Genomic DNA, 71,129 nt, shown 5'->3' on the forward strand with positions numbered 1-71,129 from the left:
GGGCCCAGTCTTGTTATTTCAATGTATGAATACTTCTTGAATCAATAAAGTAATTTTTTTTATATGCGCTTCATGAGTACTCTCATATTTGACTAGTCCGGTCTAACAAAACGTTAGGTCGTTGTACGGGTTGAAAAACCTTAGGCCTCGATCTAACGGAAAACGCTAACTCTAGGTACGGGTTGCAAAGTCTTGTGCCTTGACGCAGCGGGACGAGTTAGTGGATGAACTGGTATAGGTCGTGGAGTAAATTTTTTGACTCTGACCAGATCGTCCCTAACCCGTCACGTAGCGCTTCCGGACCATGGTGTTGGGTTGGACGGTCAGTCATGTTCTTGTTTGATTGTTGGCTGGCCGGTTGGCTCATTCATCTCTAACCCTGGGTGTTCGACGGTCGATCGGTCCTGTTCTTGTTTGATTGTTGGCCGGTTGGTCGACCATATGTCTAGGACGGTTCGGGGGTGTTACAGAGGTGGTATCAGAGCATGGTTTCGTCCATGCTTTTGGAACTCATGATTTAATCGGTTTTTAAATATTTTATCTAGTCAAAAAGAGTCACAAAAGGCATTAGGGAAACTGGTCATGTCCAGCAATAGGATTTGTGGTTTTAGGAAATAGGATGGAGATAGTGGAATCTAGAACTGTTAGGTTGCTGTTTAGCATTGCTAGGTTGTTTGATTAGCTTTACGATTAGGTTGTTGTTAGTATTTGTTGGGTTAGTAGATTATTTGGTTAATTGTCTACTAACTTGTGTGTGAAGTGTTCTTTTGAGTTGCAGCGAGTAAGTGTGTTCATTGATCGGAACTTTAAGGGATGAAAACCTTAAAGTGGAAGGAGTTCGAGGCGAAACCCAAACCCAAAACGAAAGAGGAGAGACAGATTCAGAGAACTGGGCTGTGGTATGGACTGGACAGATGGGAGGAAACAAGACTTCGTTGGGAAAGGACTTCATCAGTATTTTGGAAAACTAAGATCGAGAGGATTTGAGGAATCTGGACAAGGATGATATCTATCGAAAGGACAAGATAATATCATGGGCAATAAGTGTGTCATGGCAGAGTAAAAGCAAGAGGACGACTCAGTGATCATTCCAGTGAAGAGATATGAAGACAATTGTGGATACCTTGAGGAGGACACTCAAGGAACAGTTGTGAACAACATAAAGAGATTATGAAGACAAATTGAGAATGGATGAGCCATGGGAATTCGAGAAGAAAAGAAAGGACTCAAGACCAAGGGAATGCTTTGGGATGTATCAAAGTAGGGCGAGTTCAGAATCAGAAGTCTGGATGGAGACCAAAGAAAGCGAAAGACGATAAGAAAGGCGAGCCGACGAAGAAGCACATCATAGGACCAAAACCACAAGACGGAGTTATCAAAGAAGTGATCGTCATCACAACACATCAAAGAGGAGAAAGTCGTGAAGCTGAGCAATTGTGCAACTAAGAATTCGAGGACGAATTCTATTAAGGAGGGGGGGGGGGGCGGAGAATGTAATACCCCGCCCTTCGGGATAAAATGGTCGAGAGAGTAAAAGTCAGAATCCGAAGTCAAGCTTTTGGGAGTCTACATATTTGGAAGAATGTTGAGTTTTGATTGCATAAAACTTGACATGATTCGAAGAAAATCGAAGATTGGTCGAGCATCAACTTGGTGGTCGAGTCGCAGGCGATAAGGATCGATCGAGAAGTTTTGAAGTACGAGGTGGGCTAAGAAGTGATCGTGAGTGAACTATGAGTCGAATAAGTTGCTCGACCAAAGTTAGAAGATGTCTTAGATTGATCAGACATATGTTTTGGAAGCAGAATATTTTTGGAAGCACGACGGTTTAAAAGCTCGACGTTTTGGAAGAATGACGTTTATTCAGCACGAAGTTTTCTGCGAAATTTTGTATCCGCGGAATATTATTTCGAAGACATTGGAATCAGGACGGGAATTAAGCAGGACGGGAGGCAAGCACGACGGGATCAAAGCACGACGGGATCAAAGCACGACGGGAAAACCCGAAATTGGACGAAACCCTAATTTCGGTATTATGGAAATTTTCGATGAAGCCGAAGGAACGAGAAATATTTACCGCAAAGGTCAGAGTTCAGATTGGAGTTTATTAAAAATATTAAACGCATCTGAACGGGAGCATAAAAATATTCGGGGTTAATCGTGGATCAGAAAATTGCCAGAAGGACCGAAAGCATGCCAAATAGACCGAGAAGCTCGAGGTGACTCGTTGCATGGGATCAGAACGTGGTGTCAGCCATCAAACAAGCTGAGTGTATCCAGAAGCTCGAGGTGTGTCCGTGCATGAAGCAGGAGCATGCGAACTGACATGTGGAGCCCGAGGTGGATCGACCAAGCACGAGGTGTCTCCGCGCATGCAACCGAAGCATGCTGATCGACATGGCAAAACTCATGTTCCAAAAGATGCATGTTTTACTTCAGAAGATCTTCACATATATCACAGGAAGCCAAACATCCTTGGCAACAAAAAAACATGATAAGAAGAAGCTCGTTGAAACTCCTCTGCTCCAAAATTGCAAAGCAATGAAACCCTTCAGAGATAGAACCAACACAAGCTCAATATTTTGCTATGGACAAGAAAAGAAAGAATCTTGATCACAAAAGTTATTAAAGTGATGTTGAAGAGCACAGTGAGAAGGGAAGGTTAACAGTTACGTTGTTATGTTATCATTACAAGGTGTAGTAGAACCTTGATACTTAAAGCGCATACGGCGAACATAAACAGCTCTTTATGCCTGCATTCTCACAGATGGAACATAATTCAATACTCCAAAAGAGTATGTCAAGAATCAATGCCAAGACATGCTAACAATGTTATATGTTACTAGATAAGTTGACATGTTAACAGTGTCACAAAACATGCTAACAATGCCACAATATAATTCAAAGATACATGAACATAATAAATTTTTATATGCTATTAAAATTGTTAGCAGTCTAACAGTGAATTGTTAGGATATTAAATATATTAACCGTCTAGCAGTTAAGTATATCTATGATGATGGGGTTTGCTCGTAAACAATCACCAAGAACAAGCACTATTTTTGCGGCACAGCTCTTGCCCACTGTCCGGAGAAGTCCACACACGATGTTCCTCGGATTCTCGTAAAAGACGTACTTCGCGGCGGTGCTTTTGGGGATGTACGTGACTGGGAATTTGAATGATGGTTCCAGAGATTAACACACCTTCAGAGACCTGATCAAATAAAACATCAGACAGAAATGAAAAAAAGTATTTATCTGAAACAAAATCCACAAAAGAACTAAGCAAAAGGTGTAGATTCCTAGGAAACTGAAGACGAACAGAAAACAAAGCAGAGGAATAAACCCAGAAGTAAAGTTCAAAAAAAAAAAAAACCCAGAAGCATTTGTTAGACCTTATATTGGAAATTTCTTCAATTCAAATTATAAAAGGAAGGACAAAGCTTACCATCGTAAAATCAGACTAACGAGGAAGGAACGACCGATTAGAGGACCCGTCGAACGTCGGTTGAGGAAATATCAAGGAGGTGAGAACTCGAAGAGATTGTGAGAAAAAGGAACGACGCTACGGAGAAACCAAAGGGATTGATAGAGATGAGATAGATATTTCTGCCATTAGAATTTATGGATTGTAGTGATGAAGCGTCGTCTCTCTCATCACGCATAATCATTAAAGAGAATATAAGGTTTTCGCAAATATTATTTCATATTAGGCTTCAATATAGTATGATAGGGATAGTAAGGCCATTAAAAAAAAACACGTCACTCAAAAAGCCAAAAATCTATGCTTGCAAATATGCAGGTTATGTTTGTATACACATGCTAATTTCTCAAGACACAAAGGAAAATTACGAGGCCGGCGGAAAGAAAGTATATCCCCGGATATAAAGCTGGCGAAAGACAAAATTTCCCCAGAAACTTAGATTACAAACCGAATTTAAAGTCATACAGATTTGGTCCCAACCAGAAAAGACAATAGATCCATAAAGAAGGACTTAAAGCTTATAAACATAACTGGTTAAAACTTTACAGACAAAGAACAAAACTTAACGAAGATGCCCCCAGCCAACCATCGTTAACAAGTTCCTCCTAAAACCTACCTTTTGATTCCAAGAACTGAAGCTTCACTTCCGTCAAGACAGAGTGTTTAGGTCTCTGGAAAGCGGTAGAGCCGACAATCGTGAATGTAACTCACCTAGTATTAAGCTTGCAAAGAGATAATGATTAAATCTGAAAGGTAGCGCCAAGGAGCGAGCAATCCAACCCGGATAGTTTCGAGAAGAAACCGAACTAAACTTCAGAGAAAAGAAAGAACCGACTTGCATGAAGTACAAGGCCCTAATAGCTCCAAATCTGAATTTTAGATCTTGGATGAGAGATTAAACCAAAGTCGTTTGCAGCAGAACCGCACCGATGATCCACCTGAATCCGGCGACTCCGTCTTCTCTATACCAAAAGCCAATTAGATCCCGGAAAAAGAAAAGGATCCAATCTAAATCAAAATTGCAAGGTGAAAAGGAACAAAATCAGGCTAGAAACAAAAAACAATGACAAGAGCAACCGACTCCGGCGCAAGAAGCTACTGCAGCCCGAAACTTGAAGAAAACGAAGAAGCTTACAAAAGAAGACAGAATGGAGATGATTTAGTTTATCACACGATTAAATAATTGAACCGTAACGGTTTTAAATAGTTGAATTCAAAGGATCCAATATTCAAAGAATCCAATCTTCAAAAACCCGAACCGGTCCGAACCGAATTTTTATATAACCCGAATGTAGCTGATTTTAATAAACCCGAAAAACCAAAACCCGATTGGAACCCCGAATGCCCATGCCTAATTTATATACTAAAACACAAATCAACTAACGAATCAAAATCTGACATGTGGAATATGCTTTATAAAAACAAAAAGAAAAATCTATTTAAAACAAATTCTCATCCTTTATATCCAGCGACTCTTTCCTAAATTTTCTAAGAATCCATGTTCAAAGTCAGTTGAACATGATTTCAAACGGTTTTTTTCTCCTATATAATTTTTGATATTTTAGTTTACTCTCTGTTTTATATTTTCTATCTTCTCCATTATCAAACATCTATGCTTATCAACTACAGGTGTTCGAATCTGAGTTTCCAATTCTTTTATCTATAAATTGAGCATTTGCATGTACGTTTTTTGCTTATCTTACGAAATTACTATCTTTTGCATTAGTTTTAGTATTTCAAAAGGAACATACATGGTTCTATGTTGGAAATACAATCTGTTCACACCTGTCACACGCATCAATCAAACCCCCTTTCTAATAGTACGTTTAATATCTTTAAGTTTTACATCTTAAGTTTTACATCTATTTTAACCTAGGTCAGAGTTCATCTCATGTTGAAATATATTTTCCAGAACCGGTTTTTATTCATGGTCAACTTTACATTGCCATATCAGGAGTAGAAAGTAGAGAAAGTATAAAGATCTTAATTCTTAGTGAGAAGAGGGAAAAGGGATACAAAAACAACTAATGTTTCTAGAGATCCCTTATGCATTAAAGGAGAAAATATTATAATAAATTTGTTCACACTATAATAGACATGTGACAACCTCACAACGATTTGAGAATGAGCACGCTGAAGTGTCATGTGTAGAGAGATTCTCAACCAAACTCTACATAAATGTGTTCACACTATGTACTTTACGTTTTGTTTTTAAATATAAAACTCACATATAAGGTTCTAGTAAAACTCACACTATCCAGATTTTTCGATTCGAATCAAAACGGATAATGAATCAAAAGTCCAGTTATACATATATTATTTTTATTATTTACAGATAGGCTAAATATTCATAATTTTTTTTATTCGATTTGTTATCCGTTTTAATTTGAATCAAAAAATCCAGATATCCGTAACACTATGAAACAAATCAAATACTAAAATGCAATACGTGTAAAAAACGAAGCAAATCAAAAATACTAGTATTTTTAGGAATGTATATATGATTTGATCCATTATATGCATATATATATATATATATATATACACATATATTTAATGAATTGTATATGTAAGTTATATATATATTATAGTTTATATAATTTTTACAATATTTTTATGTATTAAATTTATTATATTAGGTATTAGAATTTAAAACTTTAAATAATATTTTATTTTGTAATGAAATATTATTATTTTAATTTTTTTATTTTATTTATGGATCAAATCGGATATCCGTGAAAATTCTAAAATTTTCCTGATATCCGAGACACCAAATATCCTAGTGGCTACGAATGGAATCGACACTAATACCTCCAAATACTCGGATCCGTGCGGAAACAATTTGATTTTCTTTATATGAAAGAGAATTCACTAATGTATAGGCATATTTTATTTTTCATTAATTTTATTTTAAGAATTTTACCTTTCATGTGTTATTTTGAATAAAAATTGTCATTTATTATTACTTAACATTATTTTTATATATTATTATTTACCAATCACTATTAATTTTACATAAACATACATATGGACATTGATGTGAACACCTATATAACTAAATATTCACCACAACTGAAATATCTAATTCTCTTGGAAGTTGAAATATTCTTTTTTAATGCTTCTTTCACTATCGACCAAATTGTAGTGAAATGATTTGTCTTAACAATTTTATTTTCCTTTTCTTTAATTATTATATGCTTAGAAACTATAACATGAAACCATTGGTTCGACATGAGGACTATCTAAAATACATATAACTTGAAACCAACACTAGTAAAAAAACAGAAATAGCAACGAAGTTGCTACGGTAAAATCGTAGCAAACAAGAAAAAGGCTACGACTTTGCCACGTTTAGCTACAAATAAAGAAACGTAGCAGACCGAAGTTAAAGCGTAGCAAATTTGCTACGATGGCTTATATTTGCTACGACTTTACATCGGAAAGTAATGTGGCAACTTGCTACAATTTGAGAACGTGTCAATTCGTGTGTTAATTAGGTATGAATTGCTTCGGTTCAATCGTAGGTTTAGTTTTTATTTTTTTTAAAGTGGAAAATATAGCTACGGTAAACAAAACCGTATCAAATTCGTACCAACCACTGAAAAAATGTCCCACCAGTCAATCGTACGCAGGTGTCGGGGGATAAAAACAAAACGAAAAAGCCACGACACGTTTTAGTAGCTAAGATCGTGGCTTATTCTAAATGTAACGTTCCATCGTTCCGACAATGTGCAGGCCAAATAATTCAAGATATTTTGAACTTGCTACGACTCCATTTCGTAGCAAGTTGCGTAGCATAATTCGTAGCATTTCGTGGTAGATTTCTTAGCAAATGTCGTAGCAAACCGTAGCTAAAACGTGGCAAGATGTTTAATATAAAAACAAGCGAGCACTTCACTTTCATACAACGAGTTCGATATCAAACATAAAAATGCTTTCATTCGTGAGAGTTGGGGCAAAATTCGAGATTTCATCAATGTCTGATTATTTTTATTCAAGAGAGTGGATGGATCGACACATTGATCCGATCAATAATTGTGTTTCTCGTGAGTTTAAGGAAGGTGTTGATTTTTTTATCCCATTTGCTTCCAATCAAACTTCTTTTATAGAGGGGAAAACCATGTTATGTCCTTGTGCAAGATGTCAAAACCGAAAACAACGTGACTCGAGAACCGTATCTCGCCATCTTTACCGAGTCGAGTTCAAAAGTAATAATTATTTATGGCTAAGCCATGGAGAAAATTACTATGACGTTGGCGAATCATCGACGGGAGGTCAATTTATGGGAGAAGACACACTGCATACGGAAGAAGAGACATACCAGGAGAACTTTCCGAATGCTATGGGAGGAGAATTGGAGGATGTGATGGAAGCACCCAATGGAGAGCAATATAGAGATGTCGTGTTTCAAGCATTTGAAACCGTAAATGAACCATTATACGAAGGATGTGTTGAAGGTTTTCTCAGTTATACTTTGCGTCACGTTTAATGAAAGTAAAAACCGATCATAATTTACCGGAGTCGTGTTTGGATGAGATATCACAAACTTTTAGAGATGTTCTGCCACAGCCAAACAAAGCTCCTGGATCATATTATGAGATGAAGAAGTTGACAAAGGCGCTTGGTCTCCCTGCTGTGAAGATTGATATTTGTGAGGATAACTGCATGTTATTTTGGAAGGAAGATAAAGTGTTGGTGGTGTGTCGGTTTTGTGGGAAAGATAGATATCACCAGAACCGTGGAAAGGGGAAAAAGCGGCCAAAACAAAGAATTTTTCACATGCGTATTACGAAGAGGTTGAAGCGGTTGTACCAACTTGAAGCGACTGCATCACAAATGCAATGGCACGCAGAACATGAGTCGCCCGAAGGAGAAATGCATCACCCTTCTGATGGAGCAGCTTGGAAGCATTTTAACAAGGTATATCCTAATTTCGCTGAAGAAAGTCGGAATATATATCTAGGCTTAGCAACAGATGGATTTAACCCTGTTGGTACGAGTGGTGAAGCACACTCGGTCTGGCCAGTAATTGTTACTCCGTATAACTTACCTCCTGGGATGTGTATGAAAAGATAATATTTCTTTTTATCAGTCTTAGTGCCCGGCCCAAGAGATCCAAAGAAGAGCATTGATATCTATATGCAGCCGTTAATTGAAGAATTACAAAGTTTGTGGAGTCACGGGGCAGAAACATACGATATCTCGAGAAAGGAAACATTCACGATGCGAGCCGCATTAATTTGGACAATTAATGACTTTCCTGCTTATGGCATGATGTCAGGTTGGATGGCTCATGGTCATTTAGGTTGTCCATATTGTCTAGATGATACAAAGTCATTTTGGTTGCAACACAGAAGGAAGCATAGCTGGTTTGATTGTCATCGAATGTTTCTACCTAAAGAGCATCCTTACAGGAGAAATGTCCAAGCGTTTCGAAGGGGGAAGACAATAAGTGACGATCCTCCACCATGGTTGACGGGAGAAGAAATTTGCTACGAAAGAATCAACAACATCGTAGGGCTGAAGAAAACTGTTGAATGTGGAGGAAATGGACACGAGAAACCTGCAAGCAACATAGAAGGCTACGGAAAAGATCACAATTGGGTGAAGAAGAGTATCTTTTGTGAATTGCCGTATTGGAAAAACCTTCTTCTTCGCCACAACGTTGACTTCATGCACGTTGAGAAAAAATTCTTTGATAATCTTATCAACATGGTGCTTAATGTTCTTGGGAAGACTAAAGATAATGCAAAGTCGAGGAGGATCTACCTGATTTGGGCAGAAGGTAAGAGTTACATATCAAAGATGATGGAACGATATGCTGATCCCGATATTTCGGTTGTCAAAAGAAGAAGAAAAAGATTTCTTGCGATGGTTGAAGGAAGATATAAAATTTCCAGATGGGTATGCTTCAAAGTTTAGTAGATGTATAGACGAGACTAATTCGAAGCTTTCAGGCCTACAAAGTCATGATTGCCATGTCATCATGCAACTACTTCTCCCATTTGCGTTTAAGGAGTTACTTCCCAAAAATGTCCACATCGCAATTTCAGATAATTTTTCGTTTAAAAAAAAAATTAAGTCTTACTATGCATGCACTAACTCAAAAATGTTTTGTGTAGAGATATCACTCTTCTTTCGGGATATCTCTGAAAAAATTCTAAAGAACGAAGATGTTGCCATTTTTAAAGAAAAGATTGCGGTTAAGCTTTGCAATTTGGAAAATATTTTTCCACTTTCGTTTTTTGATGTTATGGAGCATCTCGTTGTGCATTTGCCAGATGAAGCTGCTCTATGTGGTCCGGTGTAATATAGATGGATGTATCCTTTCGAGCGTTACATGTACCATCTGAAGAAAGAAGTTAAAAATAAGGCACATATTGCTGGTTCCATTATTTCCCAATGTCTTTCTGAGGAGATTTCTAGAGCTTATGCACATCACTTTGGAAATCCAGAAGTGCCCGCTACCATTTTGCAACCTGGAGATATTCGCTTTAAATATCATGATCCAGATGTGCCAAATATGTTTTCCCATGAAGGTCGAGTTAGTGGAAAAATAGAGCAGCGGCATCTAACTGAAGATGACTATACTGTTCCAAACTTTTTTGATGCTCAATTGTCCTGCATTTGAACCATACGAAAGGTATTTTAAATAGTTTATATGTTACATTTTTAACAATGTCAGTTATAATCATTTTATAACAACTACGGAATAAGATGTTTGAGGAGTTTATGATGGACGACAACAACCCAAATATATGTGGTAATGATCTAAAAATAACGAAAGACAACCACTATGCGGAATGGGTGAAAAACTATGTAAGTTTTTGATATAATTTGATTATCAATATGAATTTATCATTGACATAATTTTAATGAACAAGTTAACGAAGCAAGTAAGGTATATCAGTTTCCATTGTGGATTTGGGATTTCATACAAGGCCAGAAACAAAATTATAAAGCATGGCCGATTTATTTCTCACGAGGATACTGCTTCCACACACAGCCATGTCCAAGATAAAAGAACCCAACATTACGGTGTCCAAGTCCGGGGTACTATTACGGTTTGATCGAGGAGATAACGATGGTTGAGTATTATGGTTCTGTTGGGCTTAAAGCCATGGTTTTTAAGTGTAAGTGGTTTAACACAATTGTAGGTCGGTGGATTCAAAAACATAAATCGGGAATCGTCGATGTGTCTCTGCGCTGGCAGTTCGAGAAATATGACCCATTTATCTTATCTGGTAATTGTGATCAAGTTTGTTTCATTCCTTCTCCGAGGGTTCGAGGCACATCAGCAAAAAATTGGTGGGCATGTACGAAAGTTGTGCCTAAAGGGGTTCTAGAAACTTCTGAAGTTGCTCTTACTGCGTTACAGGATGATAGACACAACCAAGTTGTTGCACGAAGTGAAATGTTACGCTTTGAAACTTATGTTGTGGAAGATGATTCAGATTATGATTCGATGCCGGTTGTTCCTCCTAATGACGAATACGTTTCTGAAGATGAGTTACAACCGTCATGTACTGATTCTGATTCAGGATCTGATTCACGTTCTTAGTGTTTTTATGATATATGAATGTATGATATAAGTTCTTAATGGTTTGTAAGATATATGAATGTATAAAATAAATTCTTAGTGTTTGCAAAATATATGAATGTTTAATATAAGGTTTTATGTAAGATATATGAATGTATCTTAGTGATTGTAAGATATGAATTTATAGTATGTGACTGTATAAAAATAATATGAAAACTCTATCTAAACTCTATCTTTTAAAAAAAAAAAAAATCTAAATCCTATCTATAAACCCTATCTAAACCTTAATTTTTTTTTAAAACCCTATCTATAAACCTATTTAAACCTTAATTTTTTTAATGAAAACCATATCTAAACCCTATCCATAAAATAAACCGTATCTAAACCTTAATTTTTTTTTTATGAAAACCCTATCTAAACCCTCATTAACCCCTAAAATCTTCTAATTTTCTAAAAAGTTATGATTCCCTCCAATTTTTTTGGGTCAAAACTAATTCCCTCTCAGATTTTTAGCCCAAAACCCATTTCTCACACTTAGTATTTTCCCAAAATTTCTACAAACCTACTCTCTCCCCCGTGTCTTTGTTTACTCTCATCTCTCTCTCGTCTTGTCTCAAACACGCCAAAACAACCACTCTCTCTCCATCTCTCTAACCTCTCGATCTCTCTTCGAGCTCTCTCGATTTCTCATCTAGCTCTCTCTGCCATGTCTCATTCCTCCGCAAACGCAACCAACGACCGTCGTCGTCCTCGCGCTCCAAGCTTGAATCTTCAAGGTAAGGTTTCGATTTCTCTCGATTTGGGTTTCGATATGGGTTTCGATTTTGGGTATCGATTAGGGTATCGATTTGGGTTTCGATTTTGGGTTTTGATTAGGGTTTCGATTTGGTATTCGGGGTTGCTTTTGTTTCGAGTAGGGTTTTCATTTGGGTTTCAAGTTAGCGTTTCGATTTAGGATTTGGAATTGCTTTCGGTTTCAATTTGTTATGCGGTTTCAATTAGGGTTTTGAGTTTGTGTTTCGATTTTTCATTCAAGTTATTGTTATGGTTTCGTTTTGGGGTTACAGTTTGGTTTCAGTTTGCTTAGGGTTTATGGCTTCGATATAGGGTTTCAACCAAGGTTTCAATCTTAACCGCTCTTCTGTTTCTCTGTCTGCAGATGTTAGAAACATGAGACCCCAAATGAGAACTGCTTCAATGCCTCCTGGTACGACTACTGCTTCTGCTCAACCAACAAGACCTCCTGGAGTGGTCGGCTCGTCAACGTCATCTGCGGCTCCTCCTCCTCCTCCTCCTCCTCCAACATATGAGAGGAGAACAGAAGAGGCTCTGCTACGTGCTCCATCCAGAATTAACCAGCCACACCTCCATCCTGATAAGATCAATGGAGCATTGTGGTAAGTGATATCATTTACTTAACCATGTAGTTAATGAACTTAGTAGCTAAGTGTTAGATATACTTAACAGTGTAGTAAATGGATGTTGTTACATGTTCTTATCTGATGTTTGTTATGCTATACATTGTCTTTGCAGGATCGAAGTTGATCCTGAAGTCCATGAGTTCATCAAAGCAACATGGCAGGGAAACTACTGGGGGCCGTGGCAAAGCTGGGTAAAAGTTCCAGAGGAGAGGAGAACAAGTTGGTGGCACTAATTCATCGTAAGTTGTCCTGAACCATTCATGTTTCCTTTCAAAAATATATATTTTGCTTCTAACACTTCTCTTCTTTTGTAGCAACAATACTACTGGGAAGAAAGATTTCATGAGGAAACCTACTTCAAATGGAAGCTTCGGACTCAAGTGACTATATGCGGACGCATAAGCCAGAAAAGACAAAAGAACAAGGAACCAAGTTACATCAGTGCGACTGACTGGGAAACGATCCTTGCGAATTGGTCAACACCTGAAGCAAAGGCCAAGAGCCAATCAGCATCTGTTTCTCGCTGTTCTGCTCCTCCAGGCTGAAGATGCACGTCCATGGTGCAGGACCACGCACCTTTGCTAATATTGCGTATAAGATGGTTAGCTTTCCATCTCTTTCTACTTTCATTTTCCCTCTATTTAACTGCTTATTGTCTAACTTTCTGTTCTTCCCTTTATTGTATGTAGTTGATGAAGGTTTCGAGGAACCAGTTTCATATCCCGACCTTGTGAGGAAGAGTCACACCCGTAAAGATGGGACCTTCATTGACGAACGAGCAGAGGCACTGGTTCTGGAGGTTAAGCAAGCGGTTGAAGAGATGCTACAAGAGGGATCTCCAGGTGGAGATAGCCAAACTGACTCAACGGCTGCCACAACAATTTCAAAGCGCCTTCTCCTAAACCAAGAATACACAAGGTAATAATCTCTCCTGCTCATTATCTTTGTTTCTTCTTACTGTTTTTTTATCAATGTTTCTCTACTCTTGTATTAAATTTATAACAAGATCAGACTGTATTTTATGACATTGTTCTCTGTGGTAATGCTGTTTTGTGTGTGTCCTTTTCAGCGTGGAGAGACACGCAGGGGCACCATTTATGGGCTTGGCAATCTTCAATACAAGAACAAACGTCCTTCTGAGTCGGTCCCTGCTGCACTCAAGCGAGACATAGACATTGAGATGCGGGTTTCTGGCTTGGAGAGTCTCACTCAGGAAATCAAGTTTGATGTTCATGCTTTGAAGACTGACTTCAATGAAGGGATAGCTAGAATCAGTCAACTCTCAACATGATTTTGCAACTTCTACAGTCTCAAGCTTCTAATGCACAACCAAGTCAGTCTCAACATCATTCTCCCTCTCATTCTGAAGCTCAACCTCAAGGTCAAGCTCAACCTGAAGGTCACGGTCAAGCTCCATCTCCACCTCACGATCAGCCTCAAGCTCCAGGTGATGCACAACCTCATCTCATCACCGATAACCATTCTGCATTAGATAGGTGGTGTAATGCAGAACTTGGTTTGTAGGTTTAGATGTGGCTGTTTATGTATTATGTTTTCATGTTTTGAACCTTATGAATGTTTGAATGTTTGAATCTTTTGAATGTTTTGGATCTTTTGAACTTTTAGGAAGCTATTATAATATAAATTCGGTTTCTGTTCTAGCTTTAAAAAAAAAATTCAGAAAAATACCCACGAAAATCGTAGCAAAATCAAACAAAAGAAATGAGAACTTTCGTCTCTATTTCGTGGCAATATGCAATGAGATGATCGTAGCAATTCGTGGTAACTTGCTACGGAATGAAACGTTGCTATATCGTAGCAAGTTACCACGTTAACTATCGCAGAAAAACGTAGCAAGTTGCCACGTTACCAATCGTAGCAAGTTGCTAACGTAGCAAGTTGCCACATTACCTATCATAGCAAAACGTAGCATTTTGAAACGATTTTGCTACGAACCAAAAATGGCTACGATCGTATAGCTACGAAAACATAAACGTGGCTTTTCGTTGCAAAACCTCCAAATAGATACGAAAATTCACCTATATCCACGATTGAAGGTCATTGCTATTTGGGTTTTTTTTACTAGTGTAAACAAATAATAATAAGTTTTGGTTATTTCCAGAAAACCCAAAAACATCAACAATGTGAACCGAACAAACCAAAATAAATATTGATTTAGAATTATAGATATATTTTAAGAGATTAAAAACAAAAAAAATAAGCCAAAATTGAACCGATATCCAGATTAAACAGATTATTACCAAGTTTTTCATTAAATTAGAGAATAGGGAATCATCTTTAGGTGAAAATAGAAATAATAGGTGTAGCCACTACAAAAAAAAAAAGATAGGGATATTCGAAGCTGAGAAGATGATGAATCCTGAGAAAGGTGATGAATATTTTCTAGCTAAATGCAACTTCTTTGTTTGAATGCATCCATCTCTTATCATGTTTGTCTAATATTTGACTACAATAATAAATTTTATTGAAAGATATATTCAAATTTCATGATAAGAGTAATTTAATAGACAGTGAAATTGACCCGTGCCGAGTCGAGTACTGGAAAACACTAGTTGATTAAATAAACCGTAACCATGAAACAAGAAAAAAGACCTTATTCTTCACATCCAAGTCACAGAGACCAAAGAGTTGGCAAGTCCAGATTGTTTGAAACTCGTGTAAGATCCGTAATAAAGATTCTTGTAATAAACCCGAATCGTTTGAAACAGCTTGGTCAATCTGGGACTGTGAATTGCAAAACGACAAGAGAAGCTGAACCGATTCTGATTTGAGGAAACTTTTCTGCACTCTTCTCCCGTCGGGTAATCGAACGCAGATCCTACACAAAACGCTTTTATCCAAATGGCTATTTGGCTCATCGGAAAATTCCGGGTATCCAATAACCGCTTCTGGGAACATACAAGTTGTTGTTGTACTCTCGGTCGCTGCTGCTACGTTGGAACAACGTTTTGGGGGTTTGGTATCGACGAACGACGATAAATTCTCCACGAGTGATTGCCGTTGAAGCATCGAATGATCTTTTTGCCATTGAACGGGATCGAACTGTAGATTTCGTAGTAATCTTTTTCAGGAGGAGGGGTTGAGTGGATGTTGTTGCGATTGCAGCTTCTCTATTTATCATGTGTTAGAGAGGCATGGAGAAATTGAACGCTGTTTTCATTCCGCTTGAAAATGGGTATTTTCCTTTTTTCTAGTTTATTCAATTTTTCTTCCAAATTTGTTCAGATTATAGATCAATCTTACTATACTAAAAGTTGGAAATCCTCAAATTTTAGCTATGCCACATCAGCATGGAAATTCAACCCAATCAAAATGTAATTAGATTTCATGTCATTTAAGCAAAAATAAAAAGCTTACCTAACGATGGTTTCCTTCCTCTTTCTTCGTCGTCTCTTCGGTTTCTCCTTCCCACTTCTTATGTTCCAAGTTTTTATTCCATTAACTTCACCCATTATTGCCTTCTTCAAAACATAAATCATAGATCTTTCTTCGACTTTCCCCTTTTTACTCTATAAATCGGATGCAGAGTGAAATAATGTCTAAGAAACTACGCGTACCAATTGGGATTACAGCAAAAGCTCGGCCATCTTACAATACTAAAAGTTGGAAATCCTCAAATTTTAGCTATGCCACATCAGCATGGAAAATGTAATTAGATGTCATGTCATTTAAGCAAAAAAAAAATCTTACCTAACGATGGTTTCCTTCCTCTTTCTTCGTCGTCTCTTCGGTTTCTCCTTCCCACTTCTTATGTTCCAAGTTTTTATTCCATTAACTTCACCCATTATTGCCTTCTTCAAAACATAAATCATAGATCTTTCTTCGACTTTCCCCTTTTTACTCTATAAATCGGATGCAGAGTGAAATAATGTCTAAGAAACTACGCATACCAATTGGGATTACAGCAAAAGATCGGCCAATCGACAGAGATGATGATGTAGAAGCCGGAAAACCGGACTGACACAAACGATAGAATAAAAGCGATGTTAAGGAAATAAACGAATGTAAAAGACGAATACAAGAACGATAAGAAATCGTATTCGCAAAGAGACATGGAGTCGAGATATGATCTCTTTCCTTAACTCAAAATATTCGCTCCGTTAGTGAGACGGGACTGTACGAATATAGAGTCCCAGGATACAACCATGGCAAACGAATCACGCCTCACTCGTGATCGCCCTATCGAACTATAAACTCTACGAAACACTCTCTAGACTTACGTTGAGGGATCTGGTGATTTTTGTTGCGTAAAAACTTAAAGAAAAATGAAGGAGGAGACGAGTTTTTAAAGAAGAGAAGACGAGCCATTTTCCGTAACTAATGCCGCACGTGCGCACGTTGGCGGAAATCTCGCGAGGATCTCGGAGGCGAGGCGTTACGAAACTTCCTCCAAAAGAACTTTTCTCGTTTAAACTTATCGTCAAGAAGAGAGACAGCGTGTTGTTTTTAAACGAACTACGTGTTGTTTAAAATAAAATGCATGTCGTTTTTTTGGAATTAAATGGCAAAACTTTGAGCTTAACTTGGTCCAAAAAGAATATTCTTATCGGGCCGGAGGCCCTCCACCAAGACCCAAGACCCAAGACCCAAGACCCAAGACCCAAGACCCAAGACCCAAGACCCAAGACCCAAGACCCAAGACCCAAGACCCAAGACCCAAGACCCAAGACCCAAGACCCAAGACCGAGCCGAGCCGGCCGGCCGGACGGCGGCGGCGGCGCGCGCGTGGGGAGCTCTCTCTTCCTCTGAGCTGTTTAACCTCTCATGTCATGAAGACATATATATACTCCTCAAAATCAACTCTCCCAACCAATGTGGGATGTTGTTAACTTCATTTCATTAAAGCCAACAAGGCTTTTTATAAGAACCCATAGGCCCATTTGTTTTCACATTTTGCCATATATTATTTGAGCCATTAGGCTTAATAATTAGGCCCAACAATCCCCCACATGAAAAGAAATGACTCTTCTAAAACATATGCAGACTAAATGCAGACTCGATAGACTTTAAAAACTATACTTATTCTAATCTTTACTAGACTAGACAAACTTATCGAGAGTGTTTGCGAAAAATTCACTGTGTTTGAGTTGGTGGCATTTTTAAGCCTTGAACCACTCATAGTTAATATCTGTCGGGTTTACTTTACCAGAAGGTGAACATGATGTCTTGAACCAACCGGTGTTTTATGTAAACCGAGACAACATGCATAACGCAGCTTCATTTTCTCGTAGAACTTAGTTCTCTATTGTGTTCATTGTGGCCCTGAACTATTCCTGGTTTTCATGAGTGAACTTAGAGAATATAGCCTTGCATTCATTCTCCTAGAAACGGCCCCATTTCACACTCATTAGGTGATTGACCATGAAAAGTATTGAGTAATACCCGCTTAGAAGCTATGGAATCATTAAAAGCTTATGCTTATCCTTCACACATTTGTTAGCACTTTTATCATCTTAGGAGCTGGGAATAGACTACTTTGTCTCAAGTGCTTTGGTTAGATTCTGTTTGATTTTGTTTTCCCTTTGAACCTACGTCTTGGGATCTCCAGTCATGATAGGTAGGGTTGCCATCAAGCATCCTCATTCGTTATAGGCTTTAAACCCATTCCTTTTGATGATTTAGCAACAACATCTCGTGGCAAACCTTTAGTAAATGGATCCGCTAGGTTGTCAGCCGATTTGATGTAGTCTATTGTGATTACACCAGTTGAGATAAGTTGTCTAATGGTTTTATGTCGTCTTCTGATGTGACGAGATTTTCCATTGTAGAGATTATTCTGAGCCCGAGCTATTGCTGATTGACTATCACAATGTATGCGTATAGCTGGCACAGGTTTCTCCCACATAGGAATATCTTCCAAAAAATTTCTAAGCCATTCAGCTTCTTCTGCTGCTTTGTCTAAGGCTATGAACTCAGATTCCATGGTAGATCTGGCTAACACTGTTTGTTTGGTAGATTTCCATGATATTGCTGCTCCTCCTAGTGTAAAGACATATCCACTCGTGGATTTTGAGTTTTTAGAATCTGATATCCAGTTAGCATCACTGTATCCTTCTAAAACTGCTGGTTCTTTACCATAGTGAAGCCCAAAATCTTTGGTGTAGCGCAAGTAATTGAGTACCCTCGTTATAGCTTTCCAGTGTGTATGACCTGGATTACTTGTATATCGACTAAGTACGTTTACTGCATGCGCCAGATCCGGTCTAGTACAATTGGTCAAGTACATGAGACTTCCGATCACACGTGCATACTCGTTTTGTGAAACCGCTTCACCTGAATTCTTTGTCAAGTGCATTTGGGGATCTAACGGAGTTTTCGCCGTACTATTAGAGTAATTTTTAAATCTCTCTAATATTGTTTGAGCATAATGAGATTGGGTTAAGATAATTCCGTTTGAATTTCTTGTGACTTTAACCCCGAGAATTACATCTACTAATCCCAAGTCTTTCATCTCAAATGTCCCTTTGAGCATGTTCTTTGTTTGATTGATAATGTCTTTATTGCTTCCAATAATGAGCATATCATCTACATATAGACATAGCAAAACATACGCATTTTTGGTAGTTTTGTAGTATATGCATTTGTCACATTCATTAATTTTGAAACCATTTGACATCATTGTATTGTCAAATTTTTCGTGCCATTGTTTAGGAGCTTGTTTAAGCCCATAAAGTGACTTTACAAGTCGACATACTTTGTCTTCCTGTCCGGGAATGACAAAACCTTCAGGTTGTTTCATGTAAATTTCCTCTTCTAAATCACCATTTAGAAAAGCAGTTTTTACATCCATTTGATGGATTTCTAGGTCTCTTAAGGCTGCGATTGCTATCATCAGTCTTATTGATGTTATTCTCGTCACTGGAGAATATGTATCAAAATAGTCAAGGCCTTCCTTTTGTCGGAATCCTTGAACTACAAGCCTAGACTTGTATTTTCCACCAGGTTTTCGTGTCATTATCCATTTATTCCCTAATGCTTTGCAGCCAGGTGGTAAATCCGTTATGTAATAAGTATAATTTTGCATGATCGAATCAAATTCACTCCTGACCGCTTCGTTCCAGAATGGAGCTTCTGGTGAAGCCATGGCTTCTGCCAAAGTTTTTGGAACATTTTCTACTAAAAATGCCATTAGGAAATCTTCTCCAAAAGATTTTTCCTTCCGAGCTCTTTTGCTCCTTCGAGGTTCATCTTTTTCTTCATTTTCTGAAATATCATTTATAGAAATCTCGACGTTTGTCTCAGTTTCTGAGTTTTTGTCATTGTCTCTTTCTTCTCGAGTTCGTTTTGAACCTTGTTTTTCCTTATATGGAAAAATATTTTCAAAGAAAGATGCATTTCTTGATTCCATGACTGTATTTTCATGAATGTCTGATATTTCAGATTTATGTACCAGAAATCGATAAGCATTACTGTTATGTGCATATCCGATGAAGATGCAATCCACTGTTTTAGGTCCAATAGTGACCTTCTTTGGTGGCGGTACTGCAACTTTTGCCAGGCACCCCCACACTTTGAGGTATTTATACGAAGGTAAATTACCTTTCCATAATTCATATGGAGTTTTGCCAGTTACTTTGTGTGGAATTTTGTTGAGGATATAATTAGTGGTAAGCAATGCTTCCCCCCACATGTTCTGGGGTAACCCAGATTCCTGCAACATTGCATTCATCATCTCTTTTAGAGTTCGATTTTTGCGTTCAGCAACTCCATTAGATTCTGGTGAGTAAGGAGCTGTAGTTTGATGGATTATTCCATGTTCTTTACAGAATGCATTGAATGGACCATCATACTCGCCTCCTCTGTCGCTTCTAACTACTTTAATAGTTGTTTTAAGCTGATTTTCGACCTCGAGTTTAAATTCTTTAAATTTTTCTAAGGTTTCGTCTTTGCTATGTAATAAATATACATAACAATATTTTGTGCAGTCATCTATGAAGGTCACAAAGTACTTTTTCCCACCTCTAGTTTGTAAGTATTTTAAATCACATAAATCTGTGTGAATTAAATCTAGAGGTTTATTAGTTCTTTCAACACGAGGTGATGGCGTTTTCGTGAGCTTAGCCTGTACGCATACTTCACATTTTTGTTTACTTGTTTTGCATTTAGGAATTAGATTTAAATTCATTAATCTTTGTATAGATTTGTAGTTTACATGGCCTAATCTTTCATGCCATATATTAAAAGACTCAACCAAATAAGCAACTGGCTCTTTCTTATTCATTGAAACTTTTGAAGCTACAACTTTCGGAGGGACTGTCATTACATTCAACTTGACAAGTCCACCCTTAACATACCCTCTTCCCAAATACATCCCATTTTTCCTAATCACGAGCTTGTCCGCCTCAAAATTTGTGGCGAATCCATTCTTGCTGAGCAAGGTTCCCGAGACCAGGTTCTTCCTCATGTCAGGCACATGCTTCACATTCGTCAGAGTGACCTCATGTCCAGATGTCATCTTCAAAATCACATTGCCGCGTCCTTCAATCTTGGAGACTGCAGTGTTTCCCATCTTGAGCTTCTCCTCAGTCATGCTTTTCTGATAGGTGCTGAACATCGCCCTATCGGTGCAAATGTGGGTGGTTGCACCAGTGTCATACCACCATTCCTTGGGGTTGTTGCTTTCAACCATGTTGGCTTCAGTCACCACAGCAACGAGATCCTCCTCTGTGAGATTTGCCTGAGCCTTCTCATCCTTGATCTTTTTGCGACACTCAACAGTCTTGTGCCCCACTTTGTGGCAGTAGTGACATTTCCCTCTGAACTTCTCCACATTCGCATTCGCATTGATTTCAATGCCTTTGTTCTTGAAGTTTTTTCCAGAAGCCTTCAGGGCTGCAGCAGTTTTGGAAGGCTTGGCAGGAGAATGGGCGTGTGCCTTTCCTTTGCCTTTGTGCTCAGCCATGTTGACACTGTGCTCCTTAGCAGTGACCTTGTCAGCAATTCGGTTTCTGGATTCCATCTGAAGCCTCATGATGAGCTCCTCGAGCCCCATCTTCTTCTTCTTGTGCTTCAAGTAGTTCTTGAAATCCGCATAGCTTGGAGGAAGCTTTTCAATGAAGCTGAGAGTTGTGAATGTCTCGCAGATGGACATTCCTTCAGCAGCGATTTCATGGCAAATGAGCTGAAGCGCTTCCACCTGATCCATGATGGGTTTTGAATCCACCATTTTGAAGTCGTGGAACTTTGAGACCACATACTTCTGGCAGCCAGCGTCCTCACCTCTGTACTTCTTGTCCAGTGATCTCCATAGCTCTTTCGCCGTGGGGATCTCACAGTAGACACGGTACAATGGGTCAATGAGACGACCCAAAATGTAACCTTTGCAGATGAAGTCGGAATGCACCCATATGTCAACAGTTGCAAGACTGTGAACATCATCAATCCCGTACGGAATCAGGGGCTTGTCCTCCTGGATGAACTTGTCCAGTTTCATCGTTGTCAGGAAGAACATCATCTTCTTCTGCCACGTTTTGAAGCCTTTGCCATCAAACTTGTCTGGCATCAGTCCTTGAGTGAACAAGCTAGGTACAGCCGGAGGAGTTTGAACTGCCACCGGACCACTTGCAGTTGCTGATACTGAACCCGTCTGATAAAGACCAGCACCGAATAGGCTACGGCGAGTGGTTTCATCAGCAGCATTTCCCGCAGGGAGGATAGTGCTCGTTGTTGCTGCAGCGGTTGTCACGCCAGTTGCATCAGTTGCTGCAGCGTTGAGTGGAGTCTGAATGACATCCGTGGTGTCAATGGGGGTGTTGTTATCGTTTGTCATTTTTCTGTAGAGAAAACATGAAAAAACGGATTAGTACTCCATTCAACAAATAACATATTATTTTAAAAAAAATAATAGTCTAAAATCGATGTTCATTTTTGGTATTTGAACCAAATCATATCGATATAAGTCTGGGAAAAACGTTTTGCAAACTCGCTTAAAAGCGTTCGCAGAAACCATTTTTATAGACTTAGAATGTTTCACAAACTCGCTTAAGAAAACGGTTACTGAAACGATTCATGTATATAACGTTTGAAGAATGTATCAACGTTTTGCGAAAATGCTAGAAAGCAATCCGCAAAGCGTAATGAAATAAACCAGAAACGTTTCGCGGAAGTGCTCTAAGGCAAATCGCAAACACATTTAGGCAGAAACGTTTCGCGGATAAGCGTATAGCAAATCGCAAACATCGTTGTGAGATAAGAACAAAACGTTTCGCGGAAATGCTAGAAAGCAAATCGCAAACACGGTTCCAAAACCCGTTTCTATTAATCGTTTATCAACCCGATTAAAGCTTTAAACATAAAGCGATTTTGAGTTAAGATTGTAGAAGCCGGAAAACCGGACTAACATAAACGATAGAATAAAAGCGATGTTAAGGAAATAAACGAATGTAAAAGACGAATACAAGAACGATAAGAAAACGTATTCGCAAAGAGACATGGAGTCGAGATATGATCTATTTCCTTAACTTAAAATATTCGCTCCGTTAGTGAGACGGGACTGTACGAATATAGAGTCCCAGGATACAACCATGGCAGACGAATCACGCCTCACTCGTGATCGCCCTATCGAACTATAAACTCTACGAAACACTCTCTAGACTTACGTTGAGGGATCTGGTGATTTTTGTTGCGTAAAAACTTAAAGAAAAATGAAGGAGGAGACGAGTTTTTAAAGAAGAGAAGACGAGCCATTTTCCGTAACTAATGCCGCACGTGCGCACGTTGGCGGAAATCTCGCGAGGATCTCGGAGGCGAGGCGTTACGAAACTTCCTCCGCAAGAACTTTTCTCGTTTAAACTTATCGTCAAGAAGAGAGAGAGACAGCGTGTTGTTTTTAAACGAACTACGTGTTGTTTAAAATAAAATGCATGTCGTTTTTTTGGAATTAAATGGCAAAACTTTGAGCTTAACTTGGTCCAAAAAGAATAGACCCGAGACCCGAGACCCGAGACCCGAGACCCGAGACCCGAGACCCGAGCCCGAGCCGAGCCAGCCGGACGGCGGCGGCGCGCGCGTGGGGAGCTCTCTCTTCCTCTGAGCTGTTTAACCTCTCATGTCATGAAGACATATATATACTCCTCAAAATCAACTCTCCCAACCAATGTGGGATGTTGTTAACTTCATTTCATTAAAGCCAACAAGGCTTTTTATAAGAACCCATAGGCCCATTTGTTTTCACATTTTGCCATATATTATTTGAGCCATTAGGCTTAATAATTAGGCCCAACAGATGAGGCTTCTGCAAAAATGCCTTTTATGCAGGTTATTTTGACATTTTTTTACTCTCAGTGTTATCTTTATTTCCATTGGAGTTATCTCTCTTTTAGTTTCCCAAGATGTAATTAGGAACAACCCATTGCCACTCTTCAGACCGTCTTCTCTATTTCACGTGTTTCATTTCGCATGGCTAGGTTGTAGAGAATGCCTTCTCTTATTTTGTGGTTTTAAATTGTTTTTTAATCCTTAGCTCGCACCTTTTGATCCAACCAAGAAAAAGAAGAAATCAGGATCCTGTCAAGTACTCAACCGTGTCACAGCCAGAGAAATCTGATTCCTTGCCTGGTATGTTCACGAGTTTTGTGTTTGTCTGCCGTTTTTGTTTCTATTCAATGGTGTTATCTACACTACTATGTCTGAATTCTTATCCCCGTAGCTAATGATGTCCTTGAAGGCTATTTGGTTAACTGAAGAAAAAGAAGAAGACGCCAGTGAGTGTTTTAACGTTGTGTGCCTTCAAAACTGGTGTTTGTATTATTTTGTGCCCCCACATTGTTTTTGTTTTGATGGGTAGACTGAATCAAGCTCTCTGGATATGAAGAAATTGTTGATGTTGCAGAAGAATGGATTAAGCTCCATTCCAGGACTATGTTGACGGACATGGTTATGATTTTTGAATGAGAAGGGGAAGGCCCATTAGGAAGTGGAAGCGAATTTGCTCAAGTTCTCGGAGGACAATTGTAAGGTTAGTGTTCCAGTGTTGTGAAGCCAAAAGTCATTCAAAGGGTTTTAAGTTACATGGAACGGTAGGAGATTTCCTCGAACCGATGGAGAAGAGGCTGTTTGAGATTATGATGAAGAAAGATTCCCATTCCAGTTATTCGAAGATTTTGAAGCCAATTGTGGGTTCAGAGGTGATCTTTATGGTAAGCTGAATATTCGGTTATGTTTTACATGTTTTTCCTTTGAAACTTTAATAAGGCTCTAACCTCTATGCGTGACATATTTTGCATCCAAAATTTCAGATGTTATCCAACTAATCAATGGTCAGTCTACCACCGACCGCCCCGTCCTTCAAGGAGTAGGAGTAGCAACCACTCAGCGAGTGTTAATTCTCCTTCAACCTAAAGAGTGAGCATTTTTTACTCGATATTAATACAAACCTTCACCTGTAATTGAGTTCATCCTACTTTCAATGAACATATGCAGGTGGGGCCTGTTATGAATGTGCTGTGGGATCAGGCTACAAACGAATTCTACGGAAAATTCAGTGAAAGTGTAGATACTCATGTCCTGCTTTTAGTGACAACAGTCAACACCAAACATATTTGCGGTAAAAAATTATCCTTCTCTTCCAGTAGTTTCCAAGTTTATCTCTACATTTTAGATTTCACGTTAAATTCCCCACTAATATGAGATGAGCTCCCTTAACATAAGTTGTTGCTCAATAAGGAGTTATTCCAGTTACTAATATTAGTGATTCTACAGGGTTACTAATTAAGATTTAAAGTCTGGAAAAGAAAGCCATCCGAGGGAGTTTAAGCAACCAAGTGACAGTTTTCCTAATCTTTTGATTCCAAGTAGCAGTTCTACAAATTTTTAAAGCAAAAACCCTCTGAGAAAGTTATCATAATCTCTTTAATGCGTTCATTGCAGACTCTTGAGACATAGCATTCAGCAAGAATACAAAGAAATTGTAGAGAGGCATGTGTTTACAAGCTTGGATTTAAAACTCTGTTTTCCTCAGTCAAATCAATTGAATCAGTATTAGTAATAGGTTCATGATGATCCTTCACGGTGTGTAGACAGTGGATAGATTGATTGAAACTCGAGACAGTGAGGATATTTTTCTGAAAGCAATCATGGAGCTAGGAAGAGGGCAGGTTGGTATTTAGTGCAAGAAAACAACTGTTACGTGTATCTCAAATTAGGTTATTTTCTGTCTCTATGCATGCAAATAATAAATTATTGGATACACTTGCTGAGATTATCGAACTGCATGATGCTTTCAGAGGCTGGAGAAGAAACTCTTCTACATTGTAGGTTATAATAAAAATGCTGAATCTGAAGGTGTCAAACAAGATGGTGAATTAATGAATGCTTCTGAAATCGATAAGATGTTCTTCCCTTTCCACTTTTTTTTCATCTCCTGGGCACAACTATTTTTGGTAATTAAGGCTTTTTTTTTATGTGTACTAAAGGTAACTTTATCGTATCAGTGAATACGACCTTAGCTGGCGCACGGGAGACTAGATACCGCTCATATTAACCAATTAAACCAAAATTGGTTGTACCCACTTCAGCCACTTTTAGCAAACTTCATTCAGGTAAAAGTGTCATCATTATTCATCTGCTTAAAGATTTTACTTGACTTGTCTACATATGTGTTCTTAGAAAACCTTAATCCGTCTGCATGGAGTGAACATTCGTATATCAACCGTTCCCACTTTTTTGTGCAAGCATGCTCTACAGTTTTCTTTAAGGACTTGATCACTATGGTTCTTACATAGTTGTAACTAATCAATCTGTAATGACACCACTTCTAACACTAATAAAGGCTGAACAAAAAATTGCATAAATATTATTATTACTAAAAACACTACTTCTAACCAGGTCAAGCAATCTGAATACCATCAATAGATCAAGGAAAACAAGGTGAGTAGGAAACAAAGAGTAGAGAAGTCTGAAGAAGAATATGGTCGAAAAAAAGATTACGAAGAGGCAATATTCAAGTGAACTACTCATAAGAAGAAAAGGTCGTATACATACCCTTTTAGTTCATCTGACTCTAAAGCTCAAAAGTTCCAATGAAAGTAGAAGAAACTGAGAAGAGGATAATGTGACATCTGAGTTGAGGTTGGTCTCTTCTTCTACATGTCTCTGTGTTTTTAGAAGTTTTAGATATTCTTTCCGTGTAACTTATGTCATTCTAACATGTAATACACTTATTTAATTGATCATTTATTAAATAATATTATTCCTATCCACTCTTTTTATAATCTTTTTTAATTAACAGTCTCAAACATTTAATCTCAAACTATTCAATTTCATACATTTTGACTCTTTTGAAATAATACTATAAACATCAATAAAATTTAGTATACTTTTATTAGGAAATGATATTTTATTACTACAATAATTCGTTTGTGTGATGTTATTAGTTGAGTTTACAAGCAACATACCAATTATGACTAATACTTTATCGCTTTGGGTAAACAGAAAACATTCATATTTCTGAGTTAGTAGTGCAATTTTTTTGAGTTAGTAGAGCAATATTTTCATGTTCTGTTCGAAACCTAAAACTAATATGTATTACATAATATATTATATAATACTGTATGTATCAGTAAAATCATATTTTAAAATCATTTTAACTGTAAAAAAATTAATACTATTTTTTGAAAATGGCCAAAGAATAAAAAAATGGTAAAACAATGTAATTTTTTTCTAAACAATAGATTTACATTAAAAAATAATCAGTCACGTAAAATATATTCAAATTATATATTGTATTCTAAAGGTCAATTTGAAATTTTTTGGTGAAACAAATATAATTGTAACAACTCAAAGTATATAATCTGCGCGAAGCGCGGAGAAAAACTCTAGTACTATTAAATTAGAAACATGCCAATTGATAAAAGGTTGTGTCCAACTATTATTTCAACAAAACATACCTTTTAAATATAACATCAATTAAATTTAATTTCCGAAGCTAACCACCATGCTTAATAATCGGGTAACCGCCACATAACCACCGTGATCAGTTTGATTAAAAAATATATCGATGCAGTTATTCATACAAACATAAATTAATATATCACGTCAGTTACCAATATATATATATTTTAATAGTAAGTGACTATAAATCGAGATACCAAAGAAAAAAAAAATTAGAAATCAACTTTGTTTAAATTAAATTTATGCCAATATATATTGACATTTCAAACACATATTCCAAGATATATTGACATTCCAAACACATATCAATTGTAACTATAACTTTGTTATATTTTTAAAATTAATCATCTTTAAAAATAAAGTACAAAATTAATGTGTGAAATGACCATGACATAATTGTATAGTTATGTAACATCACAAATTCAATACAATTATCAAAACCTCTTACTAATAATTTTAAAAATATTATACACAAACATATAAATTAAATTTCTTTAACATATAAGAAAAAAATACAAAAAAATGTTATATATTTACATTAAAAACAAAAAATTACAAACCAACATTATACATGCGGGTCAAGATCTAGAACCGACAAATATAATTACAAAAAAATGGGCATACGAGCAATATGATTACAAGGAACTAATCGTATGCCGTCAACTTTTAAATGACTATTATTTTATAAAATAGATTTTGATATACACAGATATGATTACAAATAAAAACACAAATATAATTATAAAAAAAACACAAATATGAAAATTAAATTTCTAAAAAAACATTAAAACAAAAATATACCGTCAGAATCTAGTTGAGCTTTAATTCACTAAATATTCCTCGACGACTCTCTTATTAAAATAACTAGGGGCATAGCCCCCGCGCAAGCGCGGGGCCGGATACGTTGTAGATGAACACATTTTTGGGTTGGGATGATGAATGACATGGTATGTTAACATGAATTTCATCGTCTCAATTGTTGAATCGTTGAAATTACCTTGATTGTCAATGAAAGATCGAACTTGGAAATTGATGTCGGATTGTTGTATCGTTGGTCTGTGGATAGACTTGGAGTGTTCGTTGTGGATTTGCTCTTGAAGATATTGTTCGGTGGGTGAAGTGATGAGAAAGAAATGGATTGTTATTCATTCTTGTGGTGTTTGTTGAAGGTAGGGTGTCATAGATATGTTTTATAGATGGTTGGTGTGTGTTTTTTTTTGTTGTTTACTTTTTGACGTTTGTTTATATGGTTCATTTATTCATTGGCGTTAAATATTTGGAGTAAATGGACTGTTATTAATTTATTTATTTTATTATGCTGGCTTGTTACTGTTTCAGAAGATTATGCTTAATATATTTACAATCACTGTTTGATCTATTATTTCAAGATTGCGTTTAATGATATTATATTAGAAATTTGTTTTCTTTAATAGTTTTTTATTTCACCAATGAGGTTATCATTTGTAATTGGATGTCGTAAAAGGTGGTAACATTGAAAAATAAATAAATGAAAAATTATATGGACCTGAAAACATAACGGTTGTAAATTGTTGACATAAAGTTTAGTAATTGTTAAAATAATTTAATAATATAGTTAATTAATTTGTGGTGAGAGGATAAATAATCAAGTGGGTCAACTAAATGGTTTTTTTTATATAATACAGTATTAATTTATGAAATTTATTTAATTAAATAGTTATATAACTATTTTTTTGTAGGTTAGTTCTGTTTGGGAAAATATAATGTTGTTTCTTTAAATGTTTGTATGCTCAATATATCAAAGCATATTTGGTCGTCCCAAAAACGGATTGGGTTTAAAAATGTTGGGCTCGAATTGTGGTGGGCCTTGAATTTACATTTGTTCTGATACTTAAAAAAATCTCTTAGGTCGTCTTTTTTCCTCCGTCGTCGGGGGAGCTTCACCGTTGCCTGCGATTCCTGTCCTGATTGGCGTTTAAGGCGGTGAGTTTGGGTTACGGCAATTGTTCTAAAGCGTAATTGAAGAAGAATTTGCTCACATTAGCTTAGGCAGAGTCGGCATCAATCCGTACTCATTGATCCTTTGATGTTTTGTCATCGTCTGAACCTGCAATAGAGAAGGTTTGAATTTTTGGTTTTTTTTTCACTAATTTTAATAGAGAAACAACAAAAGTATAACGGGACCCTAAAACGTTGTACTTTATTAAGCTTTGGCTGCACAATTCGTGATGTCTGTGCCGTTCTCAAATTTGTTTTTTCATGTTAGTTTCTCAGTGATTCTTAAACTCTTTAATTTTCTTTCTGAATGTTTTTATCTTGATAGATATGGAGGATGTAGACATATTGAGATGAACCTTTAGTTTGTCATCTTTGATGAACCAAAGTAAAAACGTACGTTTAAACTGAATATCTGATTGTGTGACTTAAGATTTGAGGTTGTGTTAGTTAATCTGATTTGCTTCGAACGTAAGTGTTTTATATAATATTGGAAAGCATAAGGAGACGCCTAACGCATAGGTGGAGATAGAAGATAACATACCGGTAGATTGAGGCAGTCCGTTGTAGGCTTCTCTGTAGACTATGTTAGATATCGTTCTACTCTCATCCCCATCTCTGCTCAAGTCTAAAATTTTGAGTCCTTTGGGTGTTGTAACTCTTGACAGTGCCACGTATAGCTGACCATGGCTGAAGACTGGTTTAGGCAAGTATAGAGAGACGTGTGACAAAGTCTGTCCTTGGCTTTTATTTATTGTCATCGCATAACAAACCCTTATCGGAAACTGGCGTCGCTTCAAGGTGAATGGATGGTTGGATTCTGGTGGTGACAATATGATCCGTGGTAGCAGAATAGGATCTCTCTTGGTGGTTGATGTGAGCATTTCTGTCTTAATAACCTTTTCCCCCAAGTGTGTCACTATTAGTCTTGTGCCGTTACATAAGCCTTCTTTTTGGTTCAGATTACGCAGGAGCATGACTGGGACACCCACTTTCAGACGTAGTTTATGCGCCGGTAGACCTGGAAACTCCAATGAGTTTAGATATTCCACCGGGTATGTCATATCTAAGTCTCCTGAATGTTTCTCTTCCTCCGCAAAGCTGTCGGCACTCAAGTACTCCTTCTCTTCTCCAGGAACTTTTGATACCAAATAATTGTTGATTTCATCAACTGTGACATTCCTTGGTGTTAATATGGCAGTCTCTCTGATTTTGTACAGATCATTGTAGTCGTTTGCAAAATCTGGAAAGGCAGAAGAACATAGAGTCTCCAAAGGAGTGGAGGTTATAGGCAGAAGGATAGTTTTGTCTATGAGAATTTGATCTTCTGGTTGGGCACAGTCGTCGAGGATCTGAGGTTCCTTTGCTGCTCTGCCATCACCGACCTCAAGAATCCAGTCCGCAAAAGCTTTTTCTTCTGGTTTTACACGCATGTTTTGCGTCAGGAGAAAAATTTCGCAGTTGTTCCAGAGGTGCGATCGATTGAGAGCGGCGTTGACTGTATCTTGTCTTGTACCTTGGGGAATAACTGGCAAAATCTGGCGGAAATCACCTCCCAGAAGTACTGTTTTGCCACCAAAAGGTTTTGTCAACGTTGTTTTATCTGTGACTGCTAAAATGTCCCTTAGAGTACGATCAACAGCTTCAAACGTGTGGCGATGTGCCATTGGAGCTTCGTCCCAGATGATGAGGTCTGATTCGTTGAGGAAGTTGGCGAGGATTGTTCCAGCTTTCACTTCACAGTAAGTATCTTCAAAAAGCTTAAGTGGAATATTAAACCTGGAGTGTGCTGTGCGACCACCAGGCAGTAGAAGAGCGGCAATTGCTGAGGAAGCGACTGGTATGACTTTCTTGCTGCTTGATCGCAAAGCTGCTATGATGGCTCGGTATAGGAATGTCTTTCCTGTACCTCCTGCTCCATAGAGGAAGAATAACCTGCCTTCCTTCTGAAAAACGGACTTGATGACTGCATCATATACTGCCCGTTGTTGATGGTTGAGTTTGTCAAAAAGCTTCTCGTGGATAATGGCCTCCTCAGCTATGTCAAACTGGTCGTGCCTCGCCATAGCTTTATGTTTGATTTGGTCCATAACAGCTTTTTTTGGAAGTGGCATCCCCGTAAACTCAGTTAACGACTTCTCGAAGTTTTGTAGCAAGCATTCTATTTCAATAAGTGTGTACTGTTGTAGTTCATTGGGGGATAGCTGGAGGTCTGGGAAACGAAGTAGACGTAGCTGCTGCATGAGAACATCTTCTGCCATGTCCTGCCAAGAATGGTCCCATAGTTTTTTTGGTTCTGAGACCTGACAGAAGACGAGGATTAGTACGAACATGTAGCGAAGAGATCTTGGCGATGAGAATTGAGATGCTTCTGACATCGAGTCATGCCAGTCCTTGTCTGTGCCGAGCAAGCCTCTTGCATAGCAGGCTTCTTGAAAAGTATTGTATTTGATGTCACCCACTGAATATAAATCGTCATAGCATGTAGGGCCTCGTACTACGCTGACCAAAATGCGCAAGTAATATTTATCACCAGCTGCTGGGTTAATGTTTACAATCCGTCCAATGGTCCCTTTCTGCTTTCTTTTTGTGTAGATCTTGTTTGAACTATCCCAGACAAACATAAGTAGCATCTCAATGTACTTTAATTTCCTGACTTCTTCGTAGAGTCTGTTCATTTCAAACCACTCTGTTAACATAGTTCTGCCATGTAGGTATCGGTTCTCGACATTCCCAAGGTCCTCATCTTCTTCAAATATAGCCGTCTGTTCTCCAGGGAGGTGTACTGGCATTTTCTGAACCGCTGGGGTGTGGTGGTGAATAGAAAACTCAAATATTCTCCACATCGATTCACATGCTGAAAGGTACCTCCCGTCTAAATAATTATCTATCTCATTGGTCGGCTTTTCTTTTTTGTTTGTCTCCGACTGAGTAGACTGGTCTTGGTTTTTTTGGAACCTGAAGCATGATTTATCAACACCCTTTGTAATGTACTTGAACAGGTATTTGATTGCGCTTGATTTGTTGCACCATTCGACATTGACATGTGCCTTGTATTTTTTCAGGATCTGGAGATTGTGGGGAACAACAAATTGATTGTCAAGCTTGATGTTTCCCTTGTAAACAAACTGTTCTGTCTGTCGTCGCCTGTATAAGATGTAGCCGGACTCATTAACTTGAGTGTGTGAAACGTAGCTGCGGGGAAATTTTTTACTGCAAACACCATCCTCCATGCACGGAGATGCTTTTCTGTCTTCCCCACAGGGGCCGTGCATCATGTGTTGCTCCATCAGACCATAAGCCTCTGGATCTTTTTCTTTGTCTGGGAGTTCTGCTGAGATGATTTTGTCAATATCTGATGCTGTTGGATTTCTGAAGTCACCGTCAAGCCATAGAAGTATGTGAGCATGTGGCAACCCTCTCTTCTGAAACTCAATTGTGTAGACAACTGAGTTTTAAAAAATAACAGGTCAGATATGTTTGTTCAGATATGGTTAGTTTGTATAGTGAAATTATAAGGTCAGTGAATTGATTTGTTGTAATAATAAAACAAATTTTTTTGCAGAATGATACCTGCTTTGGGACGGGGAAAGAAGATGCCTTTGTTGAAATCTGAAATCAACTCATCAAGCTTCATCTTGAACACCCTAGCTTCTAAGTCTGGGCGATCATTAGGGTCATCAGAGCCATACATTTTAAGGTGGTCAGATATCTCATCCCATTTAGGATTGGTTGTAATGGTGATGAATAAGTCTGGATTCCCATACCACCGACATATTGCCATCGCATCATGATACTTTTCAGCCATATAACGTGGGCTCCCTGTAAAACTTGCGGGTAATATGACTCGCTTTCCTATTGATTTTGCGTCCGTATCCCCTTTCATGACAGCATCTTGTACATTGTTATATAGGTCTGCTCTGATCTTCTTCTGGTTCAATCTGAACCACCGCAACCTCTCTTGCTCTATGGATGTGTAAGCGTCAACGATATACTGGTGGAGTAATCTTTTGGATCTCACTATAACCATGCCTTCTGCCAAGCGAGTTTGCAGCTGGTATGCAAAATATTCTCTCTTTGTGATGTATTACCTTCTCCTTGTGTTTCCATCAGTATTCGTGACAGGTATGTTCTCGTTGAAGCCTATCTGTCCGTACGGGAACAGAATTGGATATTGCAAAGTCATGAAGAGTGGGTGCATATCACTTATATGCTGCAGTCCTGATGATTTGTGTTGGACAACTACATCTCTCTCGCCCATATCCTGTGTAAAGTCACCAACGATAAGGCCTGCTATCTCATCCGCTTGAGGCATATCATACTGACGATTACGTTTTGACTGGCCTATTAGTCTTATACTGAAATCTTGGCAACTGTCAGTTTCATGTATGTCTCTTGCTTTTCTGAATATCTTAGTAAGGCAGTTGTGAGCGTCCATTGTTTCTATCAGCAGTTTCACAATATTAGGATCCAGTTGACCTGTTTTGCCTGTGCGCTTGACAGTTGAAAGTCTATTCTGAACCTCATTAGCCGTATCAACAATGTAGAGCTGACTGAACTGTGGACGTCGTCCTGGTTGAGGAACCAAAGAGCCGATCCTGTGGGCATTTTGACCATGGATTCTTAGAGTAAAAGGCCCCGTCTTGTGCATTACAGAGTGATCAATCTGGGCTCCCATAGAGGTGAATGCGAGGATGGAGTTATAAGTTCGAATATCATGTTGGAAATGGGTGGAGGTGAAGAGCAGTGATTTCAACGCAGGAGGAGCTTCTGTCTCTGGTTTGAGTTTCACTCTACCTTGTTGACAGCATATTGAGAATAGTGGTGTCCTGTTTGGACCTCTTGTCCCTTTCTTTTCTTTTTCCCAAACCAGAGCATGACAGAAGGGGCATTCGAGGATTCCATTAGATGCGGGTTCCTGAGACTGTGACCTCTTTCCCTTTGAGCGGAGACTGGGTCCTACGTTAACAGACGTTGGTTGAAATCAGTAAGAGAAATTTCGATTATACATAGAAGGTTTCTATGGTGGAATATCTCCTTACTTACTTGGTTGTTTTGGGATTGTTTTTTTTGATAGGATTATTGCTCGCCGCATTTCCCTTGCTCTTTTCTGGGCAGCTGCAGGTGTTGTAGATGTTAGCAGTAGTTTTTTTAAGTGTGAGTTTATGGGTGGAGCTGACCTTTATGGTTTGGAAGCTCGCTGGAGGAACCAGTGATTATCGAAGCTGTGGCTGATCCGAGCGGTGTGTTTTCTTTGTGACGTTTGTTCCACTCAGGTGATGTTCCCTGGGATGATTTCCTTTTTCGCATCTTAAACTACTTTGAATTCGTTGTGAAAATATAGAAGCTACTTTGTATTCCAGAAGTTTAGTAGAAGCTTTAATTTAGTTTTCTTTTGAAGTGTTTGATTACGTAACGTTTGGTTGTCGGTGAGAGCACGTCTTTTGTTTTAACTTTGGTGTTTTTACGTTATCAGATGATTAATATCATGATGTATGGTGTAGAAAATATTATGAGATGATAAAATGACGTTTGAGATTCAGTTATTGTAGCAATTATCTTGTGGAATTAAAATTTTTACTTACAGCAATCTTCAGAACCTATGTATGTTGATCTTCAAGATTTATAGCTTAATATTGGGTGTACTTGTGGGCCTTCAATTAATTAAAACAAATCTATTCGACTGTGGTCAACTTAATAAATAAACTTCAAGATAGAGAGGGATTGTTTACGCAGCCAATTGTGTTATCAGGTTCACGTGATTTTGGGGGAAGTTTAATTTTGTATTCTGTTGACTTAAACGACAACGTTTTGCTTCAGTTATAGTTTGATTATCTAGTTGTTTAACGTGTAGAACACGTTTCCGGAGATTACATAATTTTATGAGTTTCAATGTTGTTGTTTCATCAGTTTAGGTCTTCAGCACCGTAAGGGTATTATTATTTGCTCTTTAATTTAATAGCTTGAAATTATATTAAAGACCTAGCTTGAATTTTTAAAGGTGGTACTGGAACCAACGCAGAGGTGGTAGGTCGAAACTGTTTTAAAACAGATGCTATCACCATTTTTGTTATTTTAGCAACTCTATTTGCATTTTTTATTTATTGCAATAAGGAAACACAAAACAAAGCGGATTCTTAACACAGAAAGAACCAATGATACGAATCTTGGTTTTTCAATGGTATTCAATTGTTTTATTTTAATAACTTAAACGAATCCGTTATTTGAGTAAGTAATTAGTGAAGCTTCTCAATATATGAACAATCCTAATAATTAGTTGAAGTTTGTTATGTGTCACCTAGAAGAACTTGAGTGGCTAAAGTTGAAATTGGTGATGGGGTTGTAAATTTTTTGGTTAATTTTTTAAACTTAGAAGAAGTTAGAAGAAATTTTAAGAATTTTTTTGAACAGCGATTGTATATAATACGTCATCCCCTTAAAGCAATTAAAATGATGAAAATGTTATCCTCTAATGAGGTACATTAATGAAATGAGTTCTTAAAAGAACGTTGCAAGTAAGAGGTTGCAAAGAGTTAAACTTGAAATGCATAGTAATATTAAAACTGAGGAAGACTTGGAGGCATAGTTGGGCTGACGCTTTGGTTGCTTTCAAGCATTCACTCACGGGAGCAGCTGCGTTCAGGGGCGGATCTAGCAGTAAATTAAGATGGGGGCACATGACATTTTCACATTACATCTCACTTTCTAGATGGGGGCACTTTCATATTTCATACATATTACTAAAGGAAAAGTGAAATTTAGATGGGGGCACGTGACCCCGTTACGTTGGCCATGCGTCCGCCCCTGGCTGCGTTCACCTTCTTCCACCTCAGCTGTTAACGTGTTGTTGGCTGGAGGGGGAGTGGATGGTTCATCACATCTAAGATCAACACAGGGGCTTTCCTTGATGTTGAAATCCTGGAGAGAAGTATAGATGTGACTTTAAATAATCGAGTGAGATGAAGACAGTTGGTAAGTATATAGTCTCATACCTTGGTGTCAATATTGTGACTGATAGCAGAAACAGTAAAGGGACTGTAGTTCTGGGTGGAGTTGCATGGCTTGACACGTATATGAAAAACAAAAGTTTGCCCTTCAAGTCCTGATACGCATTGCGGGAGTTTGTCGTCAAGACCAACATTGACCTGTAGTACAAAACAGATTTCAGCGACTGTAATAGCTCTCACAAATGTTTGGGTGAGGAAAATAAAACCTCGTTCAGAAAGAGAGTAGCTGCATGTTGATTAGTCATCTCGAGCATCTCCTTATTGAACACCACAAAAGTTGCATAATTATTCCCATCATCAACCAACAATTCAACACGATACCTGTGATTAACGTTAATATGACTGATCTCAATGCCGGAGATCTTGACTTTTTTTTAAAAAAAACTGAGGATTTAAAATTATTACCTAACAACGCCGGTGTCATTGGTGTTACCACATTGATACCACACTATTTCTTTGCTGCACTGAGTGCAACAAACGTAGTACCAGCCATGTTGGCCTAAGACGTCAACTATCCGGGCTTTGCAGACAAAATAAGGTTCCTGTGTCTCCAGCAAGAAGAAAGATATTTAAGTCTATATTATAATTTGAAGGGGGTAGAGATTTTATGACTATGTTGTAAGCATGTATATATGATTAACCTGGTCGGTAGGATTGGAGAGGAAGTAGCTGAGATCTCCAATTGAGCTAAGGGGCCAGGTAGCGTTCTCCGTGTTGTCGTCGAAATTGGTGACTGCACCTCTCAAGCTGGAATAGAAATGGTGTGATTGTTTAATTAGGCACACATCAAACATAGTTTAAATCATAAAAAGGGAAATTGTACCTCATTGTAAAGTCTGTGATGGCTTGGAGAGTGGGGCTGAAAAAACACTTGGTTGCTGGGGTGGAGCTAAGGTATAGCTTATCTGTATAATGAGAATTAGTTGGTTAATTAATTCATCAATTTAATTTCCATAGTTTTTCTATCTAACTTGCCTCCTATTTTTTCTGGGGCCACACTTGTGACCACCATAACAGTGTAGGCTTTCTCTCCTGAGTTTAAGACTGCCTTAAACGTTGCTGCAGCTGTGTCCCATAAAGACACGTCCACTTCGATGTTCCTGTCACGAATTTACGTAGACATGCTTCATCATGGAGAGCATAAGTAATAGTATTCAAATTAAGAGATATGAGTGTACAGTGTACATACGGGGCAATGCGAAGACGTATGAGAAGTGGGGAAATGACTTCAGCGTTCTTAAGGTCATAACCTTTGACCATTTGGATTTGACCAACAACATCTGAAATTAGATGAAAAGCTTAAGTTGTTTAGTTTTTAGTTTATAATATATTAAGAAGGAATGTTAGAAGAGTTAAGTATGAAATTTGTTGGAAACATACCAGGGAGTTCTAAATTGGTGTTGGCAAGGATCTGGAGTTGTTCATAGTTGCGAACCATGAATTTTTGTTGGCTGATATGAGGACAATTGTTGATGATTGGATCAATCGTTGTTTCTTCGAGGAATCGGATTAGGAAGGTATGCTCTGTACTCTTGTACATATGTGGGCATATTCCAACTTCAAAGTGGGCAACTCTGTAGATGTCACCTTCTTGTAAGGATCGACGGTAGTGATTGGCCTGTTCAGCAGGAATGATGCCGTTGATCATAGAATCCTACAGAATTTTATGATGAGTTAAACTCAAGTACTTCTAAAGTTTAACAAAACCGATATCGATGTACAAAGCTTGTTGGGGAAGATTAGTATACCTTCTCATCAAGGAAAAGCAAAGTGATTCCCTTGAATTCACCGGGGTTGCTGAAATTTGAGGAGTCCCAAAAACGGAGCAGGCGGGCATGGATAGATTGAGAAGATCTACCCAGACGAAGCGCAGCGAAGGGGGAGTGAGGAAGAGGTTGTTGAGAATCGATAGTAGCAGACGAAGCCATTTCGCAATTTTGAGGAAGGAGGATATCAGAAACGGGATCAGTAGGTTGATCTTCCTCTTATAATTCTCTAATTTATATAGTTCCAGTTCAACTGACGGTTTCATTTTCTGATACGGGAGATGGAGAGTTGAGGTTTGAATTGTTTGAAATGAATTTAGATTTTATTGTGGGATTTATGACGATAATGAACGGAAGTATACAGATCGATTGGGAGATAAAGTTTAAAAATTTAAAGAGTTTTGAGGCAAAGAAGAAGAAGAAGAAGAGGAGAAGTTGAATGAAAAACTAATTTGTTAAACGTTGAAACAGCAGAGTTTGCCTATGGAAGTCGTAAACTATGAGAAGATATTATTAATAGATATTTCAATTAAAAATTTATCAATACGGGTTGGTTGGTTCTATAATTAAAATACCAACAAAATACCCGTAATATTTTAGGGCTGATTCGTTCTATAAATAAAATACCGACTAAATATCCGTAATATTTTAGGATTCATATTGTCCCCAGTCGGATTCGGATATCTAATGTCTGAAAACAACATGACATATTCAACTCTATTATATTGATTTGAAACATATATTTGTTAAATTGAACCAAATATCTTTTTAATAAATTATGAATAATTAAATTAAAACATGTTAAAAATATTTAAATTAAAATTTGAAAGCCTCATATTTCTTTAAAACTATAGTTTTGGATACACATGTATTTAAATCGGGTACATAACTGTTTTTTCTAGGTTGGATCTATTAAGATTTATTTTTAGGGGGCTATGTCTATTCGGTTCGGTAGTTTCAGGTCTGGTTCTGTTGTGAAAAAGAAATTTGGACCAACAGTATTTGTTAATTTTAGTTTCGGTTCCGGGTTGGATTCCTGGGGGTCAGTGCTGGGTCGGTTTTTCAGGTCCAAATGAAAAGGCCATATCTGAGTGTTGGTTAACTATTCGAAAGAAAAAAGTTAATATAATGAGTCGTAAATTTATTTTTGCATGAAAGTTTTGGAAATGTTGTGTGGACCTTTTCGACGTAATGAGAGTGTTTATTTTACATGCTTATTATAGAAATACTTATACCTATAATATTAATGGTGAAGATTTATTAATTATTTAGTGCATTAAGTTACCGTAAAAGTGTGCATCCATGGTGTAGCAATCTAGATTAAATATAACTTTGATCAAACTAACGGATTCATTTATCCATACTAAGCATATTCCGGCTGATTTACCACCAATTTTCTCTATATTAAATCAATTTTTTTTACGAAACAGTACTCTTAGGTTTATGAATCAAATTTAACCCGTCAAAGATTCATTAATAATCCAGAAAAGAAGAAAATATCCATGGAAATCAAAACGATAACGACAGAGATCAAAGCTCATAATGAGAAGCATAGCTAGTAGAAGTTTTTTTAAAAAAAGACATATAAGACTGATGACGGGTTTGTAGGAATATGTTTTCCCAATTAAACTATAACAAAAGTTTAAGTGGATGTCTAAAACAACGTACGGTTCAATTAATAGGCGGACAACAACCCTGCTTGTGGCTGTTTGGTTTCTGAGATCGGACCCCTGCACAGATCTTATCTCACCAACAACATCTGCGAATCAGAAAATTACTTTAGCAATCAACATTATGATGAAATTCAAAGTTGCGCGGAGAAAAAAAAAGACCTGGTAGCTCTAAACTGGTGTTCGCAAGCACTTGAAGCTGTTCGTAACGCCTAACCATAAACTTGTCCAACTTGATCACAGGGGCGTCCGTTTGGACCTCAACAACACGCGTTGAAGGAATGAACCGGATGACGTACTGATGCTCAGTAATCTTATACGTGTGAGCCACCCTTGCCACGTCAAGACGGTCCAATCTGACAATAGAACCGGTTTTCAAAGAGAACCAGTAATGGTTGGCCCGATTAGCTGGAATGAAACCGTGAATCACCGAGTCCTGTAAGAAGTAAAAGAAGATTAATAGTCTTTCATTACAACAATCCGAAAAGCAAAAAGTTGGATCAGAAACAATCCTTACTAATTCATCGAGGAGTAGAATTGTTATCCCCATAAACTCTCCATTCTTGCTAATGTTCCGGGAATCCCAAAACCGGATGAGTCGACCAACAACAGATTGAGCAGATCTTCCAAGACGAAGAGAGTCGAACGTGGGGTTGCCGACGGCGGCGTTAACGACTGGAGTTACGGATGAAGCCATTATCGTTACGAATTCAGAAACAGGATGACAAAGGGGAGGAAAAAAGTAGCGAGGAGGGCGATACCTGATTTCATGAAGAATCTATATATATGGTCTTCTGGATGCGTTAGAGGTTGACGTTTTGTCGTCCGAGGAACTTAAGACAGCCATAAAGATCAAGTTAATCCGATAAGACCGAAGAGGAATCGACCATAGGTGAAGGATCTGGAAGAAGGCGAGGGGTCGGTCTTTCTTCTCACCAAAACGCAGGAGCAACCCTTAAGCCCATTCAATAGCTATGAACAAACACGAAGCCCATTTCATTTAGCCCACGCGGTTTGGGAAAAAATAATAATAAGGTGGGACCCACTAAGTGTACACGTGGACACCTTAAGGAGCCTTGAAAGTGTCCTATTATAATGTTGATTTACCAACTATTTTACTCATAAGTTTTCTTGACATAATGCTTTTGCAAATGATTTACCAATTTCAATCTCATTTATAACAACTACTCTATATATATGTAACAAACGTTCTTTATGAGTGACACTTCAGAACTAAGAAACAATTATAGAGTCAATATCATGTTTTGACAAGGTATCAGATCCACAGGCAAAGTTGGAGACTATGATGCAAAGAAAAAGTAACCTTTTCCATTAGATAAACTAAAGAAAGCTCTTGAATTGATCAGACTATATATACCACAGCCGGAGGACAAGCCACAACAAGGAAGCAGAAATAATTAACTAAAATCTATCTCAAACCCCAAAACTTTTTAGAAGCTAGGAACGCAAACAAATGATAAAATCAGTTGCATGATCCATTGTTTCGATGCTCATCATGGAGAGCAGTAAAATCGCTAGCTATCCACTGTCTCAGTCCGTTCATTATCAATCCTCTGTAGCACCCAACGTGGCAAAAAGCTCATCGTTAGACTACCAGATTGGTTTACTTGGCCTAAAAGATACCCACAAGTAGTTGATTTAGCCAAAGTCTTTCACTGCAACGTTTTGTTGTTAATGCACCGTCACTAAGGACAACAGACTTGTGGTTTGTGGGAAAACCAGATGGATCAAAATCAAAACTGGTTACAAGAGATGCTCTACGTTTTCTCTAGTCGTTTTCCTATTTCTCTTTTTTTTTCATTCGAAAACCATATACACTTTCTCTAAAACGTTAATCTACATATTCTTTATCTAAGCTTCACCGACTATCTTTGGTGAAATTTCTTCTCCGGTAAAGACTAATCTTCCCCTGTAGTCTCGGTTCAGTGTTTTGAACATCTCTAACCACAAAATCCCAACGAACAAACATCAATCATCGGTCGACAATATCGCAACTTCCGCCTCACAAATCCTAATTGCCAACCTCCGATGTTCCTTGTCTCCACCATGACAAATCACTACAAGAAAACATATTTTTTACGAGGGCAATATTCGTTGTAAATTCGTCGTAAATGGGGTTTTACGACGAATTAACCTCGAAATACGTTTCGTTGTAAAACGTCCGTCTTAACGGAGATTTCGTCGTAAACGACTTGTTATGTTTACGACAAAAATAATTCCTCGTAAAGCGCAGGGCAAGGTTTCATCGTAAACGAGACGTAACTTTTCGTGGTAAACTCCACGTAACTCTTTCGATGTAAAGCATACGTAAATATTTTCGTTGTAAAGAACACATAAACTTTTCGATGTAAAACCTTCGTAAATCTTTCGATGTTAATCACTCGTAAGAATTTACAAGAAGTTTACATCGATTCTTATTATTAATATATATATTGAATTTATTTTGAATTTATTTAATATTCAGAATTTAAAATAATTTAAATTTTAAAACGAAATATGAAAATGAAAAAAATATTTTAAAAAAGCATTTAAAAGTCATACAATAATATTTAAATTCATAATACAAATAGAAATATAAAAAAAACTACATATTCTCGAAGTAGTCGGTGGGGTTGCTCGGCTGTTGACGGGTTGGATCAGACTCTTGGGGATCTCGTACTGGCAACCCAAGAGCGGCTCGTCTCTCACTCAACATTCTCTGCATAACCGGGTTTCCCACGGCCATCATCTCTAGCAAATCCTCAAGAGAGTCTAAACGAACCTGCTGGTTATCCATTCGAGCTTTCATCTGAGCAGTCTCTTCATCCCGTCTCGAAGTGTATGACGAAGTTGTCCTTTCAACTTCGTTAACAGAGCCTATACCGACTATCCGTCCCTTCTTTTTAGGAGCCACCTATAAAATAAAAACATATATTAATATAGTTAATTATGTTAAAATATTAAAAATAATGTAAACAAAAATTTTAAGTTGTACCTCCTCGAAGATTCTGTCGGCCTCTTCGGTGGACAATGTGACTGGTAATCCATCGGGAGACTCCTGGGTTAGTTGCGTCTCCCGTTCTTCAAGATCTTGGTTCTGGAGTTCTTCGCAATCTTCATTTTCTTCTCGAGAGTGATCTGCGTTCTGTTTTTGCTTTCTTTCCTTCATTGACCTTTGATTTGTGTTCTCTTTTCACACAATTGTTTTCTTTCTTTGCGAATCACAATTTCTTTGCGATTTCGATTTCTTGAATCAAATCATCTTTACGGTTACGATGAGTTCGGCAGCTGATGAGATTCATCGACCGTCACCGTCTTTAAAAGATCCTAACTCCAATCCTCTCTACGTTCATCATGCCGATCACGCTGGTATTGCTCTTGTATCTGAGAAACTAGCGGGTCTAGGTAACTTCAACACTTGGCGTAGATCAGTGCTTATGGCTTTAGGAGCTAGGAACAAAGCTGTATTTGTTGATGGAACTTTTACGGAAGTAGATATGAGTCATCCGGATTATGCATCTTGGTCTCGTTGCAATAACATTGTTTGTACTTGGATCGTGAATGCTGTGGAGAAATTGATTGCGAAGAGCATCATGTACCTGACTACAGCAAGGCAGATGTGGTGGACATTCATGATCAGTTCAAACAGAGTGATGGACCAAGGACAGCAGAGATTAAGCAGCAAATCTTTACGGAGACGCAAGGTTCTTAGAGTGTCAGTGACTACTATACGAAGTTGAAGCAGCTCTGGGAGGAGTTGAAAAATCATGAGAGCCCTTACACTTGTCGCTGTAGCCGTCTGGATTGTCCTAGCCTCAAGAGGATTATTGATCGTGATGAGCAAGATCGCATTTTGAAGTTTCTTACAGGTCTTAATGAGACATTCACCGCGACTAGAGGTCAGATCCTCATGATGGAGCCAAAGCCTAATATCAACAAGGTGTTCAACCTCATCTGTCAGGAGGAAAGGCAACGTTCGATGAAAAGCACAAGCACTGTTGCCTTCAATGTGTCTCACACAGCTCCTGATGCAGCACTTGTGGCAGCTTATTCTGCGGGTTACAACAAGAATAGACCTCGCTCTATATGCTCTCACTGTGGATTGGGAGGACACACTATCAACAAGTGTTATAAGCTCCATGGTTATCCCCAGGGTTACAAGCCTCGCCAGCAGAGTCAAGCTCAGACTTCAGTTCCTCCAAAATCTAATCAGCAGTGGCCACCTCGCAAGGACAATGTTGCTAATCAGGTTCTACAGGATACGTGTGGTATATCAATGCACAATCAATAGAGAGTCCACTTGGGGACAGTCACACAGGAACAAGTTCACCAGCTTCTCAATGTCTTGAGTAATCAACATACTCCTCTAATGGACGAATTTTCTCAGATTTCGGGTAGTACTATTACTCTATCTGATGGCATAGCTTCTACTTCTAAACCGCAACCACACATTATTGCACACACTGTTTCTGAACACCCACCTTCAGGTAACTCACCTAACTCTCATTTTATTTATGCGGGAATGAAGAAATGGCCTTACAGTTTTAGCTCCTACCTGGATTATAGATACTGGTGCTAGTTGCCATGTGTGTTCTGATTTGAAAATGTTTTTGCACACTAACACAATTGATAATACTGCTGTGATTCTTCCTGGTGGCTCACGTATTTCTGTGACAACTTCAGGCACAATTCAAATTAGTACACGACTAACTTTGAAAGATGTATCATACATCCCTGATTTCAAATATAATCTACTTAGCATCAGTGCTCTAACTCATAATATTACCATCTCTGTGCTTTTCTCATCTCTTGCTTGCTTCATATTTCCTGATAGTCCGTTCAACTTACTTCAGGAGCATATTCCGGGTTGCATGATTGGGAAGGGTAGACTTCAGAACAATTTATATGTGCTGGATACTCCTGCTTTATCTTCTCATGTTCTGTCTACATTGCACTCTGCTTCTTTGGAATCATTTCAAATTCTTTCACAAAATCATTCACAAGATTATGTCATCTCGGAAGCTTCTTCAGAAATTTGGCATCAAAGACTTGGTCATCCTTCTCATACCAAGATTGATATACTTTCGAAACTTTTAAAACTTTCAAATGTAAAGAATAATCATTCTATTTGTGTAAAATTTGTCCTTTGGCAAAACAAAAACGAATTTCTTTTCCTTCTAATCCAAAGCTTTCTAAAGCACCATTTGATTTGATTCATATTGATGAATGGGGTCCCTTTCAAACTCCTACTCATGATAGCTATAAATACTTTTTCACTTTGGTAGATGATTGTACTAGAGTTACTTGGCTATATCTTTTGAAAGATAAATGTTCTGTTGCTACTGTGTTTCCTGAATTCTTTCAATTTGTTAAAACTCAATATAATTGCAATGTTAAAGCCATTAGATCGGACAATGCGCCTGAGTTAGCTTTTACATCTCTTCTTAAAACTCATGGCATCATTAATTTCTTTTCATGTCCATATACACCACAACAAAATTCTGTTGTAGAAAGGAAGCATCAACACATTTTGAATGTAGCTCGTGCTCTCTTGTTTCAATCTCATGTTCCTTTACAGTATTGGGGTGAATGTGTACAAACAGCATTTTATCTTATCAATAGAATTCCTTCTCCTTTACTTCAGAATAGATCTCCTTATGATCTTTTGACACATGATACTCCTTCATATGATCACTTACGTGTCTTTGGTTGTCTCTACTTTGCATCAACATTATTGAAAGACCAAAACAAATTTAGTCCTCGTGCTTCACCATGTGTTTTCCTTGGATATCCGAATGGTTTTAAAGGCTATAGAATTTTAGATATTAACACCTATACAATTTCTGTGTCTCGCAATGTTGTGTTCCATGAATCTGTATTTCCTTTTTCGAAAGATTCGAGTATTGATCCTTATTCTCATTTCTTTGATCAAGATGTGTTGCCTTTGCCTATTCCAGATTCACTATTCCCTGCATTTTTTTACTTAGGCAATAACATATCTGATACTAGTTTGTTTCCTGATCCTTTACATGATTAGTTTGTTTCAACATCTGCTGAAAACATTATTCATACATCTTCATCTTCTACTCAGACTAGTGCTGCTGCTAACCCGTTACCTGGAACACGTTCTAAACGTCAAACAAAAACACCAACTTACCTTGATCAATATAATTGCTTTCTTCTTAACCAAATACCTGATCTTCCTGTTCATCAAACTAACACAACTTCTTATCCGATTTCTTCATTTCTTTCTTATGACAAGTTTGATGATGAACACAGAAACTTTCTTCTTTCTATCATCACTTCTAAACTTCCAAGATTTTTTAAAGAAGCTATGCTGTCAGATGAGTTCAGGAAATCCATGAAATCTGAAATGTGTTCTTTGGAAGAGAGTGGTACTTGGTCTGTGTGTGAACTGCCTCCGGGGAAGCAACCTGTTGGTTGCAAATGGATACAAACCATCAAGTATAATCCCGATGGAACCATTAAACGACATAAGTCTCGCGTGGTGGCTAAAGGCTACACTCAATTAGAAGGACTGGATTATCTGGACACATTCTCTCCTGTGGCCAAAATTAGCACTTTTCGGCTTCTTCTGGCACTGGCGGCAGCTAAAGGATAGTCAATAACTCAACTAGATGTGAGTAATGCATTCTTGAATGGAGATCTTGAAGAAGAAATCTATATGCAACTGCCCCAAGGTTATGAAGAGCTAACTGCGAAGAAAGTGCCTTGAAATTCAGTTTGTCGACTTCATAAATCCTTATATGGCTTGAAACAAGCATCGAGGCAATGGAATCACAAGTTATCTGAGGTGATTCTTGGTGATGGATTTACACAAACACACTCGGATCATTCTCTCTTCATCAAGTATGAAGACAAGAAGTTCCTTGTGGTTCTGGTTTATGTAGATGACATTCTCATTGTGGGAAATGATGACTTGGCCGTGACTGCATTCAAGACGGTTCTACAAACAGCTTTCAAGCTACGAGATCTTGGACCAGCAAAGTATTTCTTGGGTTTTGAGATTGCCAGAAACAAGACTGGCATCTCGATCAATCAGCGGAAATATGCTCTGGAACTCCTAGAAGAAGCTGGTCTACTTGGATGTAAACCGTTGTCTGTTCCTATGGAACCAAATGTAAAGCTGTCTTCTAGTACTGGAACAACTTTACATGATGCTTCTGTTTATAGAAGACTGGTGGGAAGACTGCTATACCTCACTCATACTCGACCTGATATAACATATGCAGTTCACAAGCTTAGCCAGTACATGTCTGTACCGACTGATGCTCATCTACAGGCGGCTTATAGAGTCTTGCGATATCTGAAGAATGATCCTAGTCAAGGTCTTTTCTACTCTGCATCATCTCCGATGAAGCTAACAGCGTATTCTGATGCTGATTGGGCCGCGTGTCCAGACTCTCGCCAATCTATTACTGGTTACTGTGTCTTCTTGGGTGATTCTTTGGTTTCTTGGTGAGCATAGAAACAACAAACTGTATCCCGAAGCAGCTCTGAGGCGGAATACAAAGAAATGGCAGATGCAACATGTGAACTGATTTGGTTGACAACGGTGTTAGGCGAAATGCATTGTTCGCCATTGTCTCCGGCCACTCTATTTTGTGATAATCAGTCTGCTCTATACATTGCTTTCAATCCGGTTTATCATGAGCGCACGAAGCATGTCGAAATAGATTGCCATGTGGTGCGAGAGCGCTTAAAGAGTGGTTTCTTGAAGACACTTCATGTCAAGTCCGAGTTACAGATAGCTGACGTTTTCACCAAGGCAGTGCAACCAGGGCTTTTCAAGAATCTGATTGACAAGATGGGAATACGCAGCTTGTGCCTTTCATCTTGAGGGTAGGGTATTAGATTATATGAACCAACATGGTTAAGGTTTCCTTTTGCCTAACCATCGGTTTAGCTTCCTATCACTAAACCGAATGTATATATACCATAGAATAGAGAGTTGTAAACATTAAATTGAGCATTTTACATGAATAACAGATTCTCTTTACTCTGAGCTCGAGTGCACTAATATGGTATCAGAACGGTAAAAATCGCGTTTCTCGCTTCACTTTCTCGGGAAAATTGATTGGGAACTCCACTGAAGCTGACGACGAAGCTCTCGATTGATCTCATCTTCTTCGTTTACATGAGTATCTCGATTTCAGCTCTCGTTTTCGTCAAGATCTTGGTTCTGGAGTTCTTCGCAATCTTCATTTTCTTCTCGAGAGTGATCTGCGTTCTGTTTTTGCTTTCTTTCCTTCATTGACCTTTGATTTGTGTTCTCTTTTCACACAGTTGTTTTCTTTCTTTGCGAATCACAATTTCTTTTCGATTTCGATTTCTTGAATCAAATCATCTTTACGGTTACGATGAGTTCGGCAGCTGATGAGATTCATCGACCGTCACCGTCTTTAAAAGATCCTAACTCCAATCCTCTCTACGTTCATCATGCCGATCACGCTGGTATTGCTCTTGTATCTGAGAAACTAGCGGGTCTAGGTAACTTCAACACTTGGCGTAGATCAGTGCTTATGGCTTTAGGAGCTAGGAACAAAGCTGTATTTGTTGATGGAACTTTTACGGAAGTAGATATGAGTCATCCGGATTATGCATCTTGGTCTCGTTGCAATAACATTGTTTGTACTTGGATCGTGAATGCTGTGGAGAAATTGATTGCGAAGAGCATCATGTACCTGACTACAGCAAGGCAGATGTGGTGGACATTCATGATCAGTTCAAACAGAGTGATGGACCAAGGACAGCAGAGATTAAGCAGCAAATCTTTACGGAGACGCAAGGTTCTTAGAGTGTCAGTGACTACTATACGAAGTTGAAGCAGCTCTGGGAGGAGTTGAAAAATCATGAGAGCCCTTACACTTGTCGCTGTAGCCGTCTGGATTGTCCTAGCCTCAAAAGGATTATTGATCGTGATGAGCAAGATCGCATTTTGAAGCTTCTTACAGGTCTTAATGAGACATTCACCGCGACTAGAGGTCAGATCCTCATGATGGAGCCAAAGCCTAATATCTCCAAGGTGTTCAACCTCATCTGTCAGGAGGAAAGGCAACGTTCGATGAAAAGCACAAGCACTGTTGCCTTCAATGTGTCTCACACAGCTCCTGATGCAGCACTTGTGGCAGCTTATTCTGCGGGTTACAACAAGAATAGACCTCGCTCTATATGCTCTCACTGTGGATTGGGAGGACACACTATCAACAAGTGTTATAAGCTCCATGGTTATCCCCAGGGTTACAAGCCTCGCCAGTAGAGTCAAGCTCAGACTTCAGTTCATCCAAAATCTAATCAGCAGTGGCCACCTCGCAAGGACAATGTTGCTAATCAGGTTCTACAGGATACGTGTGGTATATCAATGCACAATCAATAGAGAGTCCACTTGGGGACAGTCACACAGGAACAAGTTCACCAGCTTCTCAATGTCTTGAGTAATCAACATACTCCTCTAATGGACGAATTTTCTCAGATTTCGGGTAGTACTATTACTCTATCTGATGGCATAGCTTCTACTTCTAAACCGCAACCACACATTATTGCACACACTGTTTCTGAACACCTACCTTCAGGTAACTCACCTAACTCTCATTTTATTTATGCGGGAATGAAGAAATGGCCTTACAGTTTTAGCTCCTACCTGGATTATAGATACTGGTGCTAGTTGCCATGTGTGTTCTGATTTGAAAATGTTTTTGCACACTAACACAATTGATAATACTGCTGTGATTCTTCCTAGTGGCTCACGTATTTCTGTGACAACTTCAGGCACAATTCAAATTAGTACACGACTAACTTTGAAAGATGTATCATACATCCCTGATTTCAAATATAATCTACTTAGCATCAGTGCTCTAACTCATAATATTACCATCTCTGTGCTTTTCTCATCTCTTGCTTGCTTCATATTTCCTGATAGTCCGTTCAACTTACTTCAGGAGCATATTCCGGGTTGCATGATTGAGAAGGGTAGACTTCAGAACAATTTATATGTGCTGGATACTCCTGCTTTATCTTCTTCTGTTCTGTCTACATTGCACTCTGCTTCTTTGGAATCATTTCAAATTCTTTCACAAAATCATTCACAAGATTATGTCATCTCGCAAGCTTCTTCAGAAATTTGGCATCAAAGACTTGGTCATCCTTCTCATACCAAGATTGATATACTTTCAAAACTTTTAAAACTTTCAAATGTAAAGAATAATCATTCTATTTGTGTAAAATTTGTCCTTTGGCAAAACAAAAACGAATTTCTTTTCCTTCTAATCCAAAGCTTTCTAAAGCACCATTTGATTTGATTCATATTGATGAATGGGGTCCCTTTCAAACTCCTACTCATGATAGCTATAAATACTTTTTCACTTTGGTAGATGATTGTACTAGAGTTACTTGGCTATATCTTTTGAAAGATAAATGTTCTGTTGCTACTGTGTTTCCTGAATTCTTTCAATTTGTTAAAACTCAATATAATTGCAATGTTAAAGCCATTAGATCGGACAATGCGCCTGAGTTAGCTTTTACATCTCTTCTTAAAACTCATGGCATCATTAATTTCTTTTCATGTCCATATACACCACAACAAAATTCTGTTGTAGAAAGGAAGCATCAACACATTTTGAATGTAGCTCGTGCTCTCTTGTTTCAATCTCATGTTCCTTTACAGTATTGGGGTGAATGTGTACAAACAGCATTTTATCTTATCAATAGAATTCCTTCTCCTTTACTTCAGAATAGATCTCCTTATGATCTTTTGACACATGATACTCCTTCATATGATCACTTACGTGTCTTTGGTTGTCTCTACTTTGCATCAACATTATTGAAAGACCAAAACAAATTTAGTCCTCGTGCTTCACCATGTGTTTTCCTTGGATATCCGAATGGTTTTAAAGGCTATAGAATTTTAGATATTAACACCTATACAATTTCTGTGTCTCGCAATGTTGTGTTCCATGAATCTGTATTTCCTTTTTCGAAAGATTCGAGTATTGATCCTTATTCTCATTTCTTTGATCAAGATGTGTTGCCTTTGCCTATTCCAGATTCACTATTCCCTGCATTTTTTTACTTAGGCAATAACATATCTGATACTAGTTTGTTTCCTGATCCTTTACATGATTAGTTTGTTTCAACATCTGCTGAAAACATTATTCATACATCTTCATCTTCTACTCAGACTAGTGCTGCTGCTAACCCGTTACCTGGAACACGTTCTAAACGTCAAACAAAAACACCAACTTACCTTGATCAATATAATTGCTTTCTTCTTAACCAAATACCTGATCTTCCTGTTCATCAAACTAACACAACTTCTTATCCGATTTCTTCATTTCTTTCTTATGACAAGTTTGATGATGAACACAGAAACTTTCTTCTTTCTATCATCACTTCTAAACTTCCAAGATTTTTTAAAGAAGCTATGCTGTCAGATGAGTTCAGGAAATCCATGAAATCTGAAATGTGTTCTTTGGAAGAGAGTGGTACTTGGTCTGTGTGTGAACTGCCTCCGGGGAAGCAACCTGTTGGTTGCAAATGGATACAAACCATCAAGTATAATCCCGATGGAACCATTAAACGACATAAGTCTCGCGTGGTGGCTAAAGGCTACACTCAATTAGAAGGACTGGATTATCTGGACACATTCTCTCCTGTGGCCAAAATTAGCACTTTTCGGCTTCTTCTGGCACTGGCGGCAGCTAAAGGATAGTCAATAACTCAACTAGATGTGAGTAATGCATTCTTGAATGGAGATCTTGAAGAAGAAATCTATATGCAACTGCCCCAAGGTTATGAAGAGCTAACTGCGAAGAAGGTGCCTTGAAATTCAGTTTGTCGACTTCATAAATCCTTATATGGCTTGAAACAAGCATCGAGGCAATGGAATCACAAGTTATCTGAGGTGATTCTTGGTGATGGATTTACACAAACACACTCGGATCATTCTCTCTTCATCAAGTATGAAGACAAGAAGTTCCTTGTGGTTCCGGTTTATGTAGATGACATTCTCATTGTGGGAAATGATGACTTGGCCGTGACTGCATTCAAGACGGTTCTACAAACAGCTTTCAAGCTACGAGATCTTGGACCAGCAAAGTATTTCTTGGGTTTTGAGATTGCCAGAAACAAGACTGGCATCTCGATCAATCAGCGGAAATATGCTCTGGAACTCCTAGAAGAAGCTGGTCTACTTGGATGTAAACCGTTGTCTGTTCCTATGGAACCAAATGTAAAGCTGTCTTCTAGTACTGGAACAGCTTTACCTGATGCTTCTGTTTATAGAAGACTGGTGGGAAGACTGCTATACCTCACTCATACTCGACCTGATATAACATATGCAATTCACAAGCTTAGCCAGTACATGTCTGTACCGACTGATGCTCATCTACAGGCGGCTTATAGAGTCTTGCGATATCTGAAGAATGATCCTAGTCAAGGTCTTTTCTACTCTGCATCATCTCCGATGAAGCTAACAGCGTATTCTGATGCTGATTGGGCCGCGTGTCCAGACTCTCGCCAATCTATTACTGGTTATTGTGTCTTCTTGGGTGATTCTTTGGTTTCTTGGTGAGCATAGAAACAACAAACTGTATCCCGAAGCAGCTCTGAGGCGGAATACAAAGAAATGGCAGATGCAACATGTGAACTGATTTGGTTGACAACGGTGTTAGGCGAAATGCATTGTTCGCCATTGTCTCCGGCCACTCTATTTTGTGATAATCAGTCTGCTCTATACATTGCTTTCAATCCGGTTTATCATGAGCGCACGAAGCATGTCGAAATAGATTGCCATGTGGTGCGAGAGCGCTTAAAGAGTGGTTTCTTGAAGACACTTCATGTCAAGTCCGAGTTACAGATAGCTGATGTTTTCACCAAGGCAGTGCAACCAGGGCTTTTCAAGAATCTGATTGACAAGATGGGAATACACAGCTTGTGCCTTCCATCTTGAGGGGAGGGTATTAGATTATATGAACCAACTTGGTTAAGGTTTCCTTTTGCCTAACCATCGGTTTAGCTTCCTATCACTAAACCGAATGTATATATACTTTATAATAGAGAGTTGTAAACATTAACTTGAGCATTTTACATGAATAACAAACTCTCTTTACTTTGAGCTCGAGTACAATAATAGCTCAGAATCACGGAGAGAACTAAAACATCTAAGCCTCGTCCATCGACGTTGAACCCATCCACGATGGACCCCGCTTGTTGCTTATATATTGTTGTTACCAAATCGTAAATAATATCTTAGTTATGTAATACATTTTTCTGACTTAATCGGATCAAATTAGATTTATGGAGAAGTCTTGAATAATCATATTCATTTAGTTTTCAAGAAATTAACTATTTATACTAAACAAATATATATTTTTGTATCCACATATATGCTAAAACAGATTTTTTTTTTAATGTAAACGAATTTAAGTACCCCATTTCTTATTTACTAGGTAGTAACCCGCGCATAGTTTGTTAGATTATTTATTGTATGTTGTACTAAGTGATTTGTTGTATAGTTTTTCTTGGGATGAACATTCATATATCCGTTCGGATTCATTTAATCTATTCGGATTTTTAGTAATCAGATATTTACAAATTTTGGTTTAGATTTGGTTTGAATCATTGGGGGTTCGGTTCGGATTCGAGTTTGACTCATTATCTTCACTCATAACAGTATGTTACGAAATTGACATCCAAGTAGTGTAAAATGTTTATGTACTATATAACCCAAGTTAAAGTTTAAAAATGTTGAAAGAATTCGTCAGATTTTCCTTGCTTCCGTAATCTTATCAGTATTAGAATAAAGTGTCCCACATCGGAAGTTGGAGGGGATCCTAAGTAATATATAAGATAGATGAACCAATCCACTTATGACCAATTGGTTTTAGGTTGGAAGTTCATCTAGCTTAATATGATATCAGAGCCGGATCAAAACAGTCCGATTCGATCCACATCGATCCAGCCCAAAGGTAGCCCATCGATCATTGTCTGAACATTTTGAGATTGACGCTCAAAGAACCATAATTTCGAAGGGAATATTAGAGACAAAGCTTCTCACATCAGAAGTTGAAGGGGGTCCTAAAAGCATCTCTAAAAGGCTCTCAAACCCTCAAATTTTGAGGTTTTTGGCTCTTCAACTGGTTCTATTAATCAGACCCTCAAAACACTATTTACTTTTTCATTTTGGTCATTCTAGTTTTAAAACTTACATATGATTTATAGTAATATTAATTTTTTTATCACTTTAATCTTTATAAATATATTTCGACCAAAAAAGTTGAATATAGTTTACATACATGTTCTTAGTGATAAATAAAATACATAAATTTGTTAAAACTTAAATTAAATTATCTAAATAGAAATATTATGTATATGTAGTTTAACCTCGTAACTCTTTTCTCTAATTAATGCACTTTTAAAATGATTTTTTATAAAAAAAAATTGTAAAACCAAAATATCTATATAGGAGTTATAAACACTCCATCTGTTTCATAATAAGTGTCATTCTAACGTTTTTTCTTGTTGCACAAAAAGTGTCACTTTACAATTTCAATACAAATTATACTTACTTTCAGCTGAAAATTAATTGCAATCTGCATTAATTTTATAAATAGTTTTATTTATCTCAAATACTATTGGTCAGAAAGGTGTAATTAATAACAACTTACATATATTTCAGCAAGTTTCTTAATGTGTGTGAAAAATGTCATAGTGACACTTATTAAGAAACGGATGGAGTATTATATTTTACATTTTTACTGAGTATTTATTATTTTAAGTTATAAAAGATTGGTACTTATATTTAATTATTATAAAGACTGGGGATTAAAATGCAATATGTAGAAAAATTAAAGATAAATTTGAATTTTGTTGTTGGAGTAACCTATTCTCAAAATGAGAGGATTACTCACCCTCAAAATGATGTTCTTTGTTAGAGATGATCTATGGACCACTTATAATACATTTTTGATATATCAGAATCTTATTTGTTGGAGATGCTCTAAATAATTTATAAGATATATGGGTCACTCCCGTGTTTCAAAAAAAAGAAGAAGAAGGGTCACTTCCATCTAGCTTTATAATCTGAAGCTTCTTTGCTGTAAACCATTCTTGGGAAACCACATTATTGTTCTATATCTTGATGATTCTCTGGATTAACTCAATAACTACACTTCAGTTAACATCCAAATTATGAATCTCAGCACCACAAAATAATTTACTATCCTAAAGAGTAGTTAGTATATAACATGGTAAAGTCAACTGGAAACCACCAACATTGGTTTTAAAATGTCTATCTATAATGGAAAATGAAAATACAAAATGCGGTCACACTAAGTTTTTTTTTTGTGTTTGGTTTAAGTTGATAGAGTTTAACCTATTTGATCTTGTTAACTTTTTCTAACAAAAAGTTTTTCTTTTTTAACAATAATTAATTTCTCTATCCTTCTTCATCTTAAATGCCCTCTCTCTATAGGCCTTTCTATATAAAATGAAAAAGAAGAAAACAAATACCATAAGTGGTATAGTCTAGGCCAATTCATTTCACTATCTTCTTTTTCTCCCTCTTCTGTTTCCATTTGAGTCTCCTACTAGCACACAGATTATTGAGATCCAAAGATCTTAACTATATGGTGGCAAGAAGAATCTAAAGAGAAACAACCAAAGCTTAAGCAAACAGTCTTGTCTACTGTTGAAAAACAGGAGAAAATGTCTTGTAATAATGGAATGTCTTTTTTCCCTTCAAATTTCATGATCCAAACCTCTTACGAAGATCTACCTCCTTCTCTTTCACCTCTCCTTCCTTCTTGCTCTATACCTCAAGATCTTCATGGTACACACACATACACTTACTCATGATCTCCTGTGTTTTCTAAAGCTCTGTTTTTGCTCTGTTTTCAGGGTTTGCTTCGTTTCTAGGTAAGCGATCTCCAGTAGAAGGGTTAGAAGCTGGGAACATTATGAACGGAGAAGAGGATTATTCAGATGATGGGTCTCAAATGGGAGAGAAGAAGAGGAGATTGAACATGGAGCAAGTGAAGACATTAGAGAAGAACTTCGAGCTTGGAAACAAGCTTGACCCAGAGAGGAAAATGCAGTTGGCTCGTGCCTTGGGTTTACAGCCAAGACAGATAGCGATTTGGTTTCAGAACAGAAGAGCTCGCTGGAAAACAAAGCAGCTTGAGAAAGATTATGATACACTTAAACGACAGTTTGATTCCCTTAAAGCTGAAAACGATCATCTTCAAACTCACAACCAGAAACTCCAAGCTGAGGTAATTAATCTCACAATTTTCTTTTAAAAAAGTGAAAATTCAATTTAAATTCGATTTTTTATGTGTCTGATTACACTAGGGTTAAAATATTGAATCTTTTAGCTTTTTTAGAACATATGTTTTTAGTTTCTTTCTTTCTTGAATTGTAAAATATCAAGCTTTCTTGGTTAATAGTCTCAGAATTTCTGTTAGTTAAAGATTGAACTAAATTTTGTTTCGGTTTTATCTAGGTTGGGACTATAGATAACTTCTTATGATTTTAGTTGTGTTTTAACATTCTAATAATTTATTTGTATATGTTCAAAATTGGCGTGGTTTCTAACTTTCTATTTGATTAATGTGAAAGATCAAGTTTTATTTGGTTTTGTAATCTCATAATTTCGTTAGCGTACAAGATTAATTTATTTTCTTTCTGAAAGGTGAAAAATTAAGTTTGCATTTTATTTGATGATAATTATTGGGATCAGCAGTTGCTTTCACGTACGGTTAATAAACTCGACATGATTCGTCACTATTTTTTGGTATGATGATTCGTGACTTTTAAAAAACATCAGTATCTGTTTCCCCACTCTTGTCAGAACAGAGTTCTGAATACAATAGCTTTCTTATGCTTATCACATTATACAGTACTCTGCATTTTCTCTTAATTCGAATCTAATTTGATTTAAATATGTTATAAAATTTTCAGATAATGAGTTCAAGGAACAGAGAACAAACAGAATCAATAAATCTGAACAAAGAAACAGAAGGATCTTGCAGTAACAGAAGCGACAACAGTTCCGATAATTTCAGGCTGGACATCTCGACGGCTGTGCCATCAGTAGACAGCACAATAACAGGCGGCCATCCACCAGCGCCACAGACTGTTGGTCGACACTTCTTTCCACCAGCGACCGCGACGACCACCACAACGACTATGCAATTCTTTCAAAACTCGTCTTCTGGTCAGAGTATGGTTAAAGAAGAAAACAGTATCAGTAACATGTTCTGTGCAATGGATGACCACTCAGGTTTTTGGCCATGGCTTGATCAGCAACAGTACAACTGAAACTGGTCGACCTGTTTTTATTTCTTTCAAAGTTTTTATATATTTTGTTTTGTTTTTTTGTTTTGATATCAGAAAGAACATGCATGTTTCAAAAACTTGGAATCTATCATTCACTTTTGAGTTTTTCCCCCTTTTTGATCAATGAGATGTAAGAAGATGGGTAAAAGTTAAAGAAGTATATATCATTAAATACCATTTTTTCTATAAGTATAGAGTTATTCTTGGGTTCACCCCCCTCTAGGTTCACCAACCAATAGGATTTCATTATTTCAAATTCGATATTTTTTAAAAAAGGAAACAAAATATTATCAAGTTATATTATATTTTTAAAATAAAAAAGTAAAAAAAAATAGTAGTTACAAAAAAAAAAAAAATTCCTAAAATATTGTTAGCGTTGTCAGCAAAACACTAAACCCTAAATCCTAATCCCTAAACCCTAAATCTGAAACCCTAAACCCTTGGGTAAACCCTAAACCCTTGGGTAAACCCTAAACCATTGGATAAATCATAAACTCTAAATCAAAAACACTAAACACTAAAATCCTAAACCCTTGAGTGTTTTAGTGTTTAGTGTTTTTTATTTAGAGTTTATGATTTATCCAAGGGTTTAGAGTTTAACCAAGGGTTTAGGGTTTCGGATTTAGGGTTTAGGGTTTAGGGATTAGGATTTAAGGTTTAGTTTTTTCTTGACGACGTTAAACTTTTTTTTTTTGTAATTACTACTATTTTTATTTTTTATTTTTTTATCTTTTTACTTTGAAAATATAATATAACTTGACAATATTTTGTTTCCTTTTATAAAAGATATCAAATTTGAAATAACATAATCCTATTGGTTGGTGAACCTCTAGGTTCACCTAGGGGGTGAACCCAAGAATAAGTCATAAGTATATTATGGAGGAAAAATAAACATGTAGGGAGTATTAAATTGTGTAGTCGTGGGTAGTGGCACCATGGTCGTAGTCGTCGCATTCTTTTTTTTTTTCCCGGCAAGTTTTTTTTAATATTAATAAAGGGGTTAAACCCAATAACACGGTCCGAGGTCCAACCAAACAAAACCAAACAAAAAGCCCAAAACCCTATGGGCCACTAAGACAAGTTAACATTTCTAAGGCCCAAACCAAACTCGGCCGATTTCGGTAGGCCCGCGCGTCAAGGAAGCAGGACGCGTGGAAGGATAAGACCCCATCAGCACGACACGCGTCTCTTCCGCCTCGACTTGATCGCCACCATCTCGAGACCTCGCCGGAGCTCCACCACCGCAAACCTCGAGCTCAGATATACCGAAGAGCCTCCATCGAGGCCAACTCTTCTCTTCCACGCTTTGTCTCCACTTCGGAGAGCTTCATCGATCCAATCGAGAGCTCATCCGACAGAACAAACCACTTGGAACCACGAACCAAGCAACACACTCAAAGCACCAACGGGATCCAAAACCGATCCAACTAACTGAGACAAACTAAAGCCGGCAACGCAAGACTGAGGGAGCCTTCACCCCCTGGAGACAAAACCGACGACGGCGGATCTGAAGAAGCGTCCACCTCCCGAAGACAAAGTCGGCGGCGACGGAGCTGTAGAAGCCTCTTCCTCCCGGAAAAGAAACATCAACTGACTAAGAAACGATTAGCTTAACCGCGCCAAACCTCACAACGACCGCGTCTTTACTCCAACTTTAGATCCGCCGCGGAGGGGATCTGAACCAGAGCTCAGACAAGGCGGAGAATAGAGGAGACGAAAGAGAAGCGCAAGCCCCACATCGTAAGAGTATCTCGAAGGGCTCCTGCGACGGCACGCACGCTCACGCGCCGGCCGCTCGCTGGACCCAAACTTTACATCTACTTTCTCTCTCAACTCTCAAACTTTAGATTATATTGTAATCCTTTGTCGTAGTCGTCACATTCAGAAGTGGGAAGAAATACACAATGAAAAGGACATTTTCCATGTAGAAAATTAATACTTTTGTTTAAATCCATGAAATAAATTCTGCATATGTCATGATTTGGTCGAGCGGGTTAAACGAAAAGTAATGATGGGAGAAAATCTAAAGGATATAACTTTTGTAATCACGAGACCTTACAAAAGACGTATGATATTTTTGTCTGAAGATGCAGCAGAGAACACCATCAATTTCATAACCCTTGCCTTTTTCCTGTTTTTGTTACGTTATCAATTTCACCTCGTGATTCTATGAGAGTTCACCGTCAACTGGGTTAATTTGCTAACAAACAAAAATCCAGAAGTTAAACGGTTAAATCATAAATAAACATACCGATAGTAGTGATATACTGATAATTATATTTTGAGTTCAAATTTTATATGGTATTTATTATTATTTTTTAACTTAGACTTTCAAAAATGATTAAGATTACATACCAATACAACGTGTATAAACAGTGATGGGAGAGATTAGGGACAGAAATTCAAAACTCTCACAATCTAAAAATCATAAATTAACGTATACTATTTTAATTGGTTTAAAAATGATATGCATCCTCTTACATATATGTTTCTTTTGTGTTCTGTTAAAGAGGGATCATTTATATACTAAATCACAAGTTACTTTACTAATAAAATTCTGACATATAAAAATGTTTAAAATTTTTTTAAAAAAATAATATAGAAAAGAAAAACTTAACTGCAGAACAAAAACAGCTACAAAATTAATATTCAGATAACACAAAAATCCCTATATCTGTCTCACTACTTCATGAGATCACACACGATTTCAAAACTGCTACTCTTCATGCAGAGGCTTTGACTCACGATGATATAAGTATATCTGTACATGCAATTTTTTTTTTTTTTTTTTTTGAGAAACTTCAACATGCATTCAATGTAATTTTCGGCAATTCCATGCAATTGCTCTATTGATCCTCCCAGCAAGAGAGTGGTGAAATTTTAATTTCTAAACATATAGATTGATGGCTTTGATTATACTCTTTAAGATAATTTTTTCAAGGATTAAGAAAACACATTTTTTTTATGGTGAAGCTTAGTGAAAGGTTGGCAGATGAAGATTAAAGTCCAGGTTAGTTAGATTAAATATTTCCATACTCTTCCATCATAATTTTCTATCATGTTGATTTTTTTATGAATATTTATCTCCTCTAACGTACTTATAATAATTATCCTTTTAAGATTATACATTTGATCAATATCATTTTAAAGTAGACTAAATTAATTATCAATTTGCTAGGAAATGTTTATTGAAAGAATTTGAGAATGTTTACTGATATTGATACTTTAAAATAGGTTAGCAGTAAAATTGTGTTTTAGAACAAAATCTACTTATTTTAAAACATAATATTATTTTGAAAATAGTTTTGATACTATGTGTTATATTAAACATAGTTATATATATATATATATATATTTGAAATAAATAATATATACATAAATTATACTTTTGCTTAACTAAATTATTTATCAACCAAATAAAAATATTCGGGTAATTCAAGTTTTCGGGTTATCCAGTTTATAAATAGTATTTTTAGGATATTTGGTTATTTAAAAATTGAATGTAATTAATATTTTTAAATATATAATTTTTATTTAAAAATTCAGGTACTCATTTGGTTCTCGGTTCGGTTTCAATTTTTCAGTCATAGATATATAATTTGCTCTATTATTTAAGCAATTCAGTTCAATTTTGGTTTTTCAGTTTGGTACGGTTTGGTCTGTGGTTTTGGATAAATGTGATCAAACTTATACACTATCTTATATAGAAATTCGTTTAAAATATATTTAATTACAAAAGCAAACCCGTGCTTTCCAAGCGCAGTCAAAATCTAGTTATTAGTTATAAGTAGAAGATACTATGTGATTTTTACCAACGTTGAGTTGAATTAGTGGTAAAAGGGTTACAGTTGTAACTATCGTCACCCGGGTTCAATTAACCGTGGGAGAGACTATTTGCAATATGTTTAAGTTTCTGGTAAAGAGATGAAACCACTTTTTTTAAGCCAAAAAAAAGCTAGAAGATAATGTAAATGTGATACTCCAAGAGTAAGGTGAATAGCAAGCGACGTAGACACACACAGATTCCAAGAGAGATAGAGGAAACGGACAAATAGAGTTGGAAGAAAGCGAGCAAACAATTTGGGGTGGGAAAGTTGTCACTCTCCTTCTTAATCGACCCTTCCCCTTTTAACTTATTTTCCTCTTCCACGGTCAGATGGCCGACACTTTTTAAACTTTTCTAAATTTCTTATAGAGATCGATTCACTTTTATGATCAAAATTTGAAATTTTCACTATCTATTTGCATATAACATGTCTTTGTTATGTAAGAAATCGCTTTGTTCTGAACTTAGACGCCAGCAACAAAAGGAAGCGACAAAAAAAAAGTTGTCAATAAAAGTTGCTTGGGACCTTAATATGTGGAGAAACTAAGGCCAACATTGCTTTTAGTGACCTTGATGCAAAAGTCTGGCTGCCTTAAATATGAGAGATCGTAGGTCCATACATTATTACACTGTTCTCTTTGATTTTTCTTGTCTCAACATTTTTCCAATCAACGTTTACAAAAAAGGTTATCATCATCAACGAAATATTAAATTAAATTAGTGCTAATGAATACAGAATAACTTAGAAACATAAATTATAAACAAAAGGTTTTATTTCTTTGCTTCTCGATCCACCACTCTATTTTATTCTATAGATGGAACACTGTTTTCTGATTGTCTAGCCGAAGAAGCAGAATTTGATGGATGTCTTTGTGAATTGCTCTAAGAGTTTGGGGAGAGTCCAGTAGCAGAAAGCATCACTAGCTTACTGATTTTATTTTCAAAAAGTGTGTTGTGAAGCTTTTAAAATCAAGGTAACTGAATTGTCGATAGCTACAAAATCTCAAACATGACCAACATCAGATGAGAGAGTATCAATATAATGAGATTTTAATAAATTTTAAATCTAATAAAAATAAAAGCATGTCATTTACCAGCTTATTCAAAATAATAAATCAAAAATTTGAATGATCCATTTAAGGGTATATATACCTTCGCTTTTAGAGATACTCAGATATGATTATGGGTATAAAAGTTTCAATACTCTCTAGTCTCCGATATGATTATAGGAAATTTAAAATGACAATAAAACAAGATGAGCTGATTGTGGGAACCGAAATTCGCACTGTCGATTTCCGTTTAAATAAGGAAAGTTAGGAAAACCCTAATTTCCCAGAGGTCTCGGATATCTGTTAAATCACACGCCAAGCAATCAGAACACGCAATTAAAGACGAAAAGAAATAAGAAATCGTAAAAGAGAGCAAAAGGAGTTTTATTCCGAATCCGCGTATGAGCGTTACAACAAGGTAGAAGCCTTGGCCACGAGAGCTGTCGGCGAGATTCCTAATTCTAACAACCTAAGACTGCAAAACCTAGTTGCGTCGCAGCTCGAAATAACAAAAACGGAAAGTTGCCTAATTGCTCTAAGTGCTAAGTTTGCTCTGAAAAATCATCTCCCATGCTTCTCGCCTAGGACCCCTTATATACTGACTCCAAGGTCGGTTTACGCCTTTCCTCTTCTGCCCTTAAGCCGCCATAGCATAAAAATGGAGATATTCCATTTTTTCGATCTTCGTAATTATCTTCGAAATTTCGTATTTATCCGCGGAAACTTGACATTTATCTTCCCCTGCGGACCAAGCGTAAACCGTCATGCGGTTTACGGGCTGTTGGTTAAGAAATCGTAAGTTGGGCCTCGAGTCGTGTCTTAGGTCCCTTTGGGCCGTCTATCGACTCGAAGCGTTTATTACGACTTCTTTCGATAAAGAATGAACTTTCCGCGGTTTTTACGGTAGTTTGATTGATAATTTGGAAATGGCGGGGAACGTGAGATGGGTTCGCTACGGTATTCGGGAGATAGCATCGAAGGGTAGACGAGAATGCATGGACTGATGTCGTATCGACGTTTCGGAAGAGCTCGGTCGCTACGTAGCGACCGAACTTTGGTTCGAGCTCGATCGCTACGTAGCGACCGAGTGAAGCACGCGTTTGGTCGCTGCGTAACGATCCTTCTCGAGCTCTTGTCCGATGATTCACGTTTCTTCCGCAAAGGTTTTTCGTAAAGAATCTATTTCGAAAAAGTATTTGTCGAAGAATTTTTCTACGTTTTTCTTCTTCGGGGATTTGGACGTTAACTTCGTCGTAACCGTTTTTGACCCCAACAGTTAGCCCCCCAGCTCGTTAGAGTCGAGACTCTTGCGGGCGGTTTAGCGATTTTGGTGAAGTTAGGCATTTTGAATGAAGTTTACTTCAAATTCCACGGAAGAGAATTCTCGAGAAAACTTTTATTTAAAAAATATAAAATTCTGAGTCTCCCTTTCTATAAGTAGTGAGCTCTTGTCATTCATTTGCTTCACACCTTTCCTTCTTCAAACCTTCAAAAACTCTCTAGCTCCAAATCTCTCTCTCTTTTTTTTTTTAAACATGTCTTCTTCCCATGGTGACAAGCGAAGTTCCGACGTGGAGATGGGCGAGGCTACATCTCCGGCTCTGATTCCGACTTCTCCGGTCGAAGCGCCGGCTTGCGTTGCCGATCATCTCTCCTTTCGAGAGAAATTAGTTCATCGCCAAGCCGAGAAAGAAAAGGTTCGAGCCGGCGCCGAGTTACCGTCCTCTTCTGCACTGGCCGTTGCCCTGGGTCATGGGACCGAGGGCGTAACTCCGCGAGATACGGGAACTCTCGCAGGCTCGGTTTTTCCGGATGCTTCGGTTTTACCTGATGGATCGTCCACGACTCCAATTCTCGTCGAAGATAAGGAGAGGGCCGCTGACTCTATGCCGCCTCCTCCGGCCAGGAAGGAGATCGCTCTAGTGCTGCACACTCCTAGTGTTGTTCCGGTTACTCAGCCTAAGGGCCGTAAGAGGAAGTTTGCCAAGAGCGGTGATGGGGAATCTTCGCAGCAAGGAGGCTCGAGCATAGCGTCGGGGCTTCGCGGAAAGGTTTGTCGCTTACTCACTTTCTTGATCGTTGTACATTTTTCTAAAAGACAAAGAATCTCTAACTTTCTTCTTGTTTCGAAGTTCGTGTCGTTTATCAACGGGATGATCAGCGAGTGCGGTTCTGAGACCAGTCATCTTGCCGGGGAGTTGTTGGAACTTCAGGGTAGATGGTCCGAAACCGAGGCCATGCTGACGGCTGTCAAGGGTTCTCATTCCGTGAAAGTGTCGAAACTTGAGATCGCGATAGGGGTGCTCGAGAGGGACCTCGGGAAGACGGCTAGTTCATTGCTTAAGGAGAAGAAAGCCAGGAAGGCCAAATCTTCGGAGGTTCGTCGTCTTCAGCGTCAGATTGAGAGCGATGCAGGATTAGTGAGCCGCGGGATTCGAGAGGCCAAGGACGCTCTTAGTTCTGAGTTCCAAGCTCGCTTGGTGAAGATCTCCGCCTTTCTGGGCTCTCTCGAGTGCATTCGGAACAGGGATTTAGCCTTGGCGACGATCGAGGGTGGGATGGCCGTGGTTCAGTCGTTCCAAAGTGAGACTCCTCCGACCTTAGAGGCCGAAGAGGCCCGACTGTCCGGCTGCAAGGGAGATTTGGCAGTTGTGGATGGAGATTTCGATCTCATCCTAGCTGACCTGAAATCGTGCCTCCTTCCGACGTGTTCAGAAGGCCCTGAGGGGAAGGATCCGGTACTCGGGGGTGAAGCGGCTCCAGGTTTAGATGAAGCGACGGGTTAAGAGGGAGCGTGAGCTCTGAGGATGACTTTGGTTAGATCTCTTGCGGGGGATTTTTTTTTATGTTTGATGTTTCGGCCTTAAATGGCCTTATTTCGTGTTTTGGGACTGGCCGTGTGTGGCTTTGAATCCCCGCCGCTCTGCGGCTTTTATGACAAGATGGTCGAGTTGCATTTTTCATAAGCTTACGTATGGAGTGGAAGAAGGGTGATGAGTTGTCGTCTCATATCCTTTTTCGATGTGAAATGTTTTGTTCGAGATCTGTTTCGAGAGTTTTTCCGCGAGGTATCGACTTCGCGGGATATCTGAAGATGTCGAACATAAACATAGAGGCATGGTTTTGGGATCTCGTATCTTTTGGATATCATGCCTTCAAGATGTTAGAAACCAGTGCGCTGGGTTTAGGGCAAGACCTAGGTTTACTTTCGGTTTAAGATTTTGTGCGGTGACTAGCCGGCTATTGATTTATCTGTCGTGATTTTTACCTGATTCGTACCGATTTAAAGTCCGCGATAGGTTCTCGGCTTATATGACTTGTTAGATACGAATCGAGCATCTCTCCGGAGACAATTTTTAAGCCAACCGGAAGTGCTGGACCAAAATTTCGGGTTTCTTTTATAGCGCTATTATCCTTGTGTCGGATGTACGAGAGTCATCTCTACGAGATGGCTAAGTCTGTTTAGGACGTTAAGAGTTTGTTGTGATCAGCAACAAACTTAATGGTTAAAATTACCGTTTCGAGTCTTCGCGAAGGATATGTTTTGAGAAGATGTTAGTGCGTATGACTGTCTGGTCTTCCAAGAAAGTGTTTTTATCGAGGAAGGAAATTTCGTCGAAGAACGAATCTTCAGGCGTCTGCGACGTCTCGCGATGCTGAAGATTTGTTATTCTTTCGTATGCCGCGTTTCGTGCTTGAAATGTTCGCGGGCTTGAAGATGTTTCGCAATGTTGCAAGGGATTAGTCTTAGTCCTGCGTTTGGGAAACATTTTGGTTTGACTACGAATGTTCGCAGCCAAAATTGTTGTTCCTGTTTGGATTTGATTTGCGATCGAGGAGTTAGGACCAAGGGGTCGCGTAAATTTGTCCCCGGAAAGAGGCATCCTCCTATACCGTGCTTTATGTGGTGTTGGCCTTCCAAGATTTTTTTCGTGTCTATTTGAGGATGTTCCGTATAGCTATAGGAGCTCTGTTACGAGTTTTTCTTACATGCCGCATTTTACGAGTAAAACACAGCGGGCTTAAAGTGAATCGTAGTATATGGAACTTTGTCGATTTTTGACAAGTGGAACCTTTTCGTTAACTGTTTGGTTGTTAGGACTGAGTTTTGTTATGACGAATTTACCGTATGATTCCCGTTTTTGGGTGGTACGATAATTGTTTGTGTAATCGTTACTTGGCGTTTCAAGACAAATTCCGGATTACCGTTTAGCCGTCAAGTTATTGGAGCGGTGGTCGCTCAATTGTTTTGGCTTTGCATGAAGGCAGTGCTCAGCTTTATAGCCAAGGACGTTGTTGCCAAAGGATTAGACCATGGCACTTTCGTGCTGTCAATAAGGTAAAGTCGGTTAGAATCGTCCTTAAAGGGGATGCTGTAACCTAGTTCGGCTTCGAAGGAAATGCGTAATTGGGCGAGTGACGAATGGCGTTTATCGAGATTGATAGGCCGAGTGTGCCAATGGTGGTTGAAAACGTTTTTCCACTTTAGGGTTAATTTATACGATGAAAGTTTCGTATAATGTTTCCTTTATTCATATGGAAGTTGTTTCCTTTGTTTCCGAGGCAGAAAAAGCCTAAGAAGCTCGATACAGAGCCCGTGCGGAGTCAGTTGCGGGGTGATTTCCTGCTCGGACGTGACCAAGCGGAATGAGAGCGGATGCCAGTGAGTCGCGGGGCTAAAGAATGTGACCTTTCAGATCATGGTGCGAGGAAGTAAAGTTTATATTGGTCGTCCAATGTCGGATCATACAGCTTGGTTTTTTTCTATAAGGAAAGTACTTTTTCGTAAAACCTGCTACGTTTACTTTCGAAAGTTACTTCGTATGACATGATCTGATTATACGAAGGATTTTTTGCGTAAGTAACGGGCGACCGGTTTTTACGAATTTATTAAATTGACGCGACATATGGAGATGTCAAAATAACGATGTTTCCGCAGATTTTTGAGAAACGTTTTCGCTTTTGTTTTTATTCTTCGGTGAAAGTTTCTCTGAGTCACTCATGGAGTTTTACCAAAGGTTATTTCACCGAGATCTAGTTGCGAAACATTTTTGATGTTTTTCCGTGAGTCGGTTGGTTCAACGGAAAATGAGAGTGATGCTTTGATGCCTGAAGATTTCTCGTATAATGATTCTTATACGAAACTCGTTTTATCAAATCGGAAAAGATCTTTATGACTTCAGTAAATCATCGACTTTCATTCTGAAGTTTAGCAGAGGTTTTCTAAACGAATGATTGCGATGATAGATGCTGTATAGTCTTTGAGAATTTTTCCAACATGGTTTGGATCAGTTCCTAGCGTTTAGACGAATCTCAGATTGTCGTTTGCTTTTAGGATGATCTTGACGAGACATCGCATTGTATGAATATTTTTCCGCATATTTCTACGAGAGTTTGCTTTGTCGAAAGCGTTTTCTTGTTGAAAGCGTTTTCTTGATCTTGATGAGACATCGCATTGTTTGAATATGTTTTTGAAGTATGGGAGTATACGAGTATAGTATACACACCTACTCCGTCCCTTTTTTCTCGAGGAATAGAATGATCGACAGTCCAAGTCGATTTAAAGACAACGCTTGGACTGTGATTTGGTTGTTTCCAGGTTGAAGACTTGGAATATGTCGGTTCCGAGAGAATTGTCAGAAACGAATCGGTTTTAAGACGACGTTCATGTCTCTAGTTTTTTATCTCCTTAGGAAGCGAGCTTGATATGCGTGGCGATCGTTTCTCGATTTTCGGAGAGTTTAGATCGGTTTGCAAGATTTGGACGAACAGTTATGGGACAATATATCGAGACAGGAAAAATCACCTAAGATTTAGTTCGCTAGACTATCCACCTAGGTTTTACGTTCCCTAAAGTTCTATGACAGTCTCAAATGCGTTTTTATTTCTTAGTAATTTCCTACGAAAACTCCAAGTCTGATTTCAAAAATTTCAAGTTGCAAATACCTTAGTTCTCTCGAAGATGCAGTTTTGTCTCTTCTCAGTTTTGCTTGCTCGTCTCCCCTTCCTGTTCTTGTGTATGTTAGCCTTTTTCGATATTGGCGTTTATTCTTTGAGACTTGACATTTATCTTCCGAACTTGACTGATACGAAGTCAATAAAAAGGTTCAACGTAATCGTATAGTTTAGGCGGCTAAGGTGTTAAGTTAATCGTTGCCGTATTATACGATTAATCTGAATCAACGTGAGAAAACTAGTCTTCGCGGGTTTTTTTTTTTTTTTATCGTAAAGTTTCAATGGTAACTCCAATCGAGACGAAACAAGAGACGTTTCGATCGAGATTTAAAGGAGAACACAAAGATGGAGGTAAGGGCGAGTCGGAGTAAGCGAAGGAGTTTAGACGAGTCCTACTTGTTTTCGCCGTAAAATCTCAACGGAAATTCGATTGAGACGAAACGAAAAGCGTTTCGATCGGGATTCAAAAGAGAACACAAAGGACGATCTTTTTTAGGCCTGAAAGGTTGCTATGTAGCGAGCTGGAGGCCTGACAGGCCGCTACGTAGCGAGTGGAAGCAAGCCAAGAAGAGTCCTACTTGTTTTCGTCGTAAAATCTCAACGGAAACTCCGATTGAGACGAAACGAAAAGCGTTAGAGAACGCAAAGGAGGACCCTTTTTAGGCTTGACAGGTCGCTACGTAGCGACTGGAGAGTTGGCTTGAGCTCGGTCGCTACGTAGCAACCGAGCCGTGTGCTTGCTCGGTCGCTACGTAGCGACCGAGCTGTGTAATCGATTTGTTGCGCTTCCTTTTTCCGCGATTAACCTAGGGAACTTGTTTTGGTAAAATCCTTACGCATTGAGATTTCTTTTGTTCGGTAATGAGCCAAACTTATGGGGTTTGATAAGATTTATCGTTTCCCTTTATAAAAAAGAGAAATCGCGAGATCGTTTCATTGCACTTTCTGTGGCGAAAATTCGCAGCAGGTTTTCAATTTTCTCAGGAACTGTGGCGTTTGCATAAGCGTTGGCCATAAGCGCAGTGGCGGCTGGAGTTTTCTTACCAGCGTTGTTGCGAACTGCGATTTTCTCTTTCGTATTTCCAGGCATTGTTTTGATCAAGCTTTTTGCGGCTATGAGTAAGAGTAATCCGTACCCCCCCCCCCCCTCCTTCTAGCTCCAAATTGTGGGAACCGAAATTCGCACTGTCGATTTCCGTTTAAATAAGGAATGTTAGGAAAACCCTAATTTCCCAGAGGTCCCGGGTATCTGTTAAACCACACGCCAAACAATCAGAACACGCAATTAAAGACGAAAAGAAATAAGAAATCGTAAAAGAGAGCAAAAGGAGTTTTATTCCGAATCCACGTATGAGCGTTACAACAAGGTAGAAGCCTTGACCACGAGAGCTGTCGGCGAGATTCCTAGTTCTAACAACCTAAGACTGCAAAACCTAGTTGAGTCGCAGCTCGAAATAACAAAAATGGAAAGTTGCCTAATTGCTCTTTGTGCTAAGTTTGCTCTGAAAAATCCTCTCCCATGCTTCTCGCCTATGACCCCTTATATACTGACTCCAAGGTCGGTTTACGCCTTTCCTCTTCTGTCCTTAAGCCGCCATAGCATAAAAATGGAGATATTCTATTTTTTCCGATCTTCGTAATTATCTTCGAAATTTCGTATTTATCTGCGGAAACTTGACATTTATCTTTCCCTGGGGACCAAGCGTAAACCGTCATGCGGTTTACGGGCTGTTGGTTAAGAAATCGCAAGTTGGGCATCGAGTCATGTCTTAGGTCCCTTTGGGCCGTCTCTCGACTCGAAGCGTTTATTACGGCTTCTTTCGCTAAAGAATGAACTTTCCGCGGTTTTTACGGTAAAGTTTGATTGATAATTTGGAAATGGCGGGGAACGTGAGATGGGTTCGCTACGGTATTCGGGAGATAGCATCAAAGGGTAGACGAGAATGCATGGACTAATGTCGTATTGACGTTTCGGAAGAGCTCGGTCGCTACGTAGCGACCAAGCCCCGGCTCGAGTTCGGTCGTTACGTAGCGACCGAGCGAAGCACGCGCTTGGTCGCTGCGTAACGATCCTTCTCGAGCTCTTGTCTGATGATTCACGTTTCTTCCGCAAAGGTTTTTTGTAAAGAATCTATTTTGAAAAATGTATTTGTCGAAGAATTTTTCTACGTTTTTCTTATACGGGGATTTGGACGTTAATTTCGTCGTAACCGTTTTTGACCCCAACACTGATGAGACCCACTAGAATCACACACTTCGTTTCTATAAGTACACGTTTCTTTTAGCAAACCTTTTTTGGTTTGCTTTGCTTTTTTGGTTAATGGACCCTTTGAAACTTGGATGCTTCACCTACACTTGCCTTCCTCACCATCATCTCTTTCACGTAATATACTTATAAATTGTACTACTAGGAATATAATTTATTGTGTGCATATCTTTATGATTAACCTATGTTATAGAATCATGCGGCAAAAAAATTCTTTGATTTTGCTATTTAGTTAAACAAAAAAGGTTATAAACATTACTTGATAAGTATACTAAAAATTGTAGTTCGCAGCTTGTTTTCTTGAACATCACACCATACATAAATATATACTTTATTAATGTGATATTAAGAACTTGTTTAAACGCCCATAACCCCAAATTATGAAGATGTGGATGAGTGCCGGAGTGGGAACTAGCTAGTCACACGTGAGTTAAGACATTGTAAGTTTTATATTTTCTTCATGAATTTTCTAAACAAGTTTTTAATCGAAATCAAGACTTCATATAGATAAGAGCTGAGTGTCCCCGAAAAAAATAATAATTCAGGGGTCAAATCCATCAGTTACATTCTGGACGTAATTGTATAGATGCGACATATATTCGTACAATAATCTTCGGTGGTTATATATATTTAAATTTACAACGTTTCTTATAATCTTTTACAGAAAAACAGAAAAAACGTTTCTTATAATTGAGGATCAAACTGAAGCAAAATATCTCCGAGCGCGTACAAAGTTACAAGTCTAATCTAACTCAGTTAAAATAACTCAGAGCATCCAATAAAGAACAACTTCAACAAATTTGACAATTCACTCAAGCTAATTCACATACGTTGTAATATAGATTTAAGCCGCAAGAAGTATTAGTCAATACTTCTCTCGGTATCATGGTTTGAGGACGCCCTTCT

General features: G+C 38.1%; 6 protein-coding genes across 7 annotated transcripts; 2 read left to right on the forward strand and 4 right to left on the reverse strand.

The window, feature by feature from the left end:
* Nucleotides 1-13,763: 13,763 nt before the first annotated feature.
* LOC106378379 lies at nucleotides 13,764-33,359 on the reverse strand. Its single transcript, XM_022711489.2, has 3 exons — nucleotides 32,903-33,359; nucleotides 29,874-32,777; nucleotides 13,764-13,909 (listed from the first exon to the last, which is right to left on the reverse strand). Exons 1-3 carry the CDS (start codon nucleotides 33,357-33,359, stop codon nucleotides 13,764-13,766), a joined length of 3,507 nt encoding a protein of 1,168 aa, XP_022567210.2.
* Nucleotides 33,360-33,416: 57 nt separating this feature from the next.
* LOC111210827 lies at nucleotides 33,417-34,639 on the reverse strand. The gene is made up of 2 exons (XM_022711490.2): nucleotides 34,510-34,639; nucleotides 33,417-34,288 (listed from the first exon to the last, which is right to left on the reverse strand). Exons 1-2 carry the CDS (start codon nucleotides 34,637-34,639, stop codon nucleotides 33,417-33,419), a joined length of 1,002 nt encoding a protein of 333 aa, XP_022567211.2.
* Nucleotides 34,640-35,987: 1,348 nt separating this feature from the next.
* LOC106381729 lies at nucleotides 35,988-38,699 on the reverse strand. The gene is made up of 10 exons (XM_048747957.1): nucleotides 38,085-38,699; nucleotides 37,717-37,990; nucleotides 37,526-37,616; nucleotides 37,312-37,436; nucleotides 37,160-37,241; nucleotides 36,978-37,083; nucleotides 36,742-36,878; nucleotides 36,543-36,657; nucleotides 36,322-36,474; nucleotides 35,988-36,247 (listed from the first exon to the last, which is right to left on the reverse strand). Exons 1-10 carry the CDS (start codon nucleotides 38,262-38,264, stop codon nucleotides 36,035-36,037), a joined length of 1,476 nt encoding a protein of 491 aa, XP_048603914.1. The 5' UTR covers nucleotides 38,265-38,699; the 3' UTR covers nucleotides 35,988-36,034.
* An 838-nt stretch (nucleotides 38,700-39,537) lies between these two features.
* Nucleotides 39,538-42,108, reverse strand: LOC106379630. Of its 2 annotated transcripts, XM_048747958.1 has the most exons (4): nucleotides 40,534-42,107; nucleotides 40,290-40,447; nucleotides 39,935-40,208; nucleotides 39,538-39,861 (listed from the first exon to the last, which is right to left on the reverse strand). In XM_048747958.1, the coding sequence occupies exons 1-4, from the start codon at nucleotides 40,541-40,543 to the stop codon at nucleotides 39,557-39,559; spliced, it is 747 nt and encodes a 248-aa protein (XP_048603915.1). In that variant the 5' UTR covers nucleotides 40,544-42,107; the 3' UTR covers nucleotides 39,538-39,556. The 2 variants fall into 2 exon arrangements, with proteins under 2 accessions (XP_048603915.1, XP_022567202.1); XM_022711481.2 differs by having other exon boundaries at nucleotides 40,290-42,108.
* A 6,045-nt stretch (nucleotides 42,109-48,153) lies between these two features.
* LOC125582231 lies at nucleotides 48,154-49,052 on the forward strand. Its single transcript, XM_048748818.1, has 2 exons — nucleotides 48,154-48,593; nucleotides 48,674-49,052. The coding sequence occupies exons 1-2, from the start codon at nucleotides 48,154-48,156 to the stop codon at nucleotides 49,050-49,052; spliced, it is 819 nt and encodes a 272-aa protein (XP_048604775.1).
* A 6,236-nt stretch (nucleotides 49,053-55,288) lies between these two features.
* Nucleotides 55,289-57,313, forward strand: LOC111198014 (homeobox-leucine zipper protein ATHB-13). The gene is made up of 3 exons (XM_022711480.2): nucleotides 55,289-55,619; nucleotides 55,688-56,061; nucleotides 56,750-57,313. The coding sequence occupies exons 1-3, from the start codon at nucleotides 55,496-55,498 to the stop codon at nucleotides 57,107-57,109; spliced, it is 858 nt and encodes a 285-aa protein (XP_022567201.1). The 5' UTR covers nucleotides 55,289-55,495; the 3' UTR covers nucleotides 57,110-57,313.
* Nucleotides 57,314-71,129: the final 13,816 nt, after the last annotated feature.

Source organism: Brassica napus, chromosome C2 (genome assembly GCF_020379485.1).
Source record: "Brassica napus cultivar Da-Ae chromosome C2, Da-Ae, whole genome shotgun sequence".
Taxonomy (NCBI): domain Eukaryota; kingdom Viridiplantae; phylum Streptophyta; class Magnoliopsida; order Brassicales; family Brassicaceae; genus Brassica; species Brassica napus.

Coding starts and splice junctions, on each gene's coding strand:
- LOC106381729 (XM_048747957.1), bottom strand. CDS start 38,264: ATGGCTTCGTCTGCTACTATCGATTCTCAACAACCTCTTCCTCACTCC. Junction 37,991..38,084: donor TGCTTTTCCTTGATGAGAAG/GTATACTAATCT, acceptor AAAATTCTGTAG/GATTCTATGATCAACGGCAT. Junction 37,617..37,716: donor CACCAATTTAGAACTCCCTG/GTATGTTTCCAA, acceptor ATCTAATTTCAG/ATGTTGTTGGTCAAATCCAA.
- LOC106379630 (XM_022711481.2), bottom strand. CDS start 40,469: ATGGCTTCATCCGTAACTCCAGTCGTTAACGCCGCCGTCGGCAACCCC. Junction 40,209..40,289: donor TTCTACTCCTCGATGAATTA/GTAAGGATTGTT, acceptor TACTTCTTACAG/GACTCGGTGATTCACGGTTT. Junction 39,862..39,934: donor CACCAGTTTAGAGCTACCAG/GTCTTTTTTTTT, acceptor TCTGATTCGCAG/ATGTTGTTGGTGAGATAAGA.
- LOC111210827 (XM_022711490.2), bottom strand. CDS start 34,639: ATGCGAAAAAGGAAATCATCCCAGGGAACATCACCTGAGTGGAACAAA. Junction 34,289..34,509: donor CGAGCTTCCAAACCATAAAG/GTCAGCTCCACC, acceptor CTGTTAACGTAG/GACCCAGTCTCCGCTCAAAG.
- LOC106378379 (XM_022711489.2), bottom strand. CDS start 33,359: ATGGTTATAGTGAGATCCAAAAGATTACTCCACCAGTATATCGTTGAC. Junction 32,778..32,902: donor CTTTCCCCGTCCCAAAGCAG/GTATCATTCTGC, acceptor TTTAAAACTCAG/TTGTCTACACAATTGAGTTT. Junction 13,910..29,873: donor CGGACTGCCTCAATCTACCG/GTATGTTATCTT, acceptor ATCGGTGATGAG/ATGAGGTTGTGCATCACCTG.
- LOC111198014 (XM_022711480.2), top strand. CDS start 55,496: ATGTCTTGTAATAATGGAATGTCTTTTTTCCCTTCAAATTTCATGATC. Junction 55,620..55,687: donor TATACCTCAAGATCTTCATG/GTACACACACAT, acceptor CTCTGTTTTCAG/GGTTTGCTTCGTTTCTAGGT. Junction 56,062..56,749: donor ACCAGAAACTCCAAGCTGAG/GTAATTAATCTC, acceptor TAAAATTTTCAG/ATAATGAGTTCAAGGAACAG.
- LOC125582231 (XM_048748818.1), top strand. CDS start 48,154: ATGAGTTCGGCAGCTGATGAGATTCATCGACCGTCACCGTCTTTAAAA. Junction 48,594..48,673: donor AGACGCAAGGTTCTTAGAGT/GTCAGTGACTAC, acceptor TTGTCGCTGTAG/CCGTCTGGATTGTCCTAGCC.